The sequence below is a fragment of the Quercus lobata genome, unplaced genomic scaffold (assembly GCF_001633185.2).
Source record: "Quercus lobata isolate SW786 unplaced genomic scaffold, ValleyOak3.0 Primary Assembly Scq3eQI_107, whole genome shotgun sequence".
Taxonomy (NCBI): Eukaryota; Viridiplantae; Streptophyta; class Magnoliopsida; order Fagales; family Fagaceae; genus Quercus; species Quercus lobata.
Genome location: NW_022154705.1, coordinates 367,446 through 439,038, shown reverse-complemented (window position 1 = coordinate 439,038; position 71,593 = coordinate 367,446). Strand labels below are relative to the sequence as shown.

Genomic DNA, 71,593 nt, shown 5'->3' with positions numbered 1-71,593 from the left:
TTGAATCTTATTTTTTAATAGTTTTTAGTGTGTTTGGATTAAGATTTTGTTAATTTGTTAAAAGTGGACAAAAATATAATCATATATATTATATTAATTTGAAATACAATTTTAGAATTCAAATTGAATTAAATTAATTTCTAATTGTAGTTTAATTTTGTGCTATGTATCCAATTTAATTTTTTAAATTTTGGTGTCAAGTTAACTCCATTCGTGATACTTAATGTGAAAACCAAGATGAATATCTTATCATCATAATTGTTAATATTTCCGTGCGTTATTACCCAATAATGGGGAATAAGGGATTTGAACCTAATTCTTTTTCAATACCCATCAAAATAATTTCAACTTAAACAAATGACGTTGGATTTAAACAAGTGAGATCTTGCAAAGATCATCACACAAGCTTCAATTTGAGGGGCACCGAGCAAGAAACTGTCAATTCATGCATTTACCTAAGAACATGAAGACTAGGATGAGACTGGGAAAAGATGTTAACCTCTTTAAAAATTCAAAACGAAGGCAATATAATTGCTACTCCCAACTTTGCACAGAAATAGCAGTGTGCTAGCATTAAAAGTACCCCCAAAATTCATTAAGTAACACAAGTGGAGTAGCATGTGATACAAACATAGCCTTCTGCTTACAAAAATAAGGTTCCCAAAATTAGTAATATTACAAAAGTGGAACCTGTGAAGCATGCCTACCTTGTCCATGCATAAAACCCTTCAACTATCAGATCAGTCCTCTCTTTCTCTCTATCTTTGAGAAATTTCCAGTAATGATTTAGCATATGATCATTAGGCCTTACCTGGTCCCACTGTCCTGTACAAAATATTGGGTACGCATCAGCTGCATACCTAGCCCGAAGACAAAAAAGAATTCAGTTTCCATTAAGATATAATCAAACTTCTAGGTAAAATTCTTAACTAAAAGAAAAAGGATGAGAGTGTAGTAAATTTACTTGCCAACACCATGCAGCTGAGTCACATGGGTCCAGCTTTCCCCCATATACACCCGAGACAAGCGTTGTATCATCGAAGCCCTCTTCTTTTGTAGACCTAGAGTTTTTATAATCTTTTCTATTTCCTCTTTGGCAACCTCAGTTGTTGTCTTTGCATCAGGACAAAGAGTAAAGAGATTCGATATAACCCTTCTAGCCTGTAAGGAGAAACATATGCATTTAAGCAATTCATTTATAACTAGGTGCTAAGAACAACTATCAATCTATACAAAATGTTAAGAGATCCATTAAGAGTGTTTGGGAAGTGATGAAACCTATAGCTTATTAGTGTTTTTAGCTTTGTTACTATTCATGGATTCCATTGCACTTTTCGGTACTATTAATGGATCCCACTGTACTATTCAGCTAGCTTTTAACTTTTTTCTACAGTACTTTCAGCAAAAAGTTTTTAATTTCAACTAAATAAACTGTTCCCAAACGGATACTAAGACCCACACACACAGATACAAAGACCCCTTCTAAGAGAAACCATCAATTTGTAGAATATTTTCCATCATGTGAAGAGAAACATAAAAATCATTATAATCTATTAAGAGACTTCAAAAAGATTTATTGGGTTGTTTAGCCAATATGCAAACACCAATGTTGTAACAATGTAATGTGCACCTTAGTTTGGGATGGTATAAACTAGGTAGCTTTCTCAAATTACACCCAAAACAAATCATACATACAAATTAGGAAAACGAAGAACATAAACTGAAAGATATGGATAGGTGGGAAATGCATGGCAGTAAAAAATAAGACCAGTGCTTTTTCAGTGAAGATTCATACCTAGAAATAAATCTCAACAAGGTGATTGACATTACTACAAGGCAACCATAAAGAAAAAAAATATACAAAGTGTCTAGTGTCTACAACCAACTACAAGAGCAGTAAAAAATAACACAAACAGTGCTTTCTCAACGAAGATTCATACCTAGAAATAAGTCTCAACATGGCGATTGACATTACTGCAGGGCAACCATAAAGAAAAAATACAGTGTCTAGTGTCTACAACAAATTATGGCAACAACCTAAATGTCAAAAAGATGAATTGTAATTATTTTCTTTTTTTTATTGGTAAGTTAAACAGGCATCCATGGCTCTTGAGCCACGGCCTCACCCTCTCCTTAGCACTCATAAGGGGAAGAGGTGCTAATTGAGCTAGAGATCATTGGCAAACTGAAGACTCACAAATTAAGCAATAAAATATGTTGATATTCCCAAAAAAATGGAATATCAAGAAAAAAAACTCGCATCAATTTTTTACGAAAATGCCCCCGGGGTTAGATTGGACAAGAATTTTGACCTGAATCAAATATCGGCGTTTTTGCTTGAAAAAATTTAGACAGCATATATAGAGTTCCAAGAAACAAATAGAAATTTCTTTTGGAAAAAAAAAAAGAAAAAAATCTATTTTTTTCGTACTAAATTGCCCTAAGGTCCGACTGGTCAAGAAATTTGACCTGAATCAAATGTCGGCATGAGTACTTGAAAAATTGTAGACAGCACATTAAGTGGTCCAAGAAACAATTACAAAATTCTTTATAAAGAAAAGAAAAAAAAAACTCGTATCAATTTTGTTCGAAAATGCCCCTGGTTTAGATTGTTCAAGAATTTTTACCTGAATCCTATATCAGCGTTTCTGCATGAAAACGTGTCGAGAGCATATATAGTGGACCATGAAACAAATGGTTAGAAAAAAAAAAAAAAAAAAGAACTTGATTTTTTTTGGTACTAAATTGCCCCTTGGTCCGATTGGCCAAGAATTTTGCCCTGAATCAAATGTCGGCGTGTGTGCATGAAAACTTAGATGGCACATTAAGAGGTCCAAGAAACAAATGCAAAATTTTTTAGGAAGAAAAGAAAACAAAACTCGTATAAATTTTGTATCAAAATACCCTTGGGTCAGATTGTTCAAGAATCTTAACCTGAATCTAATATCAGCATTTTTGCATGAAAACTGGTAGATAGCATATAAAGAAGACCAAGAAACAAATGCTAAATTCTTTAGAAAGAAAAGAGAAAAAAACTCGTATCAATTTTGTATCAAAATACCCCTGGGTTAGGTTGTTCAAGAATCTTAACTTGAATCCAATATCAGCGTTTTTACATGAAAACTTGTAGAAAGTATATAAAGAGGTCGAAGAAACAAATGGAAAATTCTTTAGAAAAAAAAGAAAAAAACTCGTATCAATTTTGTACGAAAATGCCCCGGGGTCAGATTGGACAAGAATTTTGACCTTAATCAAATATCGGCGTTTATGCTTGAAAAAATTTAGACAGCATATATAGAGTTCCAAGAAACAAATAGAAATTTCTTTTGAAAAAAAAAAAAAGAAAAAAATCTATTTTTTTCGTACTAAATTGCCCTAAGGTCCGACTGGTCAAGAAATTTGACCTGAATCAAATGTCGGCATGGGTGCTTGAAAAATTGTAGACAGCACATTAAGTGGTCCAAGAAACAATTACAAAATTCTTTATAAAGAAAAGAAAAAAAAAACTCGTATCAATTTTGTTCGAAAATGCCCCTAGTTCAGATTGTTCAAGAATTTTTACCTGAATCCTATATCAGCGTTTTTGCATGAAAACGTGTCGAGAGCATATATAGTGGACCATGAAACAAATGGTTAGAAAAAAAAAAAAATTGCCCCTTGGTCCGATTGGCCAAGAATTTTGCCCTGAATCAAATGTCGGCGCGTGTGCATGAGAACTTGTAGATAGCACATTAAGAGGTCCAAGAAACAAATGCAAAATTTTTTAGGAAGAAAAGAAAACAAAACTCGTATAAATTTTGTATCATAATTCCCCAGGGTCAGATTGTTCAAGAATCTTAACCTGAATCCAATATCAGCGTTTTTGCATGAAAACTTGTAGATAGCATATAAAGAGGACTAAGAAACAAATTCTAAATTCTTTAGAAAGAAAAGAAAAAAAAACTCGTATCAATTTTGTATCAAAATACCCCTGGGTCAAATTGTTCAAGAATCTTAACTTGAATCCAATAATAGCGTTTTTACATTAAAACTTGTAGAAAGCATATAAAGAGGACTAATAAAAAAATGGAAAATTCTTTAGAAAAAATAAAATAAAAATAACTCGATTTTTTTTTTTTTTTGGTACTAATTGCCCCTAGGTCCGACTGGTCAAGAAATTTGACCTGAATCAAATGTCGGCGTGTGTGACCAAAAACTTGTAGATAGCACATTAAGAGGTCCAAGAAACAAATACAAAATTCTTTAGAAAGAATTGAAAAAAAAAAAAAAAAAAAAAAACTCGTACAAATTTTGTACGAAAATGCCCTTGGGTCAGACTGTTTAAGAATTTCGACCTGAATCAAATGTCGGCGTGTGTGCATGAAAAGTTGTAGATAGCAGATTATGATGTCCAAGAAAAAAATGAAAAATCTTTAGAAAGAAAAGAAAAAAAAATTCGTATCAATGTTATACGAAAATGCCCTTAGGTCAGATTGGTCAAGAATTTTGACCAGAATCCAATATCGCCGTGTGTGCATGAATACTAGTAGATAGCACATTAAGAGGTCTAAGAAACAAATGCAAAATTCTTTAGAGGAAAAAAAAAAAAAAAAAAAAAAAAAAAACCCGAGGTTTTTTTTGTACGAAAATGCCCTTAGGTCCGACTGGTCATGAATTTCAACCTGAATCAAGTGTCGACGTGTGTGCATGAAAAATTCTAGATAGCACATTATGAGGTCCATATAACAAATGAAAAATTCTGTCGAAAGAAAAGAAAAAAAAAACTCATATTAATTTTGTATGAAAATGCCCCTGGGTCAGATTGGTCAAGAATTTTTTACTTGAATCCAATATCGGGGTTTTTGCATGAAAAATTTTAGATAGCATCTATAGTAGTCCAAGAAACAAATGGAAACTTCTTTAGCCAAAAAAACAAAAAAAAAACTCGAGATTTGTTTTGTACAAAAATGCCCATAGGTCCGACTGGTTAAGAATTTTGACCTGAATCAAATGTTGGCATGTGTGCATGAAAAGTTGTAGATAGCACATTAATAGGTCCACGAAACGAATGCAAAATTCTTTTGAAAGAAATGAAAAATAACTCGTATCAATTTTGTACGAAAATGCCCCTAGGTCATGAACTTTGACCTGAATCCAATATCGGCCTTTTTGCATGAAAACTTGTAGATAGCATATGTGGGGGTCGAAGAAACAAATGGAAAATTCTTTGAAGAACAAAAGTCAAGAATTTTGACTTGGGTCAAATGTCGACATGTATGCACGAAAAATTGTAGATAGCACATTAAGAGATCCAAGAAACAAATGCAAAATACTTTCGAAAGAAAAAAAAATAAAAATAAAAAATAAATAAATAAAAAAACTCGTATCAATTTTTTACGAAAATGCCCCGAGGTCAGATTGGACAAGAATTTTGACCTGAATCAAATATCGGCGTTTTTGCTTGAAAAAATTTAGACAGCATATATAGAGTTCCAAGAAACAAATAGAAATTTCTTTTGGAAAAAAAAAAAGAAAAAAATCTATTTTTTTCGTACTAAATTGCCCTAAGGTTCGACTGGTCAAGAAATTTGACCTGAATAAAATGTCGGCATGAGTGCTTGAAAAATTGTAGACAGCACATTAAGTGGTCCAAGAAACAATTACAAAATTCTTTATAAAGAAAAGAAAAAAAAAAACTTGTATCAATTTTGTTCGAAAATGCCCCTAGTTCAGATTGTTCAAGAATTTTTACCTGAATCCTATATCAGCGTTTCTGCATGAAAACGTGTCGAGAGCATATATAGTGGACCATGAAACAAATGGTTAGAAAAAAAAAAATGAACTTGATTTTTTTTGGTACTAAATTGCCCCTTGGTCCGATTGGCCAAGAATTTTGCCCTGAATCAAATGTCGGCATGTGTGCATGAAAACTTGTAGATGGCACATTAAGAGGTCCAAGAAACAAATGCAAAATTTTTTAGGAAGAAAAGAAAACAAAACTCGTATAAATTTTGTATCAAAATACCCCTGGGTCAGATTGTTCAAGAATCTTAACCTGAATCCAATATCAGCGTTTTTGCATGAAAACTGGTAGATAGCATATAAAGAAGACCAAGAAACAAATGCTAAATTCTTTAGAAAGAAAAGAGAAAAAAGCTCGTATCAATTTTGTATCAAAATACCCCTGGGTCAGGTTGTTCAAGAATCTTAACTTGAATCCAATATCAGCGTTTTTACATGAAAACTTGTAGAAAGTATATAAAGAGGTCGAAGAAACAAATGGAAAATTCTTTAGAAAAAAAAAAAAAAAAAAAAAAAAAACTCGTATCAATTTTGTACTAAAATGCCCCGGGGTCAGATTGGACAAGGATTTTAACCTTAATCAAATATCGGCGTTTTTGCTTGAAAAAATTTAGACAGCATATATAGAGTTCCAAGAAACAAATAGAAATTTCTTTTGGAAAAAAAAAAAAAGAAAAAAATCTATTTTTTTTGTACTAAATTGCCCTAAGGTCCGACTGGTCAAGAAATTTGACCTGAATCAAATGTCGGTATTGTTATTTTTTGTCACTACCTCCCCATGTTAGGATTGGGTAATTTGCGCACCTACTGCCTTCCTTGGATGTGGTAGCCGTTTCTCAGGCTCCCTCTCCAGAATCGAACCCTAATTCTCCGTCACTCGTCACCACCATAGTAGGCCACTATCTTACCATCGAAAGTTGATAGGGCAGAAATTTGAATGATGCGTCGCCGGCACGATGGCCATGCAATCCGTCGAGTTATCATGAATCAGCAGAGCAGTGAGCAGAGCCCGCGTCGGCCTTTTGTCTAATAAATGCATCCCTTCCAGAAGTCGGGGTTTGTTGCACGTATTAGCTCTAGAATTACTACGGTTATCCGAGTAGCAGGTACCATCAAACAAGCTATAACTGATTTAATGAGCCGTTCGCTGTTTCACAGTCTAAATTAGTTCATACTTACATATGCATGGCTTAATCTTTGAGACAAGCATATGACTACTGGCAGGATCAACCAGGTAGCATTCCTCGTCGATGCCGGCACCGCCCGGAGGCCCTGGCTCGCCCGAAGGCAAGGAAGGGCGCGGACGAGCACGGCGATCGTGCGGGGCAGAGTGATGACGCTCGCTAGGTACGTTGGCAAAGGGGGCCGAAGACCCCAAACCCACATGGTGTTCTACATCCGAGGCCACGAGCACGCCCACTTGGTCCACTTCGGCAACGCGAAGGCCGCAAGGCACGCGTGGGACACGAGGACGGCTTCGAGGTCCTGTCGACGCCCCGCGAGCAGCGTCGACTAGGAACGAATCAACTAGAGGGACGAGTGCCTTAGAGGCAGGTATGCAACACAGGGACCCGAATTGCGTCCGAGCAACGCTCGGAACAACGCTGATTGGGAGCACGCCGGACAGTTCGATGCGCGAGCACGGAGCCTGCCAAGCCATGCAACCTTGCCGCCACTCACACGCTATCACGTACACTAGACCGCAACACCACCAAACGTACCCCATAACGACACGCCGCAAGGCCTGTCGTTCATTAGGAAGCATCGAGTGGCGCCGAGTCCGCACCACTGGGCGTGAAGGACAACACTACTAAGCCACGTGCCTGCAAGGATGGGTCGTCGCCACGCGAAGGCCCGATGGTCGCCGTGGGACTTGCTTCGCGCAGTAATGGGTGAAACGAACACCGTTCGCTTTGCGAGAGCGTGCCCAGGCTATACCAAGCTTGCATGGCTCACCAACCACACACAGGAACTACAAGGGACATCAAGGGACATCGAGGTACACTGCTGCTGCTGTTGCCACCGCCGCCGCCACCGCCGCTACCACACAACCGCGTAGTAAGAAAGACACACACAAGCCCGATAGTCGCATGGAACTTGCTTCGCGTAGCAATGGGTGAAACTAACACCGTCCGCGTTGCAATAGCGTGACCAAGCTAAACCAAGAATGAATGCATCCCCCCACCACGCGGCTACTGAGACCATCGACCCCCCGCCACTGAGCACGGGTGGGTGTGGCCTCGAGGAAAAGTGGCACCAGAGAAAGCTTTCACAATGCGTTTGATCATCACCTTGGGCTTGCTCTGCGTGGCAATAGGTGAAACTAACACCGTCCGCCTTGCAAGAGCGCGCCGCAGCTATACCACGTACACGTGAAATGCCAACCTAGGTCCACCTCGGCGATGCATTTAAGGCCCACCTCGCGCCATGGAGCACGCGGGGTTGGGTGCCTGAAGGCTCATCATAAGCATGCCTACCCGTGGCCAAGCTCAAGAGGGGTCGCCCCTGTGCATCACCGAATACCTCCTCCCCCCTAAAGAGCCCTTAGGATAAAATCCGCTCTGGCATGAGGAAACATTAATTTATTGAGGAGGAATAATGGGTCATTTTCGGAGCAACTCTTGGAGTCTTGCCCTGATTTTTTGCACACATGCTAAGAAAAATCCAACCTTCAACCTGTCAAAATATGGAGGCCAAATTCAACATATTTTATTTTTTACGATTTTAGGAAGCCGGAAAATAGGAAAAATCATAAAAAATTCAGAAACGCTCGGAACGCCGAACCGCTTGCTGGAATCCTCCTCTAAAATCATGGAATGAATTTAGGGATACTAAAATGGAAAAAGGCTCGAGCCAATTTTTCCGGAGTGCGGGACGATACGGGGCGATGCGGCACGGCGTGCACGCAGGCATGCCCCTGGGATGCCCATTGCCTGCCTGCTCGGGGGAAATAACCTCATTTTCCAAAAAAAAAACCCTCATTTCTAGGAAATCACTCAAAATATGTGGGCAAGCAACAGCCAAGGCCGTGGCCAAGGCATGCATCCATGGCCAAGGCCAAGGCATGCAGCCAAGACCAAGGCAACCCCCTATGGGCATGCTGCCAAGGCCGGGGCATGCAGCAACCAAGGCCAAGGCAGCCCCCATGGGCAGGCAGTGAAGGCCAAGGCATGCTTGCGTGCATGCTGCCAAGGCCAAGGCACGCAGCCAAGGCCATGGCATGCTTGCGTGGGCACGCTGGCATGCCCCTGGGTGCAGGCAGGTGGGCACGCTGGCATGCCCCTAGGCGCAGGCAGCAGCAAGGCCCTAGCATGCACGCTGCCTGAGGGGCAGTGGCAGCACGGCGAGGGCATGGCATGCCCCGTGGGTGGGATGCCAAGGCCGTGGCATGCCCTTGGGACCCCTACAAGGCCATGGCAACACTTGGGGGGGCTACTGCTGCCAAGCCTAGATAGCCTCTTCGGACACCTCCTACTCTTCCCCCCCTAAAGAGCGCTTAGGAAAAAATCCTCTCTGGCACGAGGAAACATTGATTTGTTGAGGAGGAATAATGGGTCTTTTTTGGAGCAATTCTTGGAGTCTTGCCCTGATTTTTTGTACATATGCTAAGAAAAATCTAGCTTTCAACCTGTCAAAATTTGGTGCCTGGAACTTGCCCCGACGGCCTTATTATCAATTTTACATTTTCACTAAACAGTTTTCTTTTGAATACTTTTTTTCTTTTTTCTTTTTTTAAATCATTTATATGAGGCTTCATGTGTAGTGTCTAACTCTTTTAGAGACCTAAATGGATAGAACTAGGGGAGTTTCTACTTAATGGGGAGTTATCTACATAATCATCACATTCACTAGTTGATACCCCTTGTCAAGTCATCAATAGGTTAGATTCAAACTCATGGAGTATCTACTAACCACGTGAATGCTCCATGGTCATTGGTCAGATAAAACCCGACCAAACTTCTAACATTTCCCACTTATCCACACTAGATGTTATATCCAAAATTGTCCCCTATTGATCTATTGCCCAATCCTTAACTCATACAAAAAATTGAGCATGTGACCTAACGATAAGGTGTAAGGTTGAGCATGGTTTTAAAAATTGGACCGGTGAAAGAACCAAAAAATGAAGTGGTTCCTGTTTTTATGGTCGGACCAATGATGTCATAAATCATTTAATTAATAATTTAAAAATTAAAAATAACTTATCATGTTATTTACCAACAATTTTAAATGAGTTTTCATACTTTATATTAACTATAAATACGTAGGGAAAAAAAGTATAAACAATTAAATTAACTTTACAAAAATAATGACAATCATATAATTTTTTTTACAACATAATTAAGAATACATAATTTAATTGAATTTCCCTCAACTTAGGATATATATATATATATATATATATATATGAGATTGAATTCAATAAGGACATAATGTAAAAGCCTATATTTACGCCATCCAAAAATATTGTGCCACATCAGATTTTTTAAAATAATTTCACAAAAAATATTAAACCGTAATATCCACAATTACTATCTATTTTAGAAGATTAAAACCCTAAACTAAACTTCCTTTAGAACCTTGGGAAGCTGCTGAGAACAAGTCATTCTCAACCAAGAAAGCATCGAGCAAATGATCCACATGGGTGTGTGTTCATTGTTTTAAAAAATCCTCAAAGGTTCAATTGAAGTGCAGATTGTGGTAGCTTAGGCAAATGAGCAAATGAGCATTTGTTAAACTTGATGTGTTTGAAGTCCTATTTCAATAGAGACAATCAATGCACCTTTGAGTGAAAATCATGATTGCTTTGCCACTTGCGCTAATGGAATCACTTGATCAAGAATGGCTTGCACGACGACCTTGAAGCTTGGTTGAGAATGATTGGTTCCCGACAGCTTCCCTACATGTATTGGTTCTAAAGGAAGTTTAGTTTAGGGTTTTAATCTACTGAAATAGATAGTAATTGTGTGTATTATTGTTTAATATTTTATGTGCAATTATTTTAAAATTTAAGACGTGGTAGAATATTATTGGATGGCATAAACATAGGCTTTTATATTTTTGAATTTAATTTCTTTATATATTTTTCTTGAAGAGATCTATTCTAAAATAAAAGAGTGTTAAATTAGATGTTAATGACTTAAAATACAAACTACTCTTTAATATTTAATAAATAACTTATATATCATTACCAATCAAAATTAACACACCAAAAAAAAAAAAAAAAAAAACATACAAGGACACATGGTTGCCATGCGCTTAGGTGCATCACCCAAAGTTCCCAATTCTCATGTAACTACAATTAGTATTATTTTACTTGTTTTTTATTTTTACTTTTGTTGGCTTTAAAACGTAAGCCACATCGTAGTATTTTTGTATTTTTTTTTTCTTAAACGCATCCATTGTGAATGTTTTGTCTTTTGTGTCATTAATTTTGCCTTTATCCCATTCCTACCTACCCACCCACCCGCTTTCCCTCACCCATTAGATTAAGGGTACGTTTGATAGACTGTGGTTCAATTGAAGTGTAGATTGTGGTGGCTTGGGCAAATGAGCAAATGAGCATTTGTTAAACTTAATGTGTTTGAAATCTTGTTTCAATAGAGACAACTGATGCACCTTTGAGTAAAAATCATGATTGCTTTGCCACTTGAGCTAATGGAATCACTTGATCAAAATTGGCTTGCACGAGGACCCTGAAGCTTGGTTGAGAATGATTTGTTCCCAGCAGCTTCCCTAGGTGTATTGTTTCTAGAGGAAGTTTAGTTTAGGATTTTAATCTCATGAAATGGATAGTAATTGTGTGTATTACGGTTTAATATTTTATGTGTAATTATTTTAAAATTTAAGAGTGGTAGAATATTATTGGATGGCGTAAACATAGACCTTTACACCACGTCCTTATTGAATTTAATTTATTTATACATTTTCCTTGAAGAGATCTATTCTAAAATAAAATAGTGTTAAATAAAATGTTAATGACTTGAAATACAAACTACTCTTTAATATTTGATAAATAAGTTATATATGTCAGTTCATCAAAAAAAAAAGTTATATGTCATTACCAATCAATATTAACATACAAAAAAAAAAAAAAAAAACAAAACATACAAGGACATATAGCTGCCATGCGTTTAGGTGCATCACCCAAAGTTCTCAATTCTCATATAAGTGCAATTAGTATTATTTTAATTGTTTTTTATTTTTACTTTTGTAGGCTTCAAAACGTAAGCTACATCGTAGTATTTATATATATTTTTTTTTCTTAAACCAACCCATTGTTAATGTTTTGTCTTTTTGTCATTAATTTTACTTTTATCCCAATCCTACGTACTCACCCACCTGCTTTCCCTCACCCATTAGAATGAGGGTACGTTTGGTCTTCAATAGTGTTAAGAATTTTGTGCCATAAGAGGGAACTTTTATGGGGTGATACCTATCTCCACAGGAGAAGTTGAGAATTTTCTTTGCATTTGGCATTGTAGTCCCTTTTTTTAGGTACAGTTGGCCAGCTCTTTATGGCAGTATTGCTCTATTATTATTATATATTTTAAAAAAAGCTTCTTCACTATATTGGAATACATTAAATTTGTCTAGTTCTTAGAAAGAGTTGTTCTTTTGTGTTAATTTTTCTGTACTATTGCCTATGGTTAGTCAATCTGGGTTGTTGCCCCTCTTCGGGAGACATATTGGAACGACCCCTTGAATGCAACTCCTCGGGTGCTAGCGAAGGTCGAGTTTGGTTAAAAACCGAACAAAGCGTGTTCGGGGCGAAAATGGCCAACTGGCCTTAAAAACGAAACTATCTAGTTAGTAGGCTCTCTTTAGAAACATATTTCATTTATAGCATCTCGAGTCTTAAAGACTCGATTTTGGGCTTCAAAATCGAGTCTTTAAGGCTCGGTTTGTATGCTTGACCACGTCTGATGTGGCAGAGTTGCCATCTGGCATTGACATGGAAATCGAGTCTCTTAGACTCGATTTCCACGTGTATTCCAACCGGAAATCGAGTCTTAGAGACTCGATTTCAATCCCAAAATTTTTAAAAAAATATTCTAAGTCTCTACATGCCAAAATACCCAAACGCAGATCAGATCAGAGGGAGAGAAAGAGAAACACACAGCTACTCAGATCAGATCAGAGGGAGAGAAACAGAAAACCTCACTGCCAAACCTCACTAGCGCGGCCAGGGGCTCGCGCGAGACTCAGGCCGTGCGCGACCCAGGCTGGCGCGAGCCCCAGGCCGCGCGCAACCCAGGCCGCCCGCGACCCAGGCCGCGCGAGCCCCTGGCCGCGCTCGACGCTGGCCGGCGCGAGCCCCTGGCCGCCTGGGTCGCTGGTCAGTTTCTGGTCATGCCGCGCGCGCCTGGGTCTCCGACCTCGATCTTCTCTTCCTCTCTGTTTCTGGTTTTCTTTTTTTTTTTTCTTTTTTTTTTTTCTCTGGGTTTTTCCTCCTCTGATGCTCTGGTGTTAGCGTTATATATAGGGGTTAGAAATCGAGTCTAAGAGACTCGATTTCCATGTCAATGCCAGATGGCAACTCTGCCACATCAGACGTGGTCAAGCATACAAACCGAGCCTTAAAGACTCGATTTTGAAGCCCAAAATCGAGTCTTTAAGACTCGAGATGCTATAAATGAAATATGTTTCTAAAGAGAGCCTACTAACTAGATAGTTTCGTTTTTAAGGCCAGTTGGCCATTTTCGCCCGTGTTCGGCGATATCATACGTTTCCTTCAAAAAACTTCCAAGGCAGGAACGACCTGCACAGATATAACCGATATTATAATTTGAATAGAAATGGGACAGCATCTTCTGCCGGACAGACTTCCATTCTTATTTTAGAGCTCCTCTTAAAATCATTCTGACAAAAAATAATAATCTCCTTGTCAACCAAACCACAAATTCCAGAAACTTCTTTTTTTTTTTTATTGATAACAGGGAAGCTTACAAAGACCAGAAACTGAACTACAACAGAGAGCAGAAAACCAGCCCACTACAAACATTCCAGATGAACCAAGTTTCTCACAACGGGGGGAGACACACCCCTCCAAACCTGGCTAATATTATTACATTTTGCCAACTAAGAAAACCTTCAAGGAAACCTGAAATACCAAGGACAATATGGCCTAGCCCTCCGCTGAAATCTTTCGCCAAAATTCGATTAACAACTGAAAGAGAATCCGATTCCACAATGACTTGATGCAGGTCCAGCTCTCTTGCAAGCATGATTCCAGCCTCAATAGCCAATGCCTCCGTCTCATCCACCGAGAAGCAGCCAGGAAGAACTCTGCAGAGAGCAGCAGCCACCTCTCCTCTAGAGTCCCTAATGACCACTCCTATGCTTGACCGCCTACCATCACCTCCCGTAGCTCCATCAGTGTTTATCTTGAAGACCCCAGCTTGAGGTTTTTTCCAGCTAACCTCACAGGCCGAAGGACCCAGCCTACAAAATTTCACAGCCTCTCTGAAATCAAAAAGCATACTAATAGCATGATTCCATACTTGATCTGCCCCCTGACAAACCATCTCAAAAACTCTCAAGTTTCTACTACACCAAATTGCCCAAGCCACCACAACCAGTAGCTCCATGTCTCTCAAAGAGCCACACTCTAGCATCTTTAAAGCTAAATCTGAAAAATCCATGTTTGCAGCCCCTATCTCCATTGGGCACTCCTTCCACAACTCCCAAACATTCTTAGCACCAACACACTTGAAAAGAGCATGGTAAATAGACTCAACCTCCTGCCCACACACGGGACACATTCCATCCGAATTCACCCCCCTTCTTCTTAAATTTAACATAGTTGGTAAGGCATTAACACAAGCCTTCCAACAGAAAATTCTAATTTTTGGGGGAATTTTTAACTGCCAGATCTGCTTCCAAAGAGGGTTTCTAGGATCGCCATAAGAACTCTCCCCGCAATCTGAAGAATTAATCACAGAGAGGGCTACATAGTACGCACTTTTCACTGAGAATTCCCCCCTTTTGTTCCCTACCCAAATGATTTTGTCCTCCGGAAGGCCATAGCTCAACGGAATATTGAGAATTGTTTCAACCTCAAAGGGGAGGAATAAAGATTTCAAGGTATCAACCTTCCATCTTCTAGAATCCTCATCAATTAAGGCCGAAACCATAGGGAAATCATCAAGAGGTTGGGGAGGAGAAATTACCTTATAAGTTGTTGGGGTAGGAAGCCATTTGTCTTCCCAAATATGGATGAGCCTCCCGTTGCCTACTCTCCATCAGGTACCCTTCCGAATCATTTCTAGACCCTTGAAAATACTTCTTCAAGTATAAGAGGGGCTGCATCCCAACTTTAAGTTTAAAACGTCTCCATTCGGGAAGTATCTAGCTTTAAAGACTTTGGCGCAAAGGGAATCCGGGTTTGACAAGAGTCTCCATATTTGCTTTGCAAGTAAAGCTAGGTTAAAGGCTTGTAAATTTCGAAAGCCCATACCCCCATTTGACTTTGCTCTACACATTTTTTCCCAACTCACCCAAGCAATCTTTGACTCATCTTGCCTTTGCCCCCACCAAAATTTCCTTATCATTCCTTCAATCTCCTCGCACAACCCTTTTGGGATTAAGAAACAACTCATAGTGTAGGTGAGGACCGCTTGCGCCACGGCCTTAATCAGGATCTCCTTTCCTCCAATGGACAATAATTTCCCCTTCCAACCCGCTAGCTTCCTCCCAACTTTCTCCTTTAAATCCGCAAACACCTCAGTTTTGGATCTACCAATAATGGACGGCAGACCCAAATATTTACCATGCCTAGTGTCTTGCATTGGGCCAAGGATGTTCAGCACTGCACACTTTTTTCCATGGGGAGTGTTTTCACAGCATTTACTTTCTGACCAGAGGCAGCTTCGTACAGCTCAAGGATCTCAATGAGTTTATGGCACTCCTGGTCATTAGCTTTGCAGAACAGTAAACTGTCGTCCGCAAAAAATAAATTTTCCAGAAACTTCATTCCCACCTAAAAGCCTTGTTCTAATAATTAATTATTTGGAAATAATGAAAGACGCTGGAGTGATTTATTAAAGCAAAGAGATATCTATTTTTATAAACTATATCTCATTGAGTTCAAAGCAAGTTAGTCAGTCTTAGAAACCAACCATAACTCATTTTATTTCACTTTATCCAAAAATATAACAATATTATTTATAAAAAATAAATAAAAATAAAAAAATCTTTTTGGCTCATACATCCGGATCAATTCCGGAGCTATTCTATGTTCAAAAATAATGTGTGCGTGCGTGTGTCTACTAATTTAAGCATACTTTTAAAGATGGAAATATTTTAGGTCTGGTTTCTATATTAAACTCAAGTTTGTGTCATCTAAAGCATCATTTAGCCTAGAATATGTGATATTGATAGAGGTAGTGACAAACTTCATCATTTAAAGGCCAGAGATGGTCACATTTACCAGTGCTAGGGCAACCCACTTCTACCCTTTCTTTGCTCTTTTTTATCTGTCTTTCAGCTACCCAAAATAAATAAATAAATAAACTCTCTCACACCATTGCTGAATCACCACGGCTACAGCTAGCAGCCACCACAGTGTTGTCTCTTACATCAGTCCAAAAATTATGTTGTTTGGTCTTGAACTCATGATGTATGCTAAAAAATTATTATGAAATTTCTCTTCTTCTTTTTTCCATATTTTTTTAGGAATTTGATCATTTTTTAAATTTAGATTGACCATGCAGATAGGTATTTTGCTAGTGAATAGCATATTTTGTTTCTTGTTGTCCTGTAAAACTACACTTGCTAAATCAAGTATGTGATTTGATCCTCTATGATCTTTTTCTGGGCATTTGTTTCTTGCGTCTTTATCTATATGTTCAGTCTCTTTCTAACTCATCAATGCTACTCAAAATAACTTTTGGATATGGAAGCTGAAGCTTTCCTCTAATAATTGTAAGGCATGTGCTTGAGGTTGTAATCAAAGGTTGTGTTAACGGACACCATAAAAATAATTGTAAGGCATGCACTAGAGGTTTTAATGTGATATACCTATCTTTTTTACATGGAATACTCAAAATTAGATTCATATTGCTAAGACTTCCAAGTCCCAACTGGTGTGAATTTTAAAGCGCACCATAAATTAAAAAAAAAAAAAAAAAACACTAAACTCACAGTAACTCAGCAACTCAGCTGCTATAGTCTATACATGCTTAAGAATATATACATATATTTTTATACACACAAATATAGAAGCGGTTCCGGGCGTAGGAATTATCCATCTGCTCAGGATGGAAGATGAGGAAATGAGGTTGCGGTGGGGTTGCAAGGTGCCTGCTGACTAGAAAGGAGACTCGGCCTAGACCCATATGTTTGTCGAATGCAAGGTGCCTGCTGAATATGTAGCCCATGCAGGAAAGAAGGACTGGGCCTAACCCCGTATGTCTGTCTAAGGTGTGGAGCTGGGGCTTGAATTACATTGACCCGGGAATTTCCAGTAAGGGAGATGGAGCTAACGTTGGGGGGTCTAGACTGATTAAGCAGGGGATTGTGAGCTAGAACAGCTGAAGATGAACTGGCAGTAAGACGAACTTCCTGCTGCTGCCCGCAACTTAAATCCACATCTGCTAAGAAAATAAGAAATGGAGCATGATGAGAGAGCTATTCCAATATGCCACATACATACACACACTGCCCTAGCACGGGTAAATGTGACCATCTCTGGCCTTTATATGATGAAATTTGTCACTGCCTCTATCAATATCAGATATTCTAGGCTAAATGATGCTTAGATGACCCAAACTTGAGTTTAATATAGAACCAAACTTAAAATATTTCCATCTTTAAAAGTATGCTTAAATTAGCAGACACACGCACGCCAAGAAGATTTTTTCTAAAAAAATAATATTGTTATATTTTTGGATAAAATGAGTTATGGTTGGTTTCTAAGACTGACTAACTTGCTTTGAACTCAATGAGATATAGTTTATAAAAATAGATATCTCTTTGCTTTAATAAATCACTCCAGCATCTTTCATTATTTCCAAATAATTAATTATTAGAACAATCTACGTCAAAAATAATAAAATGTCCAAAATTAACCTCCGCCAGAACTTGGTACACATATATAATAGAGATCAGCTTTGTATTGCCAGAAGTCAACCCATCTTGAGTTCATGACACAATCCATGTGAATGAAGCGAAACCTTAAACATCAGAGCATGAATCTATGTGAATAGAACACTTACAATTCGAAAGAGACGGATCCTGCTGCTTTCCTGATGGTACCTGCCCATGCCTCTCGGCCAACATCGTACTCCTCAAAACCATCGTTGGATTTGTAAACAGTTCATTGAGCTTAAGCTCCAAAATAGAGTGCAGCTCCTGAGCTTTGTTAACATATTGGGTCTGCGCTTTTTCAAATTCAAACAATAGCTGCCCCAAGGAACAAAGAGGGAAATTAAATTTATTAACTAATTATAACTAAGCAAGAAACTCAGTGAATTGGAAACTGACCGCTTCTTTATGATTTTTTAGTTCCTCCTCCATTTTTTTACGAATTATTTGCAGCTCACTATTGCACGGGTCTGGATGCGAGCTCATAGCATTGCGTGTAGGAATCTGAGCAGGTTGGTTGGATGTATGGCCTCCAGAGCTTAGTTGACGTTCGATGCCACCAGCTGAACTAACTTGCAATTGGGCAGCCATGGAGATTGGTGTGCATTCATCTTGGAACACCTGCACACACACAAATTAATTAATAAGACTTGGATGGCCAAGGAAAATCTCTATTTTTAATTACATAATGCCATATAATATCAGCCACGTGATTATAATACATATTGACACTGGAATACACCATACCTGTTCAAATGGCACACAACTACCTTTATCAACCTTGCGCTTCTTTATAACTTTTTCAGAGACAACTTTGGGGGTATTTTTTCCCTTCAACAATTTATTCCAATAATTACTCGGTTCTGCATAATCTTCTTGTGAAATTTCAAGCAGCTCAATAGGCATTTGGGAACTCATGTAGTAAGATCCCTCTACTTTAACTTTCAAAATTACAGACAAGTTAATTGTCCCTGTGCCTTCACCATTCAGAAGAAGCTGCTCTATCTCTCTCATTAGTGATTTTTCTGACATAGTATTTGCACTGGAGACTGGAGTATTGCCACAATTGAGCTCCCTCAAAGTAAGAAATAAATTATCTGCCCCCCTCATGAGCAAATTATGACAAGTAATCCAGCTCATCTTCTGTAAGCTATCAATTTTTTTTTTCCCCTTTGCAAAGAATAAAATATTTTCTTCCACTGTAAAAGGCGAATATAAACGAAATATTTTTATCTGTTCAGGCTGTGAGTCAAGTTTTATCCTTTCCAGAGCTTTTAAACTTTTCATAGGGGTCCAGTCGCTATTAAAAATGAACACGGTATTAACTGAAGATAAACTTATGACTGAAAGACATGCATGTTTTTCTAATAAAAAAAGGAACTTCTTATGCTTCGCGTTGAACTCAGTCAACGCATCTACCCTCTTAGCAGGAATAGGGTCCCTTCCAACGTGTTCATAGGAATCTGAACCAAATTTTTTAGTCAGGAAGTCATCCAAAATTCCTCCAATATGACTTCCAGAGGAACCAATTTCCTGTTAATAAAAGATGTTTAGATAACAGTAGGAAACATATGTTGAACATTGTCCAAAAGGACCAAATCCCCAACAAACACCGAACACAGAAAAAAGAGAATATATTCCTAGTTTGTTGGGTCTTGTTGGACATCCTTGGATGGGGAGTAGACCTTCCAAAATGCATTATTTTTTAGATTCCTTGTATTTTTCATCTCTTTGGAGAGTTTTAGGCATATAACTAGTATATTCCATTGTTCTCCTCCGTTTCATTGTATATTGATATAAATACTATACTTGCTAGCAAGAGAAAAAATCATCAAGTCAGATGCAGTAAAATGGAAAATTATTAGAGGGGATTCATTATTAAGCCTATTTCTAATTCAACAATTATTGTCCAGCCCACATATTTGAAATCATATTACCAAAACTGATTCATCAGAGTCTACATAATATCTACATCATATTACCAAAACTGATTCATCAGAGCCCACTCGTATTAGATGTAACCAATGTTAGTTTGACATGTAACAAACTCTCAAAATTCTGTTTGAAATAGAAAATTGATTCCTCAAGCAAAGAATTGATCATTTCAGATTTTGGCAGATGAAATGAACACTCGACATCTTCAGGCAAAATGACAGGGTGTTGATAAACAGAAGTCATCAAGAATGAATCAATAACATAGTACAAACTACAATTAAGAAGATGAGAGTTACTTATAGAGCAAAGGAGAAGAATAAGGAAGAGGAAGAAAACTTGGTCAGTATATTGCGTACTCGCCTCGTAGAGAATAAGCGCTTTTAAAGATTGTTTATTAATCTCCTCAAGCATCCTGCCAAGAAGATTTAGCTTCCCACTTGCAGCTATTTCAACATTATGTCGCTTAGCTTCGGTTGAGGATAATTCGGGGCTCCGTTCCGCGACTTGCAAATGTGTAGAGCACTGGCAGGAAACAGAACTTACGAAAATGTCAAGAAAACAGCAATAAAATTCATTCAGGGCTTCCATTCTTCAAAAGACTGTAAACAAATATAACATATCTCAACGTTCAAAAATATAGACTATTTTCTCCCTTCTTTCATTCAAAAGCATAGAGGAGCTCCACTTAAGATTTAAAAATGCGAATAACGAACACAACTCAACAAGTTCGTCATATAATCTTGGAACCGTACAGAGGGGTGAAAAAACACCAAAACCGTAGGAATGCAGAGAAGTAATGGAATAACATATAGACATCCAATGCAACCATGTGATTAATGCAAGAAGTTTAATAACAAAAAACAAAAATCAACCTTCTGTGTGGATGTCAAAATATTCCGTAGACCTTCTCTAAAAGAAGAATCTTTAGATTGTGTGCAAAGTATATTGCTTTTATCCGTTAGTATTTTGCAATATGTTTCCAACTGGCTATTGGTCAATTTTGCTGGCACCCAATACTCTGTATCGAAGTGCCTCCGATGAGATGACATTGCTGTGGGTAGAAAATGATTTGTACAAGAGATGGATAAAGAAACTGATGGTAAAACGTCGATCTGTCACGAGAGATGAAGAAAGAACTCCGTTATGTTTGTAGAAGAGAAGAACTCAGTCAATATAGGGTAGACTTGGTGTTATTTCTTGACCTCACGAGACACAGCTGATTAGATTTTACTTCTTTGAAAGAAGCTTTTCAAGGAAGCTTCGGTCTTCCCAAGAGAGCCTAATGAGTAACAAGCACAAGTGAGAGATGCTTCGGAATCCACGATACCATGACTGACGTGACCAGCAAAATGTAAAGGTCTGTTAAGCATAAAACCCAAGTAATACATTAATCATTTATGTGAGAAGCGTTTCCATTGAGTATGTGAGCAGGATTTTTATCGGTAATCGGTGAGTAAACTTTTTCTCTAAGCAAAAGATCTGAATCCGGATCCGCATAGAGCTATTCACCACACACACGTCAGTCAAATTTTTCGTCCTTTTAGGTGTAGCTGTAGTGCCTTAAATCATGCTTCATTCATTAATGGGACAATATATTCAATCAATCAAGGAATGGAGGCAGTCAGGCGGGTACATTACTTCATCAAAATCTACTACAGCCGAATGATCTGAATCCGCTGGACGGGATGCAATTCCCTAGCTATTGCACGGGATGCATTACCTCAAATCTAGCCTTCCATAGCAAACCCACAGCCCAACGTCGATCTCCACACCACATCCAAACGCCGATCTCTGGAGGTGGTATATCCTGTACCCGGCATATAGTTTTGGCGGCTATGTAGTTTTGAGTTTGAAGAGAGGGAGTGAGTGAGGACTGAAAGGAGAGAGAATCAGAGATTGAGGGATAGATAGAGAGAAAGACACAATTATTTTTTTGTTTTAGAATAGGAAGAATTATACTGTAGCACTATTGCAAAATAATTTGCAGACCGATGAAGGAAGAATCAAAGTTATGGGGAGGAGAGGTTCAAAAAAAAAAAGTTACGGTGAGGAGAAAAAGTAAATAAAAAATATATATAGGGAGGGTGAGCCCTAAAGAGGAGAGAGAAGGTGTGAAGAGAGAGCATTTGGGAAATTGAAAAAAGAAGAAATAAATGTGGTTTGACATTGATTAGATCTTGACATGAATTTTTGCAAGTGAGAGACGGAGGAGCAGGTATATGGTGTACCTGGCATATATGCATGCCGGGTACAACATATAATTTCTTTGTTAGGAATTGGAGCACTTTTGTGTTAAATGTCAAATATTTGGTACATTTGACACACTAAACATAAAAATAAGCCCTCATCAATCATTTTAAATTTCAAAAAATTTGGAACATGTCTATGTCTCAAATATGAGACGGTACGGACAACAATGTCATTACTGTTTGACTTTATTTAATTCGTTTTTTCTCTCTCCTCCATCATTTGTCTCTCTCCGGCTCTCCTTCTGCAACCCATCTCTCTCTCTCTCTCTCTGTCTGGCATTCTCGCCACACCATCTTGCCACTCCTTCTTGCCAAGCCGTCTTGCCACACCGATCTCACCATGTCGAGAGACAAAGAACACCCTGGCTCGCCACTGATCACTGACCCACTTTGCAACAAAGAGGAACTCCAGTGTGAAGGACACGGTGGTCGGAAGTGAAAATTTCCATCAGCGAAGGCGACGGAGACGGTTGTCCTGATCTGATTGTCGCTCTTGAAAGGTAACAAACACTGAAGGAGGAGAGAAAAAAAAAAGGGTTTGTGCCGATTCAATTTATGATTTTAGTGTAAATTGTAATTAATTTTATAATTGAGGCGGCATTGGCAGATGTGTGTTTGTGCCAGTGGTGGATGTGTGTCGTTTTCTCGGATTTTATTTCAGTTCCCTAATAGTTTCGTTCATTTCAGTTATTTAAATTTCAGTTATTTAAGTTTCGTATTTATTCCATTCTCAAAAAAAAAAAAAAAGTTTCATATTTATTTAATTAAAGTATTTTTATTAAATTTGAAAAATATTTTTCAATTATTATTTGAATTTTTTTAATTAAAAAAATTTGAAGAAAAATTTATAAAATTGAAAAATTACCTATAACATATAATAAAAATTGATGAAAAAATCTTAATTAAATAAATTTGAAAGTTAAATAACTGAAATGAATAAAATTAAAATTAAAAAATTGAAATAAAATCTGAAAAAATTTAAATGATCAGTTTTACGTTTTATTCAAATTAATAATACTGTTTTGTTAGAGATTTTTTTCTTTGGGTAGGAATGTACTATTTGATAGTAAAAAGAAAAGAAATGGAAAGCTACTATGATGGGAAATTTACTGGCTCCCACCGAAGGGTCATGTCACCATCTATATGTTAGTATAGGGCTAGGACAGGCGTTGGGTCACATGACTCTGATAGGTATCTGATCCACTATTGGGTTTTGCAACTTTGCAAGCCAATTTTGATGTCATCTTTATTTTTTACCTTTTGAATTATCCTTCTATTTATACTTTATAAAATCATAAAATATTTACTATAGGGTCTGTTTAGATTAAACTTATTGTTACTGAAACTAAAAACTGAAAATACTGTAGTAAAATAATTTTTAAATGTGTGAAAAGTATCGTAGGACCCATTTTTAATATTTTTAATACGTAAACAGTACTGATACAGTATATAAACAGTGCTACTACAGTGTATGAACAGTAATTTTTGTCTCTGCACAATAAATTTACTGTTCATGCTCATGCACTGAAAAAAAAAAAACAGAAACGTGAAATAAAAACGTCAACATTGGTTTCAGGAGGTATTGTGCATATCAGCTTCCTTCACCCATTCAAAATAGTAAGTTAGGCACGTTTTCAAACAATTAAGAAAACTAACATCTCGAGTTTTAGAAACTCGAGATCCACATTATAACTCGAGTCCAAAAGACTCGACTTGCGAGTGTGAATATGCCACATAGATCTCGAGTCTTTAAAACTCGATTTCCATGAAAAAAATTTCACCTATAGTGGCGTTTTTAAGCCTTACAGTGACGTTTTAAAGCTTTATAGCGGCGTTTTTCTGCAAAAATTTTTCATAAGTACAGGTTTGGGGTCCTATAGTGGCGTTTTTAAGACCTATAGTGACGTTTTACAGACCTATAGCAGCGTTTTTTCTCAATTAATGGAAATCGAGTTTTTAAAACTCGATTTTAAACTTAAAAACTCGAGTTTTACCTTGGAACTCGAGTTTTAGACACTCGAGATGCTAGTTTTCAAAATTGTTTTGAAATGTGTCAATTAACTAAATTTTTTAATATTTATTGTTATTTACAAAAAAAATTCTTGGTTTCAGCTGAAACCATACGCTCACTAAAGAGGAGGTAACACTTATCACATTTAAAAATAATAATAATAATAATAATAATAGGAATTACACATTTATTTTTCACTACCAAAAAAATATTAAAAAAATATAGTGATTTAATAATTAAACCAAACAAGTGACAATTTTGAACCACAACGAAACGCTATCCTTAGACACTACAAAGCAGAAAAACAAAAGGGATGTAAGGAGAAGAAGACAAAAGGGGTGAAAGTTGAAAAGGATGTTTGTTCTGAAGTTGAGAGCTCTCTCCGCGCCGGCGTTTCTTTCAACTCTGATAAGTTGTCAACTCCTCTTTATTTCACATCGGTTTTCATCCTTGTCTTCTCTTTTTAGGTGTAGCTATCTTGTCTATTTATGTTACTCTTTATGTTACTCTTTTTAGGTGTAGCTATCTTGTCTATTTAATGGACGGTTATAACTCCTTGCCCATGATATATAAATGATTCTTCATCTCCCCTTGAATGTCTTCCTCTTTTAAAACTTTCTTAGAAACACTAAAAATCCCTCTGGGACTTTATCAAAATTTCTATTTTTAGAATCAAATAAACTTGGTTGTATTCCCAAGATTAATTTATAGTAACCTTTTAGCAAATGTTGTGTGGGTGCACACATTGTCTAAAGAAAGCATTTCACTAGGACTCCAAATTATCTAGTATTTCGTTTGATTGTAACTCTCACATTAAATTTCTTTTCTTTAAAAACTTTCTAAGAAACACAAAAAACACCTAAGAGCCTCGTCCAAATTGCGATTTTTGGAACGTTATAAACTAGGTCGTATCTTGGAGATAAATTTGCAGTACCTTTTATCATGAGTGCATATATTATCTAAATATAGCATATCGTTGTAGCTCTAAATTCAAAAACATTTTGTTTGATTACTGAATCACTATATTATTTTCTTTATGCAAATACAGTGAGAAAGTGCTGTCTACACCTTTTTTTTTATTTTTTTTTTATTTGAGAAATTTTAAATCCTCTTTAGTAGAGCTATAGTGACAAAAACTGTGGCAATGAAGTAAAAAAAAAAATATATATATATATATATATTGAGAATCTTTTACGTACGAGAGTTGTATGTATGATGTACGAGATTTTCAAGTTTCTTTTGCGTCAAAAGTTCCTTAGAGTTTGTACGAAGTGAAATGAAAATTATTGTGATTAGTGGTAATAGTTTTGGATGGTTTTAAGACTTTACCCATGATATATAAAGGATTGTAACTCTCACTTTGAATATCTTCTTCTTTCAAAACTTTCAATGGAAAACTAAAAATTCTCTGAGACTTCTCCAAAATTTTTGTATTTAGAACTTAATAAACTTGGTTGTATCCTAGGGATAAATTTGTAGTGACATTTTCGTAACTCTTCTGTGGGTGCATATATTGTCTAAGGATAATGTTTCGTTGTGGATCCAAATTGTCAAATGTTTTGTTTCATTATTAAATCACAATATTTTATAATTATATTTTTTGGTTGTGAAAATTTGATGATTAGTCCCCCCCCCCCCCTCATTTTTTTTTTTTTTTTTTAAATGAGAGAAGTGTTGCTTCCTCATTAGTAGAACTAAAGAGAAAGAAACTGTGGCAATGAATTAGAATTTACCAATTAAAAAAAAAAAAAAAAAAACCTAAAAGCATGATGAAAGAATTATTTAACTCAAGAATGCAAAATACTCGTCACACTTTTTTTTTCTTCTTCTTGTGATTGGATTTTTATGAAAAAACAAACGAAAAAATTGAATGAACGGAAGCGAATGATCAAGATAAAGGTATGATTTTAAAAAGTTACTATTAGGGTTCGTTTGGATATCGTTTATTTTATTGAAAACTAAAAATTAAAAAAAAAAAAAAGTTACTGTTCATGCGTGGTTTTACTATTCACATGCCTAAATGCACTGTTCATGTCCCATGAACAATGCAAGACTACAAATTTCAAAGTTTCAAGCGATCCAAGCGGTGCGGACTCGACGCCACTCGATGCTTCCTCATGCACGGCAAGCGTTGCGGCGTGTCGTTGTGGGGTACATTTGGTGGTGTTGTAGTGTAGTGTACATGATAGCGTGTGAGTGGTGGTAGGATTGCATGGCTTGGCAGGCTCCATGCTCGCGCATCGAATTGTCCAGCATGCTCCCAATCAGCATTGTTCCAAGCGTCGCTTGGATGCAATTTAGGTCCCTGTGCTACATACCTACCTCGAAGGCACTTGTCTCTCTAGTTGATTCATTCCGAGTCGATGTTCCTCGCGGGGCGTCAGTAGGACCTTGAAGCCGTCCTTGTGTCCCACGCCTGCCTTGTGACCTCCGCATTGCCGATGTGGACCACGTAGGCGTGCTCGTGGCCTTGGATGCAGAACACCATGTGGGTTTGGGGTCTCCGGCCCCCTTTGTCAACGCTACGTTTTGGTAAAATTTGTGATAAACTAGCATTGTTTCAGAAATATGTAGCAAACTACAACTTTTTTAGTACTCGAGTTTCACAAAATCGAGTTCTAAATAGTACTCAAGTTTAGTGAACTCGAGTTTCTAGGTGAGTCGCCAGCGTGACACTGCTGACCTGGAATTTGATTAATTAAAAAAATAATGTGGTACTTTTTAAGGTACTCGAGCTTATAAAACTCGAGTACCTTGTTTTTCTTTTTTAAGGTACTCAAGTATTGTAATTAGCTTCGTCACCCTAACTTACAGTTAATTCAAATGCATTAACTACTCTAAGGATCTCGATTTTCCTTTTCTTTTCTTTTTTTGCAGCACAAGGTTTAACAAAGGGTATGCATTTGTTAACTTCACTAACCCACAGGCAATGTGGGAGTTTTACATTGCCACTGATAGAATCCAAATAGAATCCTAGATAGAATCCAGGTATAGACCTAATTATTATTGGGAAATTCTTAGCTAGTTCGGGACTACAAGGTCACCAAGCTGACTTTGTAGTGCGGACCAATTAAAATGAGACACCTAAGAGAAAGTGCTAATATTATTTAACGGGAAACCAAGTCAGCAATAGAGTTAATGGCGTTTAGTGTGTTGCTATTCCGTTAGGTTCAAATTCATATCTCAGCCCTTTAGTTAATCCAATGGTAGAGAAACTTCATTAATCCGCGTGAAATGGGAAAACCCTATTCTCTAACTCGCCTTTTTTCTTTTCTCAATTATTTCAAAAACTCTCACTCTCCCTTTCTTTCTCCTCCCATTTGCTCTCTCTCAAAGACAAACACCTTTACGCAAAGCCGTGTCGTTGCACGACCCACCTCTCGCACCAACTAGTGTCGTGGCCTCTTTCCGCTACGATTCCTTTTACTCTTCTCTCAACCCCAACTGCGCTGTCACCGATGCCACTGCCCCATAAGTTTTTTTTTTTCTCTCTTTGTCATTTTTTAAATTGATTTATTTTAATGAGCTTTGTTTGGTTGCTAGGAAAAAAGAAGGAAAGTAAGCTTTGTTTGTGGGATTCGTGGATTGTGTTGATCTGGTCTCTTTCAGAAGCTATGGCATTTATGGGTTTTTCAGATTGTTTGGGTCTGTGATCATCTAGTGAACTGTTTGTATATACTATATGACCTAGGAATATCGGATTTGGAACAAAAAGGCCTATCATGCTATATAGCATAGAGAGAGAGAGAGAGAGAGAGAGAGAGAGAGAGAGAGGCATCTAAATGGGTTATTCCCAACACTGTTTTTTCAAGGATGGTTGTTCCAGATCTAGGAAATTTTCACTTTTAGAAAAAATAGGGCCACTACATTCTCCTAAATTCCCAACCCTTGGATTTTATTTCTCAAATTATATTATTACGAGTTTATTTATTTATTTATTTTTTACATTCTAAAGAATTTTGCATTTGTTTCTTGGACCACTTAACGTGCAACCTATAAGATTTCATTCACACATATCAATATTAAATTCAGGTAAAAAATCTTGACCAGTTTGACCTAGGGGAATTTTAGTACAAAATTATTACCAGTGTTCTCGATTTTTTTTCTTTTCATTCTAAAGAATTTTCCATTTGTTTCTTGCACTTCGTTATGTGCTCTCTAGAATTTTTCATGCACACACGCTGACTATTGATTCAGGCAAAAATTCTTGATCTTTCGAACCCAGGGGCATTTTTGTACTAAAATTACTCGAGTTTTATTTATTTTTTAAAGAATTTTCATTATTTTCTTGGACCCCTATATATGCTATATTCAAATTTTCATGTGAAAAGGCCGATATTGGATTCAGGTCAAAATTTTTTACCAATCTGACCTAGGGGCATTTTCGTACAAAATTGATACGAGATTTTTTTTTTCCCTTTTCTTTCACAATAATATTGCATTTGTTTATTGGACCTCTTAATGTGCGATCTACATATTTTTATGCGTAAACGCCAACATTTCATTCAGGTCAAAATTTTTGACCTGTCGGACCTAGGGGCATTTTTGTAAAAAAAAAAATGAGTTTTTTTTTTTTTTTTTTTTTTTTCTTCCTAAAGAATTTTCCATTTGTTTGTTGGACATCTATATATGTAATCTACAAGTTTTCATGGAAAAACACCGATATTGCATGAAGGTCGAAATTCTTGATTAATCTGACCCAGGGGCATTTTCTTACAAAATTGATACGAGTTTTTTTTTTCTCGAGAATTTTGTATTTGTTTCATGGACCTCTTCATGTGCTATCTACAAGATTTCAGGCACACATGCCGAAATATGATTCGTGTCAAAATTCTTGACTAGTCGGACCTAGGGGCATTTTCGTACAAAAAAAACACAAGTTTCTTTTCTTTCTAACGAATTTTGCATTTGTTTCTTTCGACCTCTCAAACTGCTATCTACAAGTTTTCATGCACAAATGCCGATATTTGATTCAAGTCAAAAAATTTTACCTGTCGGACTTAGGGGCATTTTCGTACAAAATTACTCAATTTTTTTTTTCTCTAAAGAATTTTCCATTTGTTTATTGGACCACTATATATGCTATCTATAAGTTTTCCGGCAAAAACAACAATATTGGATTCCGGTCAACATTCTTGACCAATCTAACCAAGGGGCACGTTCGTACAAAATTGATACGAATTATTGTTTTTTCATTTCTTTCTAAAGTATTTTCCTTTGGTTTCCTGGACCTCTTAATGTGCAATATACAAGTTTTCTTGCACACACGCCGACATTTGATTCAGGCCAAAATTCTTGACTAGTCAAACCTTGTGGCATTTTCGTACAAAAATTACTCGAGTTTTATTTATTTTTTTTTTTTTCTAAATAATTTTCCATTTTTTTCTTGGACCTCTATATATGCTATCAACAACTTTTAATGTAAAAAGGCTGGTATTTTATTCAAGTGAAAATTCTTGACCAATTTGACCCTGGGCCATTTTCGGACAAAATTGATACGAGTTTATTTATTTATTTTTTACATACTAAAGAATTTTGCATTTGTTTCTTGGACCACTTAACATGCAACCTATAAGATTTCATACACACATATCGATATTATATTCAGGAAAAAAATCTTGACCAGTCTGACCTAGGGGCATTTTCGTACAAAATTATTACCAGTGTTATCAATTTTTTTCTTTTCATTCTAAAGAATTTTCCATTTGTTTCTTGGACTTTTTTATGTGCTCTCTACAAGTTTTCAAGCACACACGCTGACTATTGATTCAGGCAAAAATTCTTGATCTTTCGAACCCAGAGGAATTTTTGTACTAAAGTTACTCGAGTTTTATTTATTTTTTAAAGAATTTTCATTTGTTTCTTGGACCCCTATATATGCTATCTTCAAATTTTCATGTGAAAAGGCCGATATTGGATTCAGGTCAAAATTTTTGACCAATCTGACCTAGGGGCATTTTCGTACAAAATTGATACGAGATTCTTTTTTTTTTTTTTTTTTTTTTTTTTTTTTTTTTTTTTTTTTTTTCCGTTTTCTTTCCAAAATTTTGCATTTGTTTATTGGACCTCTTAACGTGCGATCTACATTTTTTATGCATAAATACCAACATTTCATTCAGGTCAAAATTTTTGACCCGTCGGACCTAGGGGCATTTTTGTACAAAAAAAAAATGAGTTTTTTTTTTTTTTTCTTCCTAAAGAATTTTCCATTTGTTTCTTGAACATCTATGTATGTAATCTACAAGTTTTCATGGAAAAACGCCGATATTGGATGCAGGTCGAAATTCTTGATCAATCTGACCCAGGGGCATTTTCGTACAAAATTGATACGAGTTTTTTTTTTTCTCGAGAATTTTGTATTTGTTTCATGGACCTCTTCATGTGCTATCTACAAGATTTCAGGCCCACATGCCGAAATATGATTCGTGTCAAAATTCTTGACTAGTTGGACCTAGGGGCATTTTCGTACAAAAAAAACTCAAGTTTCTTTTCTTTCTAACGAATTTTGCATTTGTTTCTTTCGACCTCTCAAACTGCTATCTACAAGTTCTCATGCACATATGCCGATATTTGATTCAAGTAAAAAAAATTTACCTGTCGGACTTAGGGGCATTTTCGTACAAAATTAATCAATTTTTTTTTCTCTAAAGAATTTTCCATTTGTTTATTGGACCACTATATATGCTATCTATAAGTTTTCCGGCGAAAACAACAATATTGGATTCTGGTCAACATTCTTGACCTATCTAACCAAGGGGCACGTTCGTACAAAATTGATACGAATTATTGTTTTTTCTTTTCATTCTAAAGTATTTTCCTTTTGTTTCTTGGACCTCTTAGTGTGCTATATACAAGTTTTCATGCACACATGCCGACATTTGATTCAGGCCAAAATTCTTGACCAGTCAAACCTTCTGGCATTTTCGTACAAAAATTACTCGGGTTTTATTTATTTATTTATTTATTTTTCTAAATAATTTTCCATTTTTTTCTTGGACCTCTATATATGCTATCAACAAGTTTTCATGTAAAAAGGTCGGTATTTTATTCAAGTGAAAATTCTTGACCAATTTGACCCTGGGCCATTTTCGTACAAAATTGATACGAGTTTATTTATTTATTTATTTTTTACATTCTAAAGAATTTTGCATTTGTTTCTTGGACCACTTAATGTGCAACCTATAAGATTTCATTCACACATATCAATATTAAATTCAGGTAAAAAATCTTGACCAGTCTGACCTGGGGGAATTTTAGTACAAAATTATTACCAGTGTTCTCGATTTTTTTCTTTTCATTCTGAAGAATTTTCCATTTGTTTCGTGCACTTCTTTATATGCTCTCTAGAAGTTTTCATGCACACACTCTGACTATTGATTCAGGCAAAAATTCTTGATCTTTCGAACCCAGGGGCATTTTTGTACTAAAATTACTCGAGTTTTATTTATTTTTTAAAGAATTTTCATTATTTTCTTGGACCCCTATATATGCTATCTTCAAATTTTTATGTGAAAAGGCCGATATTGGATTCGGGTCAAAATTTTTGACCAATCTGACCCAGGGGCATTTTCGTACAAAATTGATACGAGATTTTTTTTTTCCCTTTTCTTTCACAAGAATATTGCATTTGTTTATTGGACCTCTTAATGTGCGATCTACATGTTTTTATGCGTAAACGCCAACATTTCATTCAGGTCAAAATTTTTGACCTGTCGGACCTAGGGGCATTTTTGTAAAAAAAAAAATGAGTTTTTTTTTTTTTTCTTCCTAAAGAATTTTCCATTTGTTTCTTGGACATCTATATATGTAATCTACAAGTTTTCATAGAAAAACACCGATATTGGTTGAAAGTCGAAATTCTGGATCTATCTGACCCAGGGGCATTTTCGTACAAAATTGATACGAGTTTTTTTTTTTTTCTCGAGAATTTTGTATTTGTTTCATGGACCTCTTCATGTGCTATCTACAAGATTTCAGGCACACATGCCGAAATATGATTCGTGTCAAAATTCTTGACTAGTCGGACCTAGGGGCATTTTCGTACAAAAAAAATACAAGTTTCTTTTCTTTCTAACGAATTTTGCATTTGTTTCTTTTGACCTCTCAAACTGCTACCTACAAGTTTTCATGCACAAATGCTGATATTTGATTCAAGTCAAAAAATTTTACCTGTCGGACTTAGGGGCATTTTCATACAAAATTACTCAATTTTTTTTTCTCTAAAGAATTTTCCATTTGTTTATTGGACCACTATATATGCTATCTATAAGTTTTCTGGCAAAAACAACAATATTGGATTCCGGTCAACATTCTTGACCTATCTAACCAAGGGGCACGTTCGTACAAAATTGATACAAATTATTGTTTTTTCTTTTCTTTCTAAAGTATTTTCCTTTTGTTTCTTGGACCTCTTAATGTGCTATATACAAGTTTTCATGCACACACGCCGACATTAGATTCAGGCCAAAATTCTTGACCAGTCAAACCTTGTGGCATTTTCGTACAAAAATTACTCGAGTTTTATTTATTTATTTATTTTTTCTAAATAATTTTCCATTTTTTTCTTGGACCCCTATATATGCTATCTTCAAATTTTCATGTGAAAAGGCCGATATTGGATTCAGGTCAAAATTTTTGACCAATCTGACCTGGGGGCATTTTCGTACAAAATTGATACGAGATTCTTTTTTTTTTTCCCTCTTCTTTCAAAAGAATTTTGCATTTGTTTATTGGACCTCTTAATGTGCGATCTACATGTTTTTATGCATAAACGCCAACATTTTATTCAGGTCAAAATTTTTGACCCGTCGGACCTTGGGGCATTTTTGTACAAAAAAAATTGTGTTTTTTTTTTTTTTTTTCTTCCTAAAGAATTTTCCATTTGTTTCTTGGACATCTATATATGTAATCTACAAGTTTTCATGGAAAAACGCCGATATTGGATGCAGGTCGAAATTCTTGATCAATCTGACCTAGGGGCATTTTCGTACAAAATTGATACGAGTTTTTTTTTTCTCGAGAATTTTGTATTTGTTTCATGGACCTCTTCACGTGCTATCTAGAAGATTTCAGGCCCACATGCCGAAATATGATTCGTGTCAAAATTCTTGACTAGTCGGACCTAGGGGCATTTTCGTACAAAAAAAACTCAAGTTTCTTTTCTTTCTAACGAATTTTGCATTTGTTTCTTTCGACCTCTCAAACTGCTATCTACAAGTTTTCATGCACAAATGCCGATATTTGATTGAAGTCAAAAAAATTTACCTGTCGGACTTAGGGGCATTTTCGTACAAAATTACTCAATTTTTTTTTCTCTAAAGAATTTTCCATTTGTTTATTGGACCACTATATATGCTATCTATAAGTTTTCCGCCGAAAACAACAATATTGGATTCCGGTCAACATTATTGACCTATCAAACCAAGGGGCACGTTCGTACAAAATTGATACAAATTATTGTTTTTTCTTTTCATTCTAAAGTATTTTCCTTTGGTTTCTTTGACCTCTTAGTGTTCTGTATACAGGTTTTCATGCACACACGTCGACATTTGATTCAGGCCAAAATTCTTGACCAGTCAAACCTTCTGGCATTTTCATACAAAAATTACTCGAGTTTTATTTATTTATTTATTTTTTTCTAAATAATTTTCCATTTTTTTCTTGGACCTCTATATATGCTATCAACCAGTTTTCATGTAAAAAGGCTGGTATTTTATTCAAGTGAAAATTCTTGACCAATTTGACCCTGGGCCATTTTCGTACAAAATTGATACGAGTTTATTTATTTATTTTTTACATTCTAAAGAATTTTGCATTTGTTTCTTGGACCACTTAACGTGCAACCAATAAGATTTCATTCACACATATCGATATTAAATTCAGTTAAAAAATCTTGACCAGTCTGACCTAGGGGCATTTTCGTACAAAATTATTACCAGTGTTATCGATTTTTTTCTTTTCATTCTAAATAATTTTCCATTTGTTTCTTGGACTTCTTTATGTGCTCTCTACAAGTTTTCATGCACACACGTTGACTGTTGATTCAGGCAAAAATTCTTGATCTTTCGAACGCAGGGGCATTTTTGTAGTATAATTACTCGAGTTTGATTTATTTTTTAAAGAATTTTCACTTGTTTCTTGGACCCCTATATATGCTATCTTCAAATTTTCATGTGAAAAGGCCGATATTGGATTCAGGTCAAAATTTTTGACCAATCTGACCAAGGGGCATTTTCGTAAAAAATTGATACGAGATTTTTTTTTCCCTTTTCTTTCACAAGAATTTTGCATTTGTTTATTGGACCTATTAATGTGCGATCTACATGTTTTTATGCAAAAACGCCAACATTTCATTCAGGTCAAAATTTTTGACCCGTCGGACCTAGGGGCATTTTTGTACAAAAAAAAAATGTGTTTTTTTTTTTTCTTCCTAAAGAATTTTCCATTTATTTCTTGGACATCTATATATGTAATCTACAAGTTTTCATGGAAAAACGCCTATATTGGATGCAGGTCGAAATTCTTGATCAATCTGACCCAGGGGCATTTTCGTACAAAATTGATACGAGTTTTTTTTTTCTCGAGAATTTTGTATTTGTTTCATGGACCTCTTAATATGCTATCTACAAGATTTCAGGCACACATGCCGAAATACAATTCGTGTCAAAATTCTTGACTAGTCGGACCAAGGGGCATTTTCGTACAAAAAAAACTCAAGTTTCTTTTCTTTCTAACGAATTTTGCATTTGTTTGTTTCGACCTCTCAAACTGATATCTACAAGTTTTCATGCACAAATACCGATATTTGATTCAAGTAAAAAAATTTTACCTGTCGGACTTAGGGGCATTGTCGTACAAAATTACTCAATTTTTTTTTCTCTAAAGAATTTTCCATTTGTTTATTGGACCATTATATATGCTATCTATAAGTTTTCCGGCAAAAACAACAATATTGGATTCCGGTCAACATTCATGACCAATCTAACCAAGGGGCACGTTCGTACAAAATTGATACGAATTATTGTTTTTTCTTTTCTTTCTAAAGTATTTTCCTTTTGTTTCTTGGACCTCTTAATGTGCTATATACAAGTTTTCATGCAAACACGTCGACATTTGATTCAGGCCAAAATTCTTGATCTTTCGAACCCAGGGGCATTTTTGTACTAAAATTACTCGAGTTTTATTTATTTTTTAAAGAATTTTCATTTGTTTCTTGGACCCCTATATATGCTATCTTCAAATTTTCATGTGAAAAGGCCGATATTGGATTCAGGTCAAAATTTTTGACCAATCTGACCTAGGGGCATTTTCGTAAAAAATTGATACGAGATTTTTTTTTTTCCCTTTTCTTTCACAAGAATTTTGCATTTGTTTATTGGACCTCTTAATGTGCGATCTACATTATGTTCACACTTACATTTCTAAAAAAACTGATATCATTTGTACAAAAGAAAAAAAATGTGAGATTTTTTTTAAAAAAAGAAAAGAACTCGAGTTTTTGAACCTTGGGATATTTAGTGGAACTCGAGTTTTATAGACTCAAGTTCCATAAAGAACTCGGGAATTTAATTCTTGAGATCAAATGTGCTGAATACTCTGTTTAGTCCGAGAGGTTGCTTTGTTTTGCTTTGTTTTTTCCAGTGAAACTCGAGTTTCATAGACTCAAGTTCCACTGGGAAATTTTTTTTTTTGGTTTTGCTCTTCTCATTCCTTAAACCATTCACTCGGAATTTTTTTTAAAAATTTTTTTCCTAGACATGCAGGCAAACCAAAAACTAAAATGATGCACCTGCTGAGAAACAAAGATAGAGAAGTTGAGAATGTAATCCATAAACACTCATTGAGAGGCAAAGAAGCTGAGAATGTAAATACACTTAAATTATATCAAAACGCGTTCTCAATAGGCACCAAACTATAGAAACTGTTACGCTCTCTGCATAAACATGGTTTTACAATGCAAATGCACGTACATTGCAGCAAAAGGCATTCGCAATATATCAACATTCTAAACATGCCCAACCACGCTTAATTTGCAGTTTTAACCATACTACTCAAATCACAATCTTCATAGAGGTACATTGGATAGAGAATTACAAGTATATTCAACAAAAACCAAAAAGTTCACATAGAGCCAATACAACGTAGTCACTTTTCCTAACATCGGCATCCGCACCACAAAAACGTCGTCCATGGAAGCATGCCTGAAAAATGTAGAGTAATCATGTTAGGAGACAAGATAGTAAACATTAGGTAAACATCGAATGAACAACAATTATTTAACCGATGCATAACTTTTTGCCATGTACCTAGCTAGTGTGGAACATGATCGCTTGTGGAAGCGCTACGGGACTGCGGACATTTTCTGCGGTTATGCCCGGAAGCATGACACAGTCCACATGTCTACTTGGGTTGACTCTCTATCAAATCTGCGTCCTCCCTCCGCCATCCCGGTTCTCAATCCTTATTCCTCACTTCATTTATCTCATTCCTTATTCTTGACTTCACTAGTTGACCTTTGGCCAGCAACAATGCAGGATTAGGCAACCACTTTGGCCCCATGGGATCCCTCCACAATGACTGTGACTTAGGAACCACAAATGCATGCTCATAAGTATTAAGGGTATTATTCAAACCATAACATGGGTGAATATATGTGCTCGAATCAATATGTAAATAGTCACATACTCTGATTGCATGTGAACACGGGATCCCTATGTTGTGCCATTTCCCACAACTGCATGTTCTTTCCTGTAATTGAACTTCATAACTGTGGTTTCCCCCTCCTGCGCTACACGTGTTGAGTTGGGTAACTACTTGAAATATTAGCTCTTCATTGCTAAATGGCTTGAGATAGTGTTTCTCAGATTTACGCTTATTTCCATCTCACGTGGATAAGGCATATTCACTCCATTTCTTACCCTCTGACAACTCATAATTGTATTCTTTGCGCCAGTCGTGGAAATATTGAACAAGTTTGTTCCAAGTGAACTCAACCAACGCGGCAATAGGAAGACCCCGTGCTCCTTTCAATACACCATTGAAGCACTCTGATATATTGGTTGTTATTGTCCCAAAATGCCTCCCACCATCATATGACTGGGTCCACGTATCCACAGACTCGCTCATTAGGTATGTGTATGAAAGATAATCTTGATTCTTTTCCTTGCCATCCTTCCCCGTCACCTTCTTCTTACTCCTAATGGCCTCTATTTCCACCTGCTTAATGGTCTCCATTATGGTATCAAATTTAACTACCTGAGTAGCATATCCCACTTTCAACACCACTAACTTTAGAGTCAAGTTCTGAAAATGTGTGTTGAAGTTGCTAGCAACATGTCGAAGGCAATATCTATGAAATACCCATGTTCTTCCATCATCCCTTCTAGGCCAGTTTGCAATGGCATTTTTGATACCGAGATTTTGGTCAGAAATTATGCAAATGCCTTCATCAAGTATCACATGGCCAATCACATCTCTAAGGCATTGTAAAAACCACCACCAACTGGACCCTGACTCAGAATTCACAATAGCAAAGGCGAGAGGGAACACCATGTTGTTAGCGTCGGTTGCCATTGCAACCATGATATTTACCATACAAATGGGTCCCATCAATAGTGATAACCGGCTTACAATATTTGAATCCATCAATGCTTGGACCGAAACACCAAAACACATAATTCAAAAATACTGTGTCATCTTCACCAGTGGATGTGGTACGATAGAACACCTGGGTAGTCAGATCCTGATCAATATATGCCATTAGCAACTTTTTCAACCTTTGGTAAGACTCTTCCCAATTCCCAAACATCTTCCCAATCGCCTTTTGTTTCGCATCCCATACCTTGTAGTAAGAAGGCTTATGACCCTCATATTTTGACTTTATCATAGATCTAAGATGCTTAATTGAGGTAGTATGATCCTCACATAACTTCTTAAGGATGTCGTCTGCAATAAAATTACAACTCATCATTCTACCATCATTTTGCACCCCAATCCGTATACACGTGTGAGGACCCTTGTACACGGTGACTATCCATAGTCTGTGGAGATTGGGCTTCATGACTGCGCAGACATACCACTTGCATAACTCATCCACGCATTTCGCACAAAGTTTTATCGTGGTCGACCTACTGATCATAAAATGTTTGTTTTCTTTGAAGGCACACTTTGGTAATATGCGCTACACCTCCACTTTATTGGCAAAAGTCAAGCCTTTGCACAAATTCATCCCCTCTCTCCAAGTAGACACAAATGGTGTCTCAAAATGTGAAGGATCAACCATATTTTCCCAAGTATTTGTAGAAAATGACAAGGTAGGAGGTGCGTAGGTAGGGATTGTGTCCGTAATGTTTTGGACACTAAGAACATTGTATGCATCAGGTTCACTACCATCCAATGTCTCATTGTCATCAATGTCCCTCTCAAAGTTCCTAAAGTCCCCTTGTTCAATCCTGTCTTCAATCTCATCTCTATCGACAAAATCTTCACCGTCAATGGCAGTACTCTCATCAACATAATCGTCATCGTCATCATCATCCTCATCCTCATCCTCATCCTCATCATCATCATCATCGGCATGAACATTACCATGCTCTATATGTGTAAAATACTCATATTGAGCATCCAGAATTATAACTTGTAAACTTGTTTGTGTTTGTTGGATTTCCTCGATACCAACTTCTGCATGCGGCTCCAACTGTATGTACAATTCAATGTTAATTATTTCAGGTATTCTCTCCAACTTGTCAAACATGATCTTCACATGTTTGTCTGTTTCTATCGCCATATACTTGTAATTAATCAAGTGCTTCAGGATTTCATTTGGCATACGATAAGTAATTTGTATGTTGTGCACAGCAGGATTCTCACACAACTCTTCCATAACCATCATCTGCAATTCGTCAAGGGTCTTCAACCTATGATCAATTTGGGTATAATAGCTCTTTATACCCGGCTCTTCAAATGGCAATCCCTTGTTCGCATTGGCATTCTTCAACAGACCACCATGGTATAGGATTATATCAATTTCAGGCATTGTGAACCTGTTAAAGTCAAGTTACTATGTTAGTTAAAAAACATTTTGAAGTTCCCTGATCTAAAAGAAACTTGAAGCAAGTCTTTAACTTTCTAATAAAAAGAAACGGCCAAGAATTTTTTTTAATTTGATTTTCATGATACAAACTGAACATTTTTTTCCTAAAATTTTGGCTGTAGTACGACTATATTTAACAATTGGACATATACAAATCCATCTGTCCTTCCTATATACAAGAAGCTAATTACAGCAGGATGATATGAGAGACAAAGACATGTAAAGCAAAAGATAATTACAAACACAATTTTTTGTAACACATACAAAATTGCAAAAGATAATGGGGGACTAAATAATTGCAAAAGATATCATATAATTTTGTAACACATACACAACCAAATTTTTTTGTAACACATACAACCCCCCCCCCCCCCCCCAACAAAAAAGAATCAAGACATTTTTAATATTTCCAACATATTCCATGCTTAAGACATCAGTATCAACTGAAATCTCAGTCAACCATTTTATAAGATTCCAAGACTAGCTTTAATAACCACATCAGATTGGACCTTTTAGCCTAATGAACACACAGTACACACTCATTAGAAATTAAATATGCTTCAAGATTGTGTCTGTTCTCAACAAAAGCCCCTTCGAAAAAGAATAAGAGAACCTCTGCTATTCTGTATAGAGCACTTTGGTAATGATTATGTGAAAAGTCGTTACAAGATTAAAGTCCATAATATTTTTTTCACACATACACATCTATATTAACTTGTACTAGAAGTAGATAGCTTATTTTCTAGCCTTTTATCAAAAAGAAGTAGAGAGCTTATTATTGAACAAAAGGAAGATACCAGAACCTTGATTACCTTAAAGATTACAATAGACTTTATTTCTATCTACAACCATACCCATCTCTTTAGCAAAAAAACCATACCCATCTCTTCTGCTACGATTTTTCACCCAATTTCATCAGGTAATCTTGCTTTCTCTCCTTGTTTTCTTTCTAAGACTCTAGGATTTAGAATGTATCAGTACTTCCAATTTCTTTCATTCTAAGCTCAAATCTTAGGCTTTGTGTTATGGGTATTGCATTTTGTACTTAAAGATAGTATTTTATCATTCAATGTGAGATTTTTTTCAAGCATCGTTGCATTAATTTATTCTCAACTCGTCACGTACTGTACTCCCCTTCCCTTGTGTCATTACTCAACTTATTAGAGCCAAAAAGGTTCCCATTCGTCCTCAGGACATTCGGGCAAAGCCCTTATCTGCCATTGGGAGTCATACACTTCAACTGAGCTCATCTCGCATGAAACGTGCAAAGGAAAGTGATTTTGAATCTGATGATGACCTGGATCGAGAAATTGATGAGATTGCTAATGTTATTGCTGCTGAGTCCAAACCATCTATATCTGGTGCTCAGGCTACTCTAGCGAAGCCCTTATCTAAACGTGCAAGGCAATCTGAATCTGATTTTGGTGATGACTTAGATCGAGAGATTGATGATGTTGTTGCTGCTAAGTCCAAACTGTCTACATCTGGTGTTCAAGCTGCTCTGGCAAAGCCCTTATTTGCCACTGGGAGTAGTACACTTCAGCTCAGTTCATCTCATGTAAAACGTTCTAATCAGATTGTCTGTGATTCCGATGATGACTTAGATCGAGATATTGATGAGATTGCAGATGCTATGGCTGCTGAGTCCAGACCGTCTCCATCCGGTGCTGCACAACCTACATTATCTGATATGATGGATCTCCTGCAGCAGATTCTAACTTGCTTGCATCAGATTCTACCCCGCCTAAATCGTATTGAACAAGATATTAAAGAGATTAAGGAGCATCAGACTAGAGCTCATTGAGATATCCCTTTCTCATTTCATAACAAAAAGGGCAGTAGGTTTGGCTTTTTGGTTTCAGGGTGTTAGGAGTTGATAATTTAGTGATGTATCTATGTTCTTAGTGAACTTTCAGATTTTTGTACCTTTTGAACTTTGATGTTTAGATATAACCGGAAGATTATAAAAATGGTTAATTAACGAATGCCCTTAGAACATCCATTAAAATTTCCCTAATTTAGGGCAAGTAGAAATTGGAACTCGTAGGCAGGATTGCTAAAACAGTCTAGTCCACCAAATTCAAATTTCAAAGGCTCAAACCTCCTCCTTCTTTTAACATATTTCACAAGTAGTAATGGATTGAACTAGTGAGATTATCATTTCCTATATTTTTATCACCAGTATTGTATAGTGGACTTAGAATTTTAAATTTTATGAGGTATTTTGTGAGTCCACTATCCAAGAATTTATTAAAATTGAACCATTCTCGCACTAGGATTGAATACTCTTGGAATATATTTCAAGGAAAAATATTGTTACACACACTGTCTTGCACCCAACTATACACACAGACTTCCCCATCCAGTTCTGCACTTTCTGAATGTGGATGGAGTAATCGGATTTGCTAGTCTTGTGACTAATGAGAGACTGCAATGCCACATCTACCTTGTCAAATTCATTTGCATCTGTTTCTTTACTCTCACATACTATTTTTTTTGGGTGCGCCAATTTGGAAACCATAAACCAGCCACTTGATTTTGATTGCAACTTTGTTCCAGCTATAAAGTTCAAGAGTGATTCAAAGACCATGACAGTAACAACTTCTAGCTCTTTTAACATGCTAACCATGGCTAGATCTTCATTTTTCTTAGAGTACAACTTAGTTTGAATGCTCTTTAAGGCCTTCTGTGTTGCCTTTTTTACCACCTTCCTAGAGGGCAAGTATTTTTCATTCTCCCTTGTAAGCTCCATTGTACTGCCATGTCTTCTGCGCAAGGTTGATTGAAATTCACGTATGTATTCCTTCGTTTGCAGCAATGCATCCCTTGCAAATTCACACACATCTAAGAGCCTGAGAGATCCATCCAACAGCTCATTAAACCATTTCTGATGCTGTTCTTTGGCTAAGTCTTGTGTGCAAGGCAACAGCAGCAAGTTATCAACACATTCATGCAAATCTTGAAGGCCAATGAGTTTCTGGAATAAAGATGTTGATGATGAAGAGGTTGTTTCAGAACCACTCAATCTGCTCAACTGGTCATTGAATTCTGAAATGAGTGGGTGTGCTCTAGTGGGAAAGCTGTTGGATCGAAAATGGTGATGGCAGGTTTCATTGACAGGAGTGGCAGTCATTTTTACCTAAAACAAGAAAGACGTCTTGCTGTTGAATGTACAATTTTGTGTATCAATTTGCTTTGATTTAGTTAGCATCTTCTCAATATATATGATGGGGTGAGGTGGACATTAGTAATCTCAATATTTTCAAATATCAATGAGTTGTAACATTATTTTGTTCTGGATTTAGACACTCTTTCAGCCTTGTCTATGCAGTGTCTCCCTCTTGCCAGCTCCCCAACTGAATATAGAGTTTATTTTGAGCATCTAAATTACAGGAGCATCTTTGCAGAAGATAACACTACATATTAGAAGCATTGAACCTGCATTCCAACTCACTATTGCAGCAATGTTTTTCCAATGTCTACTCTCACCAGCTCTCCAACTCACATTCAATCGCATTTAAATTCAAAAATCAGAAGAGAATCTTCTTACATTTATTTAAAATATACGATATAACAAATGACAAGAAAAGGAAATAACCATTATATCCAGCCTACACGCCTGCCTTTCAGGCAGATAGTCTGTACCCCTCGTGCAAACATAAATATTATGAAATTATTAGTTTCATGCAATGAAAAATAATGTTTATTACAATCAGGCAGTAATTCCTAAAATCTGGAAAATTTTCTTCAGTGTATTGAGTGTTGGTCATCTTGGTACTACTTACTTCCTGTAGATTTTTAATTAAAAATACGTGTATCAAATTCTTCCATACTCTTTGTTCGGCCTGAAAATTATCATGTTTACAAGATAAAGAGTATGTCATGGTCTCTGTTATTTCTAATGAAACTATAATTTCACCCATATTTAGTGGCAATGTTTAGTATTTAGTATATCTTTACCATGTTGGAGCTTCTACAGACCTTCACTTTGTCCACATGCAGCAACAGCTATCTAAAATCACACGTACAGCTTAATATTATTTACATCATGTTTGTGCCATAGGCAGGCAAGATTTGCATATGCGACTTCTACATTTCTGATCATAATGTAGACAATTTTATTGGCTAATTCATTAAAAACATGGGTTGTCCCAACAGTCAGGATTTTCAATTGCTTAAGCACAGAAATTCAAGTAAACCATATGAGTCACAATTATTCTAGATGTGTATTAATCAATTTATTTAGGACAATCAAAATATTGACAGCTAGGATTTCATGTTTTCCTTTTCTGTTTTTATGTTCAATTCCTTGTGCTAAAACAATCTAAGGCACCAAATTTAAAATTCAATGACTCAAATTCTGTTAACTAATTTCACAAGTTCTATGTATTCAGCCAGTGAGATGACCAATTACTATATTTTTATAACCAAATTTTGTACAGTTGACTTCAGATTTTAAATTTTACGAGGTAATTTGTGAGACCGATATCCTAGAATTAATAAAGATTGAACCGTTCTTGAACTAGAAATTAATACTCTTGGAATATAATTCAAAAGTGACATGGGAAAATATTTGATGGAGGCAGTGAATTGACTTAAAAGTAGAAGAGAAAATATGTGTTTTTCATTCGTGTATTTGTACAAAAAGAGATGGCCTATCAACTTGTATATATTTACAGCCAAAAATGGATGCCCATGATAATTTCTGAGCTAGTGGTTGAGGATATTGAGAAAGGAAACTCGGGTCTTCACTAGACGCCTTGACAAACATTCAAGCACGTCTTCAACATCTTGAATGCTTGACTCCAACTTCCCCATCCAGTCCTGCACATTCTGAACATGGATGGAGTAATCACATTTGCTTGTCTTGTGACTAACAAGAGATTGTAATGCCGCATCTACCTTCTCAAAGTCATTTCCATCTGTTTCTTCACCCTCACATGCTATTCTCTTGGGGTGCACCAGCTTGGAAACTACAAACCAGCCTCTTAATTTTGATTGTAAATTTGATCCAGATATGAAGGTCAAGAGTGATTCAAAAGCCAAGATAGTTCCAGCCTCTAGCTCTTTTAACAAGATAACAATGGCTAGATCTTCATTTTTCTTAGAGTTCGACTTAGTTTGCATGCCCTTTAATACCTTCTTAATTGCCTTCTTTGCCACCTTCCTAGAGGTCAAGTATTTTTCAACCTCCCTTGCAAGCTCCATTTTATTGCCATGTCTTCTACGCAGGGTTGATTGAAGTTCACGAGTGCATTCCTTTGTTTGCAACAATGCATCCCTTGCAATACCACACACATGCAAGAGCTCGAGAGATCCATCCAACAGATCATTAAACCATTTCTGATTCTGCTCTTGGGCTAAGGCTTGTGAAAAAGGCAAGAGGAGCAAGTTATCAACACAGTCATGCAAATCTTGAAGGCCAATGAGTTTCTCGCTTAATGATGTTGATGATGAAAAGGTTGCTTCAGAACATCTCAATCTGCTCAATTGTTCATTGAATTCTGATATGAGTGGGTGTGCTCTAGTGGGAAAGCTGTTAGAGCGAAAGTGGTGGTTGATAGGAGAGGCAGCCATGTTTTCCTAAAACAGGAAAGACTTCTTGCAGTTGAATGTACAATCTTGTGTAGCAATTGGCTTGCTTTGCTTTGCTTTATTTAACATCTTCTCAATATATATGATAGGGTGAGGTGGACATAAGGAATCACAATATTTTCAAATATCAATGAGTAGTAACATGATTTTGATCTGGATCTAGACACTCTCTTAGCATTGTCAACGCAGTGTCTCCCTCTAGCCAGCTTCCCAACTCAACATCCAATTATTTTATGCTTTTTAACTTACAGGAGCATCTTTGTAGAAGATAACACTACATATTGAATTAGAAAATGATTGATAAAATATGAAGTTATTAAATTGCAATTGAAGTTAGATGACCTAATGTTTGATAAATAATTATGCCACCAATGATGCTATATATGAAGCTGGGAAATGAACTTATGGGAGACAATATTGTAGTGCCACCTGATAATAAGATATTATGTCTTATATAATTTTGTAAAACAATTACAGATAAACCAGACGTTGCAGAAATTATTGAGAGAGTAATGCCCCATTTGTTTGCTGGTGTATCCATTTATGATAGACAAGACTGCATTGTCACTTGTTCTCATAAATTGATAATCTCTCACGGATTGAAAACATGGTCAAGTACAATAAAAGGAAACATCCTTGGAAGTAGGGTGGGTTTCACATCAAGAAAAGCCTTTCACCATGTTCCCTTCTACTGTACTAACCACCAATATTATGGTCCTAACTCTCTTTGTTCAGTAGTACTACACAAATTATTAATCATTGCTGCTGGAAACCATAAGGATTCATATATTTCTTACAATATAAGTAAGCATATGAATTTAGAAAGAAATGCATATACATATGTTTGCAATTACGGTAAATAATTAACATAACTAGAATTTAAAAATATATGAATTTCTAATGAGAATTTAATGGATATAGCAGACAAGACAACCTGATTGTAATTAATGTAACACATATTACACAGTTATAGTAATTTAATGCTTATTTCTTATTTGAGAACATGGTGCTGTTACCACACGTATGTTGAATATTTTATATATCAATGATCAAACTTTTATGTCATGAAGGGAAGTACTAGTGTGATTTTATGAGTTAAATCACATACACCTGTATATGATAGTTCGTTTCTTAATGATATTATTGACTTGACTATGTGATTGTTGTGCCGTAGACAGGCAAGATCTGCATAAGAGACTTCTCCATTTCTGTTCATAATGTAGAAAATTTTATAGGCTGATTCATTAATAACATGGGTTGTCTCTCAAAGGGAGACAGTCAGGATTATTAATTGCTTAAGCATACAAAATTCAAGTAAACCATGTGAGTGTCAATGATTTTAAATGTGTATTAATCAAATTATTTGAAACAGTCAAAACATTTATATCTCTTGTTTTTGTTTTTCTTTTCTGATTTTCTGTTCCAGCTCTCTAAGTGGAGGAGCTTGGTCCTCAACCAGATTCAAGGCCTGCATCCTCTTAATGCACAGTGTATATCAAGGGAACCCATAGTTTAGAACGTTAAAACATTCTAAGGCACCAAATTTAAATTTCAGTGACTCAAACCACCTCCTATTATATATTTCACAAGGTCCAATGGATTCAACAAGTGAGATGATCATTTACTATATTTTTATTACCAAATTTTGTACAGAGGTATTGAGACTTAAACTTTTACGTGGTATTTTGTGAAATCCAATATTCTAGAATTTATTAAAATTGAACCATTCTTGTTGTAGTGACCCAAAAAGGGGGTCTTGCATTCCATAGAATCCCACATCGCCTAAGAAAACACATGGGAATTGTTTATAAGGAATGACCTCCCTTCAATGTGTAGAGGCATTTTCCCTCACTGCTGTGTGCTTTGAGAAAGAACAAAACCATGAAGGGTATGATACCCCAAAGCGGACAATATCTACACAGGTGGGGTGGAGTCGTTACACTTGTGCTAGGAATGAACACTCAATTATTTCTTAATGAGAGTGAATTGAGATAGATGTAGAAGACACAATATATCTGTATTTCATTCATTAATGTGTACAAAAAGAGAAGGTCTATCATGTAAAAATTTACAGACAAAATTCATGCCCATAATGATTTTAGGGCTAGTGGTTTAGGATGTTGAGAAAGGAAACTCGGGTTTTGACTAGATGCCTAGAAAGACATTCAAGCACCTCTTCAACATCTTCAATGCTTGACTCCAACTTCCCCATCCAGTTCTGCACATTTTGAACAGGAATGAAGTAATTGGATTTGCTTGTCTTGTGACTATTGAGAGATTGTAATGCTGCATCTGACTTGTCAAATTCATTTGATCTGTTTCTTCATCCTCACAGACTACCTTTTTCTGGTGCACCAGCTTGGAAACCACAAACCAACCATTTGATTTGGATTGCAACTTTGGTCCAGCTATAAAGGTCAATAGTGATTCAAAGACCAGGAAAGTTACAGCTTCTAGCTCTTTTAACAAGCTCACCATGGGTAGATCTTCATTTTTCTTACAGTTCAACTTAGTTTGCATGCCCTTTAAGGCCTTCTGCATTGCCTTTTTCACAACCTTCCTTGAGGCCAAGTATTTTTCAACCTCCCTCGCAAGCTCCATTTTATTGCCATGTCTTCTGCGCAGGGTTGACCGAAGTTCATGTGCATATTCCTTTGTTTGCAACAATGCATCCCTTGCAATACCACACACATCCAAGAGCCTGAGAGATCCATCCAATAGCTCATTAAACCATTTCTGATGCTGCTCTTGAGCTAAGGCTTGAGTGCATGGCAACAACAGCAAGTTTTCAATAGTCATGCAAATCTTGAGGGCCAATGAGTTTCTGACTTAATGATGTTGATGATGAAGAGGTTGTTTCAGAACCTCTCACTCTGCTCAATTGTTCATTGAGTTCTGAAATGAGCGGGTGTGCCCTTGTGGGAAAACTTTTGGAGCGAAAATGATGAAGGGAGGTTTGGTTGACAGGAGAGGCAGCCATGTTTTCCTAAAACAAGAAAGACGTCTTGCAGTTGAATATAAAATTCTGTGTATCAATTTACTTTGCTTTAGTTAACATCTTCTCAATATATATGGTGGGGGTGAGGTGGACAAAAGGAATCTCATTATTTCTATATATCAATGAATTGTGACATGATTTTGATTTGGATCTAGACACTCTCTCAGCATTGTTTATGCAGTGTCTCCAAGACTGAAGAAGATACACATACACATTCTCTGTTCTAGAAGGCCGTCAATTTTGAAGTATAATTTGGATTCATGGTTGCGTTCAAAAGAATGCACCCAGCCAGTATTTCATGATCAATCATAATACCTCTCAATCGTTGCTGTCTTAGCAAAGACTGCAGCATTACTATCCAGTACCTCATTCATATGGTTTTTTTAGAGATACATTCGCAACATTTTCATCACATTTTGAATTTATTACTGAAATTACTTTTTTGGCAACTAATAATAGCTAATAACATGTTATTTAAAATTTGTCGTAAAAGTATTGTAAATATATTGAAAACATAATATCTCTCATTTTCAGTCACATGGAGCCACTTTTACGGTCTCTATTCTCTTGTGGCGGCCAATCATGAATCCACCTTAACCATTAAGTTTTCTCTGTTCCACTTGACTTTGGAATGACCCACAAGTGGAGTGAGAAAATCCGTATAAATCTAGAAGCTCTCTTTCGCTTGGACTACGGAAGGAAAGGCATTGGTGAGAGCGAGTAAGCATCAAATAAAAAGTACAAAGTTGACAGTAGCTTGGTCAAATACAAGATAAGGTGCAAGGGTGCTAGTGACTAAGGGCTTGTTTGGTTATCAATCTCAAACTCACATTTTTACATTTTAAACAATACTAGTCACAGACATGCGCGTTGCGCGTGATAAATTTGTTTTTGATAGTGTTATTATTATATATTATTAATTATTAATATTTTTCTATGCATTACTACTTGAAATGCATTATATATGTATGATCAATATATTGTAGGATTCATGGTGATTGGAGGTTTTGGTGATGGAATTAATTGTGTATTATTAGAGATTAGTATTTGGAATAGAATGTGGAAATTTTATTCGTTGGACATACTTGAAGAAACAGTCTAGCTTTTGAACTTGCAATAATTCATAATCAACCAGTAGAAAATATGAACAACCTACACAACCAAAAGATAATATAAAATATATTTTAGCATAGCCTTTTTCATTTTATTTATAATTGAGAGTTAGACATTCTTGAATAAGCAATCCAACTTTAAAACATGCAAATTAACAGGTAACCTGTGAGCAACGGGTGGGTAAAATAGTAATTAAAACGGTGACAGGTATCCAGATTAGCATATTGTTGCAAATATCAGATGTACATAGCCTAATCTTTCTGCTAGTGCTTGTCAACTTCAGTAAATTCTGCGAGGTTAGCCAAAGTCGGATAGAGCTTGTTTTTAGGACCGGCATATAGGAAGCAAGTTCAAGTTCTCAAACAAGTCATTACTGCTATTCTATCCGAACTTGACTACATAATAGCTAGTTGTTACAGACAGCCCATGAGTATGTAGTGTTACCATTAGAAGCCTTGTCAACAAGTTAACAAGTAACAGAATCTGTAATTATCTATTGGTGATAGACCAAAGTGCAATTATTAGGGTATTGATAAAGATAAAACAGACATTGTATGATACTAGCTAGAACCAGTAACAGACCACAAGCATTAACAAATGTACAAAGCAAGCAATAAGACTCATTCCTGCAATTTTCACATGCGCCCTAACCTTTGTGCTCCTTGCCAAGTTGGGGATTAAAATCGACAAGCAGTCTTCTTTTAGATGATGAAAAATCAATCTGCTGGCAACCTTTACCTGACAGAAACTTAAAGGTGGAGTGCCGACAATTCTGGCTTTGAAAGAAAACCACAAAGATGTGCAGATTGAGATAAAATGTAACCCCTGCAAGCCATGTTCATTTACAGCCTTAGCATATATAGCTTCTATTGCAATGTTTGGAAACTATCAACAGAACAATAATGCGTGCGAAGTTTTTGAGCTAAACAAAAGTTATTTAATTTTTTCAGTTCATTGAAGGCTTATTGGGACAATAGACCACACAATGGGAGCCTCCCATTATGCAATGATAATAGACTTTACCAACCGTATTCATTGACATCTACAAAGTAATTTCAGCATGAATTCCATAAAATCTCTTTTATTTATTTATTTTTTTCTTGGTAACGGTTCTAAGTATGGAAATTGTAATACATACTTTGAGGCAACTTCTATGTTGCTAGCTGATTCCTACAGTGATATAAAGCAACTTCTACATTATATGCTGGTTTATATTTTGTATTTTGTGGTTTTGTTAGAGGTTTGTTCAAATAACCTATATAAAAGAAAAAGTTAGATGTAACATCAAATGCATACCTTGTTTCATTATGTATTATTATTGACAATATTTTTTAGGTTGTTTTTGTTTTTGTTTTCAATAATGTCTAGTATGTGCTAATTGCTTATCATTTTTGTGCAGTATGGCTGCTGCAAATGCTGGACAGATTAACCATGCACAGCCTGGCCCCATTGACACGTCAGTGTTGACGTTGCAGCCCAACCATCGATCAGAAGCCATTTGGAATGGGCAGGTAAAACACACTACTAAAGATTTCACTTTTTTTTGTGTGTGGTGAATTTCGTTTTTTGAACCTGGACTTTAGTTTGTTTCTAAGTCTTTTCTTTCTATGAATATTACATGTTTATTTAGAAAAAACGAATGTTTAACATTGATGCCAATAAGAGATTTTATGACCTAAATATTTTTAAAGTGTAATTTTCTTAGTTAGCATCAAGTCATTAACTAGCTTTTAGAAATTAATAATAAATAAATAGAAAAAGATACATAAAAATCATCTTCCAAACTACTTTTTATGCTAAAGCAGCATAGATTGAACTAATACATATTGGGAATTTTGCTAATTTAGTACTTTTGCAATTCAACTGGTAATGCCATGACAAAAACGTAATCATTTCCTCCATCATCAGCATCTTCATGGAATCTTCACAGTCAACAGCATCATAGTCTCATTTTCATCCTTTCTTCTGTGTCCTTGAAAATTCAACAAAAAGTTTGTGTGGATTGCTTGCAGATCCATGGCTCTATATCAAGATCAGGGAAATTGAACTCCCTTTTATTTCTCTTTTAATACTTTTATTGATAAAATCTAGGAAAATTGATAAGTGAAAATATCATTAAAAGCACTGAAAGAAACCCAGCTATGCCGCAAGGACACAAACATTTGAATCCCTAATGTGGTGTTTTTTCTCCTTGTTATTTAGTAACTCAAATCACTTGTCAATGATTAAATAGATTAATAAGAAGGTATCATGTACAGTGCCAACTGTGAACTAATAATAGAAAAACGGGGTAAGAGTGATATATAAAAAAATTAATTGTTAAAACCATAAGGGACTAGTCATTCCTTAAATTGTTGTTTACGATAGAAATATTTGATTAAGAAAGAACAAATCCTTAACCCATGTCCGTCTGTCTGTCTGTGCGTGGGTTTTGGTTTGGGGGGGGGGGGGGGGGAGAGGGGAGAGAATACGTTGATCTGTAGCAAGAGAAGTCTTATGTATCATGATCTGTGAGCTAGTAAGCTAGTAGATATTGACTAAGGAAAAAAAATGAAACCACATAATTGGGAGAATATAAAAATAACAATTCTGAGTACAACAGAAAGGAGAAAGCACCTGAGCTGCAGCAATTTTTTTTAGCAGAGTCCGTAATAAGCAAACAGAAATCTGGCCATCTCAAAGATCTGCATGCAAACTTTCAGGCTTGTACCACAATGAGAAATCAATTCCTTTGCTCTTCAATTTCTCTGTTGCAGGTCCAATTCTCTCCAAAAGCTGCATTTCAGAAGATTAAAAAATCTAAGCAATTTAAGAAAACTAGCCAGACCCAAGTGAAATACTCTAGCACTTTCTTCCCTTCCATTTAAAGTTATTTTATTTCCCAAGAAGTTGCAAGTCAATTATGATATGCAACACCAGAAACCCAATTGAAAAATAGTCTTAGATTCTTCACATTGAATCCCCTCAGAATATGAAAATACGGTTTTTTTTTTTTAATGAGTAAAATGAATTTTTTTAAAAGAGCATAAAAGCAGAGCAACCCAAGTACATCGGAGTTATACAAAGGAACACTTGGGGGCAAACCCTACAGATTTAACATCTGAAATTCATATTATCAATAAAATCAAATAAACCTGAAGAGGTATTGTCCTAGCAGTTTGCTCCCATATGTGTGAAGATCACAAGAATAAAACATCACCTATACTATCATGAGTTCGCTGCCGTCAAAATACACATTTAACTCTCTCCAAATACTCTACATCGAACTGACACAAATGAAGAGCCTTTTCTGACAATTTAGCACTTAAATAGTGAGAGTGCTAAAATAGTTGTTAGGGTGTTAGTTGCATTTAACCCTAGTTGTTAATCAAATCAAGTAAGAGACAATTTCTTGAAACAAGGATACAGCAATGGATTTGGTTTTCTGTTGTCATTATTAAGTTTCCAGGTTACAAGTCAATTTAGATCTGGCCATAAATAAATCATATGACTTTTTAATTAGTCATGTGACCACTGCAAGACAGATTTAAAATCATCAGATTAGATCTTAATTGATGGTTGTAATCATGTCTTTGCTAGGCCAAAATTTTAGCAAATGTTTGTGGTGTTTGGGTACTTGTGTTGTTGGTTGGGATTTACTTTTACAATTATGTATCCATGCATATGTTAATTGGCTAATGACATTAACAATTGGGCTTAATTTTGTAATTAGCTCAAAATTAATGTAAGTCATAAAATTGGGTTTTGAAGTATGTTTTCTTATAAACAAAACACAAAAATAAGAATTTTCCATTTAGTATTTACCTTTTTTTCCAAATTATTTTTTATTGGGATTTAAAAAAATGGATATGTCCATTAATTATAAATTTCAAAGTAAGTTTTAAGTAAATTTATAGATTTCCTATTTGCTTTTGGCAGTTAGTGAGTTAGTTCCATCCTTCGTTCAACACTACTAAATTTTTGCGATATGTAAATGCTAGTGAGCTCACCCAAGTGATGAAGGCTCATCTTCAAGGACAAGTTTGGTTATAAGCTGAACTAGTATGATTTTGCTTAATAATTTAGCAAATCCTGCCCACCCCGCCTAGGCTCAGCCTCACCTACTTTTGTTTCATGCCTAAGCCCAACCCCTAATTAGCAAGCCCAATAACTATTGGATTTGATACCCAATAGCTCAAAGGTGTCCAGCTATAGTTCAAGCCTTGCTGCTTGTCAGTCTGTCTAACTTTCTTTTCTTCCATGGATGATGGGTCTATCACTTTCTTAGATGATTCGTAGGTGTAACTTCTTTTACTTTTTTTTTATTTGAACCTTTAAAAAAAAAAAAATTTCTTTGAACATATTTTGACAAGAATTATGATACTAGATAAGGGAATTGCCTCTTTCTTTAATAAATTAAGAATTATGATACTCTACTAGATAAAGGCATTGCACTAAAATTTAGAAGGGGCCAAAGCATAACTAACTAGTATGATCATTAGGATAAGAAATTTGGAAATATCAGACGTTGAGCAAGATCATTAGCTTGAATTTCAAACACTTTAGGCGTTTCAAACACTTCATTGGGTCTGGCTGTTTTTGTTGAACGTCTTCCATTTATTGGAATAATTCAATACCATTATGATTTTGATCTCATTCCATGCATGCATAAAGAACTGTTCTCTAATAATTGTCACGCTTCGACCTCATGTTAACAAGTCCATGATGTAATATCATTGTTGTACGAGTAATGAAAGAAATTAATTAGAAGCTGATCTAAACTTTCAAATCTTGATTATAGTCTGATGCCAAACCACGAAGTTTTTCAACAATAAAAGCGATTTTGAAATCCCGTCGCAAAGAATCGCATACATAGGCATTTTGGAAAGATATATGAAAGGCTACGAGCCTACGAGAGGAGAAGGACAATTTACAACAAGGAATTACTCTGCGATTATTTTATAAGATGGTAGATAACAATGCCTAATCTTTATATAATTACAGCCAGAGAACTAGTAGCTTGCCTTATGGTGCCAGCTGTACTATAGCTAGTATACCACTCCTATTCATCTACCCTATAACATTTAAAATGAGATATGATATCTTGTGTAACAATTTCATATAATGTCTCTCTCGTATAAGAATGAATCTTATGGTTGTACACAAGTTATGATTAGGCATTGAGATGTGGTATCTTAGGTAATCACTTCAGGATTGAGTTAGGTTGCTCTTACTGATTTAATAACTTGAATTAGCTCTTCGATTTCCCTTCTTAACTCATTTTATAAGTCATGTACGGATTGCATCACTAAGATATATTCCATGTCAGCACTGAGATAATGTACAAAGTGATGTTGATATTAGCAAGATGATTGTGGGGGAGGGAGGGGGGGGGGGGGGGGGGGTGGGAAGCAGCAATAACTAACCTTTTCATGCAGTGCACCATTGGATACTAAAATAGATCTATCAAACACACAGAACTTTCCACCATCCATGCGAGTAACTGTGCCACCAGCTTCTTCAACTATCTGCAATAAAAGGCATGAAACAAATTCACTAAATAAGCAAAAGATGAATTTGGAACAATTTGATTCCTTCAAACAAATAATACCTTTGGAGAAGACTTAGAATGAAAATCCAATGAAGCATCTAAATGATCTCAGTTGCCACTAGGGGCATCTTCTCTAGGAGGATATCTTAAAAAGTTTGACATAATTATAAAACAACTGTTGGACAAATCCTGTTTGAATTGATCTAGAACATCCTTTCCATTTTGAAGAATCTTCAACCCAATGATGGTATGTCAAGCACATGTTGACAACACAGTCATGATCACCCTAATATCTATTCAAACGCTTTCAGAGGTATACATCTATATATATTAAAACTGTGCAGAAGTACAAGTGCAGCACTTCAAATCCTTTCTTTACTCTCTAAGGTACTTCTGCATGCATCTATAATATGGTCAATTTCCAAAATTGCACATACATAATCGGGTTTGTGTCTACATTTTAACACTATCTCTTCCTCACTAAATTTTCGTTTTAAATCACAAGATAGAGAAGGGATTAATTCCCTCCCCCTGTGATTTGTTTCTAAGTCTTTTCTTTCTATGAATATTACATGTTTATTTAGAAAAAACGAATGTTTAACATTGATGCCAATAAGAGATTTTATGACCTAAATATTTTTAAAGTGTAATTTTCTTAGTTAGCATCAAGTCATTAACTAGCTTTTAGAAATTAATAATAAGTTGTATGTTAATCCACCCCACATGTTAGTCCATGGTGGGTGTTATAAATACTATAAACAACTTCTATTGCACTCAACTTGCTGTCATATGTTAATCCATGGTATGTTTTGTGCAGGATCCAGGGTCCCTTAAATGTCGTGCCCGTAGTGAAGAGTTCTCGAATCGAGAGCCAATGGTGGACGATCGAGTCATTGACATCATTAAGGCACTTGGTTTGGAGGGACTTCTCAAGACTCCGGGTAGAGAGATTGATCATGGCCTGATAACGGCCTTAGTGGAGCGATGGCGGCCCGAGACTCACACATTCCACATGCCGCATGGTGAGGTCACCATCACACTGCAGGATGTGGAGGTTCTTCTTGGACTTCCTGTTGATGGTGACGCTGTAACAGGGAGCACACAAAAAGAATGGGAGAATGTGTGCGATGAGTACCTTGGCTTTCGACCTACCAATGAAGACCATCTGGAACGTGCTGGCCAAAGGATTCTCATCAAACGGCTTTTGGAGCAAGTTGCCCATCCACTGCCGCCTAATGCTGAAGACGATGAAGTGCATAGGTACGCACGATGCTACATCCTAGCGCTATTGGGGGATACAATCTTCATGGACAAATCCGGTGATAGGGTGCATCTAATGTGGGTGCAGCAGTTGGAAGACCTTCGCAACCCACGAAGGTATAGTTGGGGAAGTGCTTGCCTTGCATGGTTGTACTGACAGTTATGCAGGGCAAGCGATAAGAAAGCTAGTCAGATTGGTGGGTGTTTATTGTTGGTCCAGTATTGGGCGTGGGCCAGATTTCCCTATTTGTGCCCGGTAGTTGAGCGTGGCCCACCAGTGGGTGCTTATGGTCCTCCAGTGCGTGGTCCACTGTCCCTTAAGTAAGTCTGTACCTTAGTAACTTCATTTACAATATGTGAGCATTACCTAAGCTTACAATCATGTAACTTAAAATATAAATTTTTTATTTTTATTTAAAAGGGTTGTACGAATCATTTATGTCAACATTTAAAAATGTTAAACTGAGTTTCAATATATATGATTACGTTAATATACTCTAATTTTGTCATTGTCATATGGCTTGTATGTGCTTTGTTTTTATAAGGACTTTTTTCATTCTAGTGATATTATTAATTGAGGAAATTTCTATAAGATTCTATTAGTAGTTATATCTGATTACATTATAGTTTTAATCATAATATTATCTTACTTGGGAAGTTGTAGATATTGATCCCCTGTTCTTGATTGTAGGTGGGTGTGGGTCCCAAACAAGAAAAATAGGCCCGCCCAGGTCTTCAGGGACAGGTATCGGGAGCAAATAGCTTTAATGTTGCCAAACCAGGTATGAAAATGCTTTGTTCAACATGTTCAAGAACAAGATATATATTTGCTGAACTTTTAAATAGAAAGATAGTTGCCTAATGTGTTGCATATTTTTTTTGGGCTGTTGTAGGTGGTGTGGCAGCCGTATGAAGATGAATACGAGAACCTTCCGCTGTGGTGCGTTGCAGGGAGGGCAGTGTGGACGGCAATCGTGCCGCTTGTATGTTTCCATCTAGTAGAGAAACATACACCGGATCGTGTCGTTCGGCAATTTGGGATGATCCAAGAAATTCCCCGCCATGTTAACACGGACCCGGTGCTTCATGCAATTGATTTGAGGGGGAAGATCGGTGTTGATTGGATGCGGAGACATGCTATGCATCTCACGGACTGGGGTCATCGCCTTCAACGGCATTGTCAAGCAGTGCTTGGTGATATGCCTCTACAGCACGAGTACTTCGATTGGTTCACAAGGATAACTCGAAGGTTTATCGATATCCCTGGTGCTAGATTCATTCTAATGGTAACTTCTCCATGTGTTCTACATCTTACCGTACTTGTTACTTAGTTTACCACTGTTTAGAGAACTCTTCTTATGTGGTCCAATGTTTGCTTAGCATCAAACCTCCCTTTTAAATTGTTGTCTGCTTAAGATTGCTTATAGACAATCTTGTTGATTTACCTTATAGAGAACTTTGTTCATATACAAATCTAATTTGGGATGCTCTAAGGTCATATCTCGTATTTCAGCCTTTAGAGTTATGGTATACATTCATCTTTCCATTTTTATTATTTTTAATTTTTTTCCTCATTTGGCATTGGCAATTTGCATTTTTGAGAAGACGATATCCGCTAACTACATCTTTAATACAAAAGTTAATTTCAATTTAGTCCAATGTAACACTTGGTGTCCCTATAATTTCCAATTATTAGTTGCCGTATCAATTTGGAACCAACCTTTATTATACTATTGATTGGCTTTCTTCATTTTCATATTGCATTATTAATATACTTGGTTTTTCCATGTGCAGATTGAAGGATATGTCTGTGTGATGCGCCGTCACCCAGTGGGCATGGAGGAGCACAATGACATTATTAATGAGCTGGAGGCAGTGCATGAGATTGGGCGTGTACGACCTCGGGAACCTGAGGCCCCGAACGAGGAGGCAGCTACTCCTGTGGCAGCGCCTACTCAGAGGCCAAGCACTACTGAGAGCCCAAGCACGAGCACAGCTCCTGCCGGACGTTGCTCTCGTCCGCCTGTTGCTACCCCTCAGGTTGTCTCTACCCTCGATCCCTCTCCATCCACCGCACATCCATCCCTTAGCCCCACCATCCCTTCACCCACCCCACATCCATCCGTTAGCCCCACCATCCATTCACCCACCTCACATCCATCCCCTACCCCCACCATCCCTTTAGCCACTCCACATGAGTCCCCTAGTCCCACCATCCCTCCACCCACCCCACATGAGTCCCCTAGTCCCACCATCCCTCCACCCACCCCACATGCCTGTCCTGGGTCTGACATTCGTCCACCCACCCCACGGTCATTTCCTGAGCTATCACCTATTCCATCATTTGACCTGGGTCTTGATCAAACCCCTCCTGACTTGCAACAGGACCCACCTTCCCACAGTACATCCACTGGCCCTTCTTCAGCCATCGACCCACCCCATGTTCAGCCTGAGCAGCCTGTTGGGTTAGCTGCAGCGGCAGAAGGTCGGCCAAAACGCATATCTAAGGCACCTCCTTGTGGGACAGGGGGGCACAAACATGGACACAACGCTGGGCCGGAGGCATCTGACGAAGGACATGCAAGACCTCCTCCTTATTATACGAGAAAGCGTAAGGTTCAAAAAAGGTAACTCAAATGATACCTTATTCCTTTAACTGGACATTTCAAGCTGGTGTTGAAAAGTTCATGAAATTATTTTTGTGGCCAAAATGATTTTAATGTACATTATTTGAACTAGGTGAAAGGTACAGTTGGGACATTAGCTGGAGGTAGATATTCATGTGTTTGTGAATGATACAATTCTTGTTGCTGTTATCTTCGAGGTACATATTCATGTGTTTGTGGTTATCTATGGTTCTCTTGTTATTAATGAAAAGAAGTTTAATTCCCGCTTCCGTGTGCATGCATTAACAAGAACTAACTATCTTGCTTTATGTTCTGTTTCAGCAGTAGCTACAAACTTGTTGCATCAATGATTCTTTGTTGACAATATTCTTCTTGTTTCCTCAGCTCTTATATTTATTTATAGTTTCTCCATTTCGTAAGGCAAGTGACTATGTTTTGAGGTTTTTTGGTTATTGGCAGTGTATAGAGATTTTCAACTTGTGATGCTAATGGTTAGTGAACTTTGTGCAGGTATTGAAGAAATTGCTCAAGGATGATGCCATATCCAAAGCAAGGATTAATACTGAGGTTGGTTACTTCATACAATTAAATTTGTAAATGGTTCGTGGGTGTGTTGTTTTCCATGGCATGACTTATTTCTAATAGGTTTCTAATCTTTTTTTACTGAAAAGTATTTTCGTCAAAATGGGCTTAAAGCTTCAAGTCGTGGGTTCACGTCATAACCCACGACCTGAGGCATAAATCAATAATTGGGTTCTCAAAGTTACTCACAAGTTCATCTTTTGGAAGTTCATATGGAGGCATGTTTTCAAGTTCTGCTTCAGCAGCAGCAAGATAAAGTTAGCTTTAATTATTCAATGTTTCCGAGATTCTTCTTGCTTCCTCAGGTCTTCTATTTCTTTATATTTTTTCCTAAGGGGTATTAGAAAGAAATATAAAGAAGTGGAACACGTGAGGTTGCAAGAAGAATCTCGGTAACAAAGAATCATTAAAGCTAACTTTTTCTTGCTGCTTGTAAAGCAGAACTTGAAAACGTGCCTCCATATGAACCTCCGAAAGATGAACTGGTGAGTAACTTTGAGAACCCAATTATTGCACCTGATCGGAGTAAGCTGTCAAAACGGCATGGTGCAACTTCTGCGGCTCAGGTAATTAATCTTTATTGCTTGAATTTGTACTTCATGCAGAAGTTGGGCTTATGCTCTGCTTTTTGGTTATTAGCCTTTTCTTGTTAGCCTATCATTAAATTGTAGAAATTCTGGAAGTATGCATAGGATTGCATGATTTATTTATGATTGACAAAGAATATTTAAACTATATCATTCCACCTTTTTGTTATCTTTCCTTGTATGCTTCATGATTAAATAACCATTATGTTTTGCAAAAAAATACATCAAATTTGCAGTTAGGGTGTATAGTTGTCTATTCAACCCATTTTCTTGCTAATCATCTTTTTTGGAGTGTTAGGTCGTACCATGCTAAAATAATTGTTGCAGATAATTTTATAATCTATATCATTCACCTGCAGACTTAATTTACTATAGTGGGCTTGTTATGATTGGTTATTTAATTGTCATATCCTTGCACATCATTATCATTATTTATTCTTGAGTTGGTATTATAATTCTGTATCCCTATATATGCATTCTGATATCTTTGTATGCTTCTGGACAGAAAAACCATTTGTCTGGCTTTTACAAACCTTATTTGAAGCTATCTTTTGACACGGTTCAACAATTAATGAATGTGAAGAGTGACCTATTGCATGTCGTTCAAAGAAACCAGGAAAAATTTGATGCTGCAGAAGCATATGAGTCCATTATAGCAGGGAAAAGGTAAGGCTCTATTCTTCATTCAGGTTCCATTTGCGTTGAACCAGCCATTATTGCCCTTTCAGTGAAAAGGTTATTGTTTTCTTTCTGCAGTTCTACTCCCTAGCACTGACCTTTTACCTCTTCTTACATGTGGTATCTCTTTACTTATCCCAAAATATTTGGTATTTGATCTGCAGAGAACAAAGGCCTCAAGATTTTGTAGACTGTATTGTTGATCTCCGCGAGTATGATGTTCCTTATCATGTTCGATTTGCCATTGATAATGGTGATTTCTTGTTTCTTTCTATTTCTTTTGAGATTTCATTTTTATTTTTCTATCTCCTTTAGAGACACTGAGAAATTCATGACTCAGATGTACGATGTGGGCAATGGTATGACGTTAGTGTATCCAGTACTGGTCTTATGCTGGAAAAGAGGACAGATCTTTTGCAACGTGCTGAAGTGCATGTTTGTGCATTTGATATTGAGACTACAAAGCTTCCTTTGAAATTTCCTGATGCTGAATACGATTTAATAATGATGATTTCGTACATGGTTGATGGACAAGGGTACCTGATTATTAACAGAGAGGTACACATGATTGGCTTAAGCTTAGTGCTCTTTCAGTGCCTTCTCCAATCTATTTCTTTTGACTTTTTTGTGTACACTCTTCTGCTCTGACAGCTTTCCTGATAAGAAAAGAGTTGGGGGAGATAACGTGGATAGTTCCTTTGAAGCCTCAGACCGAATAAAGATGGTAAGATTGGTTACTCCTTTCATCCTTCAAGGAATTATCCACTTCATCTTATTATTTATTTGATTATGTTTCGCTCTGCATCTTAAGAGCCCATCCAGAACATTTGTAATCCTTAGTAATTGAGATATAAGGCCTTGTTGGGCTGAGTTGATACCTTATACTAAGCAAATGATCGTTTTTTATAGCTCTTATGCAGTGCTTTCTCAGTGAGTTTTACTTGTAGTAAATAAGTACACATGCAACTCTTGCATTTCTAATTTACTTCAATCTGGTTTCAGGATATGGGGCACTTAGAGGACCATATCAAAACCAATAAGAAGCAATCCCCTAAGGCTGAAGTTCAAAATTCTTTAAAGCAAGAGGTATGGAAGTGAATTTTTTCTTCTCAATAACCACGTTATGAAGAATCACAAGACTTAAATCTAATCCTTTTCCTTGGTCATGCCTCTATTCGGCCTATTGCAAATAGGCTCCATCTCTATAGCTGTGATTTCTACTAGTTACTTATTAATTTTAAAATATGTTGCTAGCAGATTCTACAACTTGAGAAGAGATTACAAGACCAATTTGAGGTCCGCCGGGCTTTGGAAAATGCAATGGGATATACGTCTTCCTCTCAGGATAATACAACTGGAACGGTAATGCCCAAGGTATACCTTCTTGCCTACATCTCCCAAACACTGATGTAGATTTGTTTTGGAGAGTAATTTATATAACTTTTCTTGCTAAAGAGGGTGTCCAATGCTCTTCGAACACCTGACTATTCCCTTGAGTGTGTGTAGTCATTTTGTCCCACAAACACCAAGTAATTACAGGGAGGAATCCCTTGGGGGTGGTCCGAAGATGCTGGTTGTGGGTTTTGAAGTTTGAACCCAGGACCTCATTGATCTAATGAGGCCTTAGGAACCACTAGGCCTTGGGGATTTTGAAGAGTAAATTATTATGAACTACTTATACAGTTTAACTGCAGTTTCACCATTTATGTATTTTGTCTATAATGTAGTTGTAAATTTTATCCTAATATCTTAAGGTGTTGCATTATTATTTCTTAATCAAAGAGAGGGAAAACCGGAAAACCAATACTGTGAACAATCTATATCTATGGAGAATTCCCACTTTCTATTTTATTATTATTATTATTATTATTATTATTTTTTGTAATTATGACTTAGACACCATGTGTTATCTTATCCATAAAGGTACTTGTAACTAATGAATCATATGCTCCAATATTTTATTTTATGGTTTAATGCTACTACTAATTGTCATAATTTTTTATGATGCCCTTGTATAACCCCAGTTAACCATGGAATCATGCATAATTCCTATGTTAATTACAGCCTCTGGTTTTGGTTTTCCTTTTGCTTAATAGCTGCATTTTCATTTTCATACTGTAATTTAATGCTACTTTTCGATTACTCCAGCCAGCTACAGAGTTAATCAAGGAAATTGCAGTGTTAGAGTTGGAAGTAGTGTATTTGGAGCAATATCTTCTCTCCTTGTACCGGAAAGCATTTGATCAACAAATAACTATATCTCCATCTTCCAAGGATGACAGATTAAAATCACCTATAAATACTCCAAGAGCAAGGATCCACAAAGCTTCCAGACTTGATATTACATCAAAGAGGGAAAGTTCAGTTGCACAAACTGGTTGTGAGTCGCTTGACAACCCATGGAAGGAATCCAATGGAATTGGTGGGGAGGAGAAGCTATTAGATTCTGGTGTTTATCGCTGTCACTCCTCATTATCTCAACGTTCAGTGTATTCGACTAGGACTTCACCTCCAGTTGATTCTTTGTCTAAGGCTTTACGCGCTTGTCATTCCCAACCTTTGTCCATGATGGAGGTAACTTGAGTCCCATCACATAACCATCTCTACTCTCTAGTTGGAGCTTGGCTCCCCCAGGACAGCCAATTGCATAGATCCACACTACATCAAAAGATGTGTTAAATTTTTTTATTTTTTATTTCCAGAAATATATCCTATTAATTTCAGTTTTCTTTTAACCCAACTTTTTATGAAATAAATGGAGACAAAATGTCACTAGTGCCTTGATGTGGAGGTGTTATTGGCAATAACTTGCAACTGCAACAGAATTATAACAAAAAATGTTTGAGGAATACATACATGAGTTCCCATTCCTAAATTCATTCATACGTTCACAAATTCATATATTGCAATATGGAGACCTTCTCTGGATTATGACTTTCTGTTGTTTCTCTACAGTATGCTCAGAATACTTCGTCAAGTATAATCAGTCTGGCAGAGCATTTCGGTACCCGCATCTCTGATCATGTTCCAGAAACACCTAACAGGCTTTCTGAGGATATGATTAAGTGCATGTCAGCCATATATTGCAAGCTAGCAGACCCGCCTTTGACACATAATGGCCTGTCATCTCCCAATTCGTCTATGTTATCGATGAGTGCATTTTCTCCACAAGATCAGTGTGATATGTGGAGTCCAGGGTTCAGGAATAATTCTTCTTTTGATGTACGCTTAGATAATCCTTTCCATGTGGAAGGACTCAAGGAGTTCAGTGGACCATACAGCACCATGGTTGAAGTCCCTCGGATTTACAGAGATGGTCAGAAACTGGGTGATACTGAACATCTGCTACAAAATTTCAGGTGAATCTTTATGAAATGTTTACTCAAGAAAATATCATACTCAAATGATGTTGAATTTCATTTGATAATGGAATCACTTAGATGTATTCCATGCTCTCTTGCAATTTAATTATGGTCATTGAGTTGTTCTGTTACAGGTCCCTTATTTGTCGATTAGAAGAAGTAGATCCTAGGATGTTGAGTCATGAAGAGAAGCTAGCATTCTGGATTAACATACACAATGCGTTGGTGATGCATGTAATGATTCTTATCAGTAGATATATTAACTGTACAGTGTTAATTCCTGCGTATATCTTTATTTCCGATGCAAATGAAATTTAATCAACTTTTTGCTTTCCAATAGGCATATTTGGCTTATGGGATTCCACAAAACAATGTAAAGAGAGTTTTTCTACTCTTAAAGGTGGGATGTTCCTCATTGTTCCTTTAGGAGAATAGTTAATGTTTTACGTGGTTATTTGTCTTCTTACACTTTTCCACTATCCAGGCAGCATATAACATTGGGGGTCACATCATCAGTGCAGACACTATACAGAGTTCTGTCCTAGGTTGCAGAATGTCTCGTCCTGGGCAGGTGTGCCTAAGCCTTTTCTTTTTTAAAAGTTATCTTGAGGTTATATGAGATTAGTGTTGATATCTTTAGTAAAATTTATGCATTTAAAGTTATGTGAAATGATGTTGGGCTTAAATTCAATTACTGGCCTTGAAAGTGTTAGAACAATAGTTAAGTAATTAAATTCACTCTTTCCCATTAGCTTAAACTTTTGCTATAAGCGGTAGTTTAACATGGTGTTAGGGATGGTGATCCTTAGTTCTAATTCTTTCTCCACTCCACCTCCCATTTAAAGTTAAAAAATTCTAATAATGATTTAAGTGATTAAATTTATCATTTCCGATTAGTCCATATCAGAAAGTTTTTCTTTGGTAGACACAAGACCATCTCTTGCTGCACAGCAGAAAATTTTAAGCCTATCCTCTTATTTACTCTTACTCTTCTCAGTAGGAGGTCAAACTTATGATTCCCAAAGACACATTATCAATTTTTTTTTTGACTTAATTATCTAAATTAATTCTCACTAGAAACAACAATTCCTTGTTGAAGTTAAGTGATTAAATTTATCATTTAAAGTCAAAATCCTCATCAATTATTTGACATTTATTTTAATTATACCACTTGCATGTAGCCAAATTTAAATGCATCATCCACGGTTTTCTTAAGTGAGCGTGCTGTTCCTGTTGCAATATTTGAAACTGATGCTGGTAAAGTTCTGCCATGGTTTTCTTAAATTTCATTTGCTTCTTGTTTATGTACTAAAGAAAGCATGTACACATTTGAATTCACAGAAATAATGAAGCATTATGTGCGGAGATGGTGCAAGATTTCATCAGATGTGGGCATTCGATCCATTATTGACTGGTCTTATTACAAGCAAAGGCTTAGTTCAGCAATTCAGAAAGTTATTACCATTCCTGCAGCAATGCAAAAGGTTTTGTTGCTTGTTCATTGTTATTTGTTGAAGTTATGTATCTCCCTTTTTCTTTTGTGTGCCTCATGTAAGATGAGTTGAAATTTTCAGGTTGCGAATCCCGTCCCTAGGGTACTGCATCCTGATTGGCTGCATAAGAAGGTTCGTGAGAAGGAGGACAAGTTTCGACAACGCAAATTAGTTGATATCTTCAGCTCGTTGAACAGGGATGCATTTTTGAAAAAGAATAGTGATGCTGCTGGCGCCAATGGTGTGATGAATGAAGAAATTGTTAAAGACTTGGAGGACTTTGGAAACAAAAGCAGAAAATCTGTAACTGGACCTAGGATAGTTTGTGATTCACCTTGTTGTTATGACAACTATTCAATATCTAGAAATTTTCATTAGAAATTTGACTGTCATTTGTCATATCTCACAGCCTGCAGACTGGGAGGATAGGGAATATATTGATGATCCTAGTGAGGTTAAACCTGAGGTATTAAAACTTTGTATTTCTTTCTAACTACTGAAAATGCAATTAGTATCTGTATAAATTATGTGCTTCCATTAATGTTTATCTTGGTATTGCAGGGATATGATTCAATTCCAAAAGAAATTCCAGACCCAAAAGCTAAAGAGGTTAGTTGATTGCTTAAGAAGCCATGCATACGCAAAGCCATGTATATGAATTAATGCCTGGCTTTAATGATGTTGGACCCAACACTACTACTAATTGTCATAATTTGTAGGGCTAGTTATATTTCAAAAGGCTGCTTTACGTTCCACTTCTCTCCTCATTTCCCGTTTTCCAGTTTGATGTTTAATGCTGCTATTTTGTGATATGGTGCCTATAGAAAAGATAAAAGAAAACGAAAAATATGATAGAAGATGAAAAAATCTCATAATTTAGTTTCCCTGATCAGCCTGATAACTGGGATGATGAAGAGAATGGTGCGTGGAAACCCCCAAAGGTACCTAATCCAGCGTATAAAGGACCATGGAAGCCCAAGGTATGCCAATTGAGCTCAAGAGATACACAGAAATGCTTGAAGCTTGATTCTCCTTTGCAGTTTCTCATGAGCTTGCTTTTTTGACTTGACAGAAAATTAAGAACCTTGGATTATAAAGGAAAGACTCCTTGGATTGATAATCCAGGTATTGTGAAGCATACCTATATAATTTTTTTCATTGATTATAAAATATAAAATAATTTGGACCGCAGGTACAAAAATTTGAAGTTGACATTAAGTGGTTTCCTTTTTCCTATGTCCAGAGTTTGAAGATGACCCTAATGTTTATGGGCTTAAGCCAATTAAGCATGTAGGAATTGAGGTTTGGCAGGTAGGACATAAGTCTCAATCTACTATGCTAGATAGACTGATTATTATGTTGCTCTTGTTATCAATAAACTATATGATTAATGGGGTCAAATAATGCAGGTAAAGGGTGGGTCAGTTTACGACAATGTTTTGATCTGTGATGACCCAGATTATGCAACACAAGTTGTGGAAGAAGTATTTGCAAACAGGGAGGTGTGGCCCTTCTCCTTAAACTTCATTGTTAGATTCTAGATCAATAGCAGTTCCTTATTTGCATATCTTTTCTGTAACTTCAGATTGAAAAAGAGGCCTTTGAGGAAGCAGAGAAAGTGAGAAAAGCACGAGAGGAAGAGGTTCTTAACGATACTTACTGCTGATTGCAATTTCTTTAGTCTTAGTTGAATTTCATTCCAAGTGATTTTAAATCTTCAAACATCATGCAGGAAGCTCAAAGAGCAAGAGAAGAAGGTGAAAGGAGGAGAAGAGAGCGGGGTTCTGATCGACGGTACAGGGATAGATATAAGGACAGATACAGAAGGGTTTGTACAATTGGCATCACTCCTTTTAAATTTTTCATGATTTCATCTGTTTCTTTTGGTTGTTTGATGATCACCCTTATGATAAAAGTGATAAAGCCTATCATAGGCTTGGGCCAGCCAATCCTTTAATTTTTGAGGAAATTTTGGTCTTCTGTGATTAATTAATTGATTGTGTTGCATTTTCTGTGTATTTAATGGCTGTTCCCCATCAAAGGCTTCTTTACAGACGTGACAAAAGACATTTTTCATATCAAGATTTTATTTTTGTGAAGATGTCATAATAATACAATGAATTTCCTCTGTGGTTGTGTCCAACCAAGATTTTCATTGGAAGCTTTTGGCCTTTTTTCTAAATAATGTTGAATGTACTGCCAATCAGTTGATGGAAACACTTCTTTATTTTAATGGAATTTTATAATAGGAAACTGATGCAGATTGATGATTGTTTTATTTACAAGTTGACCACATTCCATATAGGGAGAGTTTTAGAGAGCTTCCCCCCCCTACCTGGCTCTCTAAAACTCTCCCTATTTTTTGGACTCAAAAGACTTGTATGATTGTTTCAAAGTTTGTCCTAAGTTCAAGGTTTAATTTGTTATGCAGGACCGTCGTGATTACATGGATGATTACCATGTAAGCTTCATTCTTTTCTCTACTTATTTTTATTGCCAAATAGAGGTGGTATTCGTCATGACAAGCATATGTTTTTCTTCTACTGCTGAGAGTTCCCAGTAATTTGTTCAACATCCCCAAGTATTCTGAATTATTTTTATTTACAAGTTGACCACATTCCACATAGGTCTATTTTTATTTATTTTTTTCCTCCATGAATATTAATCTCTAGGAAATCCTGAATGTAGTAAGTAAATTCTCTTTTTGGAAGCATCTTATAGCAGACTTACAGTCAAACATATTGGAATCTATTTTGTTTATTATTATTATTTTTTGTATTTTTTTTCCAGAAGAATCTAATTGCTGAAAAACTTTGTTGCTTTAAGAAATTGCAAGCTTGTTAAGCTGCTTCATAGAATTTATATCTTGAGAGGAAATTTGAAAGAATGTTGGTGTGGAGCAGTTGGCATTGGCAATGTATTAGTGATGAGTGATTTGGAACACACCTTTCTTGTTAAAAAAAAAAAAAAATTGTTTTTTCATTAGTTGGGATGAAGAATGAGTATGTGAAAACAAATTTATTACAATGGGTCTATTTTGCCTTTGATGTCATGGCCTGTTGTGTGAACACAAATAGAACACTGATACTCAATAATTTCAGCCATTTCTTAGGGAAACAATTATTAATTGCAGTTTTTGTATTTTGTGCAGAAATTTCTACTGAACAAACGTGAAATGGAGTTGTTGAAGTTAGAAAACAAGGTTAGGTTTATCCTTGCAGTTGTGAAGGGAGAGATCATTGTAAGTAATAGGAAGAGAGCTGATCTGTTTGTTGAGCTGCAAACAAAAGGTTTCACTCCTTTTCCAAAGAAAACTAAAGCTGTTGAGCCAGAAGTTGCTGGTGCAACTGATGATACAGAAGAAACAGAAGTGAAATCTCCTGCTGACAGCAGTAGTAATGGGGTACAGATAAGTGATTATGAGTATCTACTGGCCATGGCAATTGGAAGCTTGACCATTGAGAAGGTTCAGGAGTTATGCGCTGAAAGGGATAAGGTCAATAAGGAGGTTGATGATTTGAGAAAGGAAACTCCAAAGTCCTTTTGGAGGACAGATCTTGATGCTTTGGAGGGGCAACTCGATGTATGACTGAAAAATTAACAATTCCTTGTGATGATTTGTTTATTTTTGTGTCTTTCTATTTGTTGACTGTTTTTAGTTTTATGTCATTTAGGAGCTAGAGAGAAGTGATGTGAGTCAGAGGAGTTAAGAAAGAAAATGAGAGGCAAAGCAAGGGGTGAAGCTGCTATGAAGTCTGCTAGACAAGCACCCAAGAACCCACGGAAGAACAATAATAAGAAGGCAAATAATGCAGAATCTGTTGCAGAAGCTGTCTCGTCATCTGTGGCTGCAATGGAAATTGGTAAGTGTCAAAAAATATTATGTTTATTATATGGGAATTACTTTTTGTTTGATTTTTGGTTTACTTCTGCTTCATTTACCAGAGAAAGCTCCTGAGGCAGCAAAACCCAAAGACAGAGCAGGCTCTAGGAAAGCTCCTGCTAAGGTCTGTTTCTGTTCCTATGCTTCCCAGCAACTAATATAAGATCTGCATAATACGTTTTATTTTTAAGTCTTTGATTGGTCAAGTTATGAGAGAATAGCATGGTGCCTTTTGATGTATGAACTTCCTCTATAGATTGTTTGGCTTATATTTTGTGAACTTGTCCGATCAGCTTGTGTTAAGATTCTTTCAAATAGTGTTTCAAAAGGGACAGTATCATTTTCAGCAATTCGTGACTGATGGTTTTGTAGAAGCAAGATGGTTTCTCCATTTGAAAAACCAGTTTTAGTTTCTCGGAACAAGCAGTGAGCATTTTATAGTTGGGCAATAATAGGTCTCATGTTGACTGCCATGAAGATCAAAACTATAAACACATGGGTTATGACTTTATGTTAAGTGCCAACTTTGGCATCAACTTTAGCTCTCGTTTGATCTGGCATATGTATTTCATGCAAGACTTACAAGGGTTATGACTTTACAATAAGTCCCATTTGGTCCATTTCGGTCTAATTTGGTCCACTTAGGTCCACTTTGGTTAATTCGGTCCAATTCAGTGTACTTGGTCCTTTTGGTCTATTTTGGTCCAATTCGGTCCACTTAGGTCCATTCCGTCCATTTAGGTTCATTCGGTTCACTGCAGTCCAATTCGGTCTATTAGGTTCATTCAGTCTATTTTAGTCCACTTCAATCCTATTCGGTCCACTTAGGTCCATTCAGTCCAATTCAGTTTTGGGCTCGAAGTTTTATTTTATTTTTCTTAATTTTTAGGTTGAAAAGCATGAAATTTTATTCTATTTCTGTCAAACTCTTTAGTTTTAGGTTAAAAAATACAAAAAAAATAGGTATTGGAAATAAAGATATGGGCCCTAGAAAAGCAATAAAAATAATAAAAATTCAAAAAATTACCTAAAAATTAAAATTTCAACAATATAGGTATAATAATTATATTTGGAAAGAAAAAAAAATGCTACAATTCTAAAATTATATAATAATTTAAACTTATTGTAATATGTAACATGTATTCCATAGAATGGGGGTGTACAATTTTTTAAAAATCTTCTTGGATATGTTTAAATTAGTCAACTAACTATAATATATTTTTAAAAAAATCACTATAATAACATATTCTCCATTTATATAAGAAAATATTATAATAATCTAAGTTCAAATTTATCGTTATCGCTCTTCCTGTGTAGAGTGTGTATCCAACCCACCAACACAACCCAACCTAACCCACCATAAGTCTATTTGGGTGGTGTCATGTGTAGTGCATAGAATGTGACTTCAAGGCTTTAGGTGGCACGTAAGGGTCAGTGGAAGCTTGAAATCTTCAATAATGAGTTGATCTATCAATCTGATTGTGGAGAGCTGAATGTTGGGGTCAATTTGGTGAAGAATGGATCAATGATGGATTATAGCTCAATGTCATCGGTGGAATGTGTGAGGACGGTCTCTCTAGGCACGTCAATGTCTTACACCACTAGGGAGACACTTGGAATGCTAAGGGGCGTAGAGACACGTCAATGTGTTTGGTACTATGTTTCAAATAACATGTTTTAATGTGTAAAAAAACATTACTCAAATTTTTTCCTTTCTCTTTTGCCACTTAAACTGTACCAGCCTTGTGATTTTATCATGAATATGAATGCAAATATTTGAATAATATAGCATGATTCGTTGAGATGAGTGGCGTTTGAATTCTATTTTTATGCTTAGTACCTGTATTTTAATGGTTACAATATACCGTCTATCAAAGTCTTACATTAAAGCCTGTGTGATAAAGTAAAAAAGTTTCAAATTTGAGCTTTTAGACTTGGCAGCATGCCCATAGGGGCCACCTTGCAATATATGGAGACAAATAACCTAATTTATTTAATTTGACTCTTGCAATTTAATTTCTGCATTGTAGTTAGTTTTATGCACAAAATAGGAAAGTTGAGTTAATTGTTATATTTCTCGTGACTTTTTACATCTATACGTTTCTATTTAAAGCAATAAGTTATAAAAATACCCCTTTTCACTTGCCTGTTGAAATTAGTTCCCAACTTGGGATTAAAAAAAAAAAAGATCTCCCAGTGGAAGTCGACCATCTTATACTCGATTTCCATAGGAAATCGACTATCAGAGAGTCGATTTCCACTGGGGTTTTTTTTTTTTTTTTTTGGCACCTACTCGTGCAGCAGTAAACCATAATTGGTTTCCCTTCCCCTGCAGCAGTAAACTAGATCCAGAACACATAACATGAGCAGCGGTAAACAAGTAGATACAAGCATATGATACTGGTAAATGGCTCGTACATCATATGCAAACAACTGGATTCAAACAGTTACTATTCATGCCCATTATAGGTTCCCTATTAACGGACAAAAAACATTCAATACTAGCTATCATCGCTTCAAAGGAGGGCCCTGTAGTTGAATTTGCCAAAGTAGTAGCTACTAATGCCAAAGTAATATAATTGCTGGCATTATAGGCAAAAACTGCACAACGCAACTATAGTAACAAGTACAATGGACAGCAAATAGTTCAATTACAACAACATTCAACAATAACCAAAATAACAACTAATAAATACAACGTAGTCTCCATATTTGTCTACCACTTGTCCAT

The 71,593-nt window shown here is 36.3% G+C and overlaps 6 protein-coding genes and 2 long non-coding RNA genes across 8 annotated transcripts; 4 read left to right on the top strand and 4 right to left on the bottom strand.

Annotated features, from left to right (window-relative positions):
* Window positions 1-41,426: 41,426 nt before the first annotated feature.
* On the bottom strand, window positions 41,427-42,287 carry LOC115972864. Its single transcript, XM_031093099.1, has one exon. It carries the CDS (start codon window positions 42,285-42,287, stop codon window positions 41,427-41,429), a length of 861 nt encoding a protein of 286 aa, XP_030948959.1.
* Window positions 42,288-43,864: 1,577 nt separating this feature from the next.
* On the bottom strand, window positions 43,865-44,731 carry LOC115972863. Its single transcript, XM_031093098.1, has one exon. The coding sequence runs from the start codon at window positions 44,729-44,731 to the stop codon at window positions 43,865-43,867; it is 867 nt and encodes a 288-aa protein (XP_030948958.1).
* Window positions 44,732-46,853: 2,122 nt separating this feature from the next.
* LOC115972862 lies at window positions 46,854-47,548 on the bottom strand. The gene is made up of 2 exons (XM_031093097.1): window positions 47,090-47,548; window positions 46,854-46,967 (listed from the first exon to the last, which is right to left on the bottom strand). The coding sequence occupies exons 1-2, from the start codon at window positions 47,546-47,548 to the stop codon at window positions 46,854-46,856; spliced, it is 573 nt and encodes a 190-aa protein (XP_030948957.1).
* An 830-nt stretch (window positions 47,549-48,378) lies between these two features.
* Window positions 48,379-57,848, top strand: LOC115972861 (serine/threonine-protein phosphatase 7 long form homolog). Its single transcript, XM_031093096.1, has 8 exons — window positions 48,379-48,467; window positions 50,260-50,371; window positions 55,208-55,800; window positions 55,888-55,971; window positions 56,342-56,432; window positions 56,544-56,936; window positions 57,445-57,690; window positions 57,780-57,848. Exons 1-8 carry the CDS (start codon window positions 48,379-48,381, stop codon window positions 57,846-57,848), a joined length of 1,677 nt encoding a protein of 558 aa, XP_030948956.1.
* On the bottom strand, window positions 50,857-54,457 carry LOC115972878. Its single transcript, XR_004087551.1, has 3 exons — window positions 54,266-54,457; window positions 51,477-51,635; window positions 50,857-50,882 (listed from the first exon to the last, which is right to left on the bottom strand). It is a non-coding gene; the product is annotated as an uncharacterized LOC115972878 (long non-coding RNA).
* A 3-nt stretch (window positions 57,849-57,851) lies between the features above and the next one.
* LOC115972845 lies at window positions 57,852-58,692 on the top strand. Its single transcript, XR_004087549.1, has 3 exons — window positions 57,852-58,277; window positions 58,390-58,474; window positions 58,602-58,692. It is a non-coding gene; the product is annotated as an uncharacterized LOC115972845 (long non-coding RNA).
* Window positions 58,693-59,980: 1,288 nt separating this feature from the next.
* On the top strand, window positions 59,981-61,454 carry LOC115972851 (DNA polymerase epsilon catalytic subunit A-like). The gene is made up of 6 exons (XM_031093084.1): window positions 59,981-60,112; window positions 60,289-60,377; window positions 60,465-60,682; window positions 60,776-60,848; window positions 61,127-61,210; window positions 61,382-61,454. The coding sequence occupies exons 1-4, from the start codon at window positions 60,018-60,020 to the stop codon at window positions 60,782-60,784; spliced, it is 411 nt and encodes a 136-aa protein (XP_030948944.1). The 5' UTR covers window positions 59,981-60,017; the 3' UTR covers window positions 60,785-60,848; window positions 61,127-61,210; window positions 61,382-61,454.
* Window positions 61,455-62,611: 1,157 nt separating this feature from the next.
* LOC115972852 (DNA topoisomerase 2-like) lies at window positions 62,612-68,942 on the top strand. Its single transcript, XM_031093085.1, has 20 exons — window positions 62,612-62,698; window positions 63,080-63,483; window positions 63,621-63,720; window positions 63,827-63,886; window positions 63,971-64,057; window positions 64,668-64,743; window positions 64,828-64,970; window positions 65,061-65,300; window positions 65,389-65,445; window positions 65,541-65,588; window positions 65,873-65,958; window positions 66,052-66,104; window positions 66,223-66,290; window positions 66,389-66,481; window positions 66,565-66,621; window positions 66,712-66,807; window positions 67,411-67,440; window positions 68,131-68,562; window positions 68,654-68,842; window positions 68,925-68,942. Exons 1-19 carry the CDS (start codon window positions 62,690-62,692, stop codon window positions 68,687-68,689), a joined length of 2,175 nt encoding a protein of 724 aa, XP_030948945.1. The 5' UTR covers window positions 62,612-62,689; the 3' UTR covers window positions 68,690-68,842; window positions 68,925-68,942.
* The last annotated feature ends 2,651 nt before the right edge of the window (window positions 68,943-71,593 follow it).

Bases quoted from the DNA above. Each gene is read 5' to 3' on its own strand.
- LOC115972864 (XM_031093099.1), bottom strand. From the start codon at position 42,287: ATGACTGCCACTCCTGTCAATGAAACCTGCCATCACCATTTTCGATCC.
- LOC115972863 (XM_031093098.1), bottom strand. From the start codon at position 44,731: ATGGCTGCCTCTCCTATCAACCACCACTTTCGCTCTAACAGCTTTCCC.
- LOC115972862 (XM_031093097.1), bottom strand. From the start codon at position 47,548: ATGACTATTGAAAACTTGCTGTTGTTGCCATGCACTCAAGCCTTAGCT. The intron at 46,968-47,089 runs GTAGTCTGTGAG...CAAAATGTGCAG, and splicing joins AGCTGGTGCACCAGAAAAAG to AACTGGATGGGGAAGTTGGA.
- LOC115972861 (XM_031093096.1), top strand. From the start codon at position 48,379: ATGACCCACAAGTGGAGTGAGAAAATCCGTATAAATCTAGAAGCTCTC. The intron at 48,468-50,259 runs GTAAGCATCAAA...ATTTTTGTGCAG, and splicing joins AAAGGCATTGGTGAGAGCGA to TATGGCTGCTGCAAATGCTG. The intron at 50,372-55,207 runs GTAAAACACACT...TGTTTTGTGCAG, and splicing joins AAGCCATTTGGAATGGGCAG to GATCCAGGGTCCCTTAAATG.
- LOC115972851 (XM_031093084.1), top strand. From the start codon at position 60,018: ATGAATGTGAAGAGTGACCTATTGCATGTCGTTCAAAGAAACCAGGAA. The intron at 60,113-60,288 runs GTAAGGCTCTAT...TTTGATCTGCAG, and splicing joins TCCATTATAGCAGGGAAAAG to AGAACAAAGGCCTCAAGATT. The intron at 60,378-60,464 runs GTGATTTCTTGT...TTCATGACTCAG, and splicing joins TCGATTTGCCATTGATAATG to ATGTACGATGTGGGCAATGG.
- LOC115972852 (XM_031093085.1), top strand. The intron at 63,887-63,970 runs GTGGGATGTTCC...TCCACTATCCAG, and splicing joins GAGTTTTTCTACTCTTAAAG to GCAGCATATAACATTGGGGG. The intron at 65,589-65,872 runs GTTAGTTGATTG...TTCCCTGATCAG, and splicing joins CAGACCCAAAAGCTAAAGAG to CCTGATAACTGGGATGATGA.